This window comes from Cervus elaphus, chromosome 1 (assembly GCF_910594005.1).
Source record: "Cervus elaphus chromosome 1, mCerEla1.1, whole genome shotgun sequence".
In the NCBI taxonomy this organism is placed as follows: domain Eukaryota; kingdom Metazoa; phylum Chordata; class Mammalia; order Artiodactyla; family Cervidae; genus Cervus; species Cervus elaphus.
In genome coordinates this window covers 86,091,091-86,157,079 of record NC_057815.1, presented here as the reverse complement: position 1 = coordinate 86,157,079, position 65,989 = coordinate 86,091,091, and the positions used below count along the sequence as shown (strand labels likewise).

At 43.7% G+C, this 65,989-nt stretch overlaps 1 protein-coding gene, 1 long non-coding RNA gene and 1 other non-coding gene across 3 annotated transcripts; 1 reads left to right on the top strand and 2 right to left on the bottom strand.

Moving 5' to 3' along the window:
* The first annotated feature begins 7,524 nt into the window (after positions 1–7,524).
* Positions 7,525–54,993, top strand: LOC122698550. The gene is made up of 3 exons (XR_006342367.1): positions 7,525–7,598; positions 8,594–8,643; positions 54,797–54,993. It is a non-coding gene; the product is annotated as an uncharacterized LOC122698550 (long non-coding RNA).
* LOC122698541 (thyroid hormone receptor-associated protein 3-like) lies at positions 27,928–31,454 on the bottom strand. The gene has a single exon (XM_043909692.1). It carries the CDS (start codon positions 31,249–31,251, stop codon positions 28,378–28,380), a length of 2,874 nt encoding a protein of 957 aa, XP_043765627.1. The 5' UTR covers positions 31,252–31,454; the 3' UTR covers positions 27,928–28,377.
* On the bottom strand, positions 33,406–33,478 carry TRNAG-CCC. Its single transcript has one exon. It is a non-coding gene; the product is annotated as a tRNA-Gly (tRNA).
* Positions 54,994–65,989: the final 10,996 nt, after the last annotated feature.

Sequence of the window (65,989 nt, the reverse complement as noted above, 5' to 3'; positions counted from 1 at the left end):
CAATAGCCGGGACACGCGTGTATGCTGTCATGTCTGACTCTCTGCGACCCCATGGACTGTAGCCTGCCGGGCTCCTCTGTCCATGGGATTTTTCAGGCAAGAATACTGGAGCAGGTTGCCATTTCCTACTCCAGGGGATCTTCCCAACCCAGGGATTGAACCTGCATCTCTTGAGTCTCCTGCATTGGGAGATGGATTCTTTACCACTAGAACCACCTGGGAAGCCCAGCCAGGACATGAAAGCCACCTACATATCCAAAGACAGAGGAATGGATAAAGAAGATCCCCCCACACTGGTGGGATGTACAGTGGACTATTACTCAGCCATCAAAAGGAATGGAATTGAGTCATTTGTAGAGAAATGGAAGGGCCTAGAGAGTGTCACACAGAGTGAAGGAAGAAAGAGAAAGACAAATATGGTATATTAACACATATATATGTGGAATCTAGAGAAATGGTATAGACGATCTTATTGGCAAAGCAGAAAGCAGAAAAGTAGAGAATGAACATATGGATACCAAAGGGGAAAGGAGGGCGGGAGCAGTTGGGAGACTGGATTGACACATAACAATAGGTAACTAATGGGCATAGACTGTATAGCCCAGGGGACTGTACTTAATGCATGCGGTTACCTGACCGGGAAGGAAGCAGGGAGGGGATAGAGGGATATCTACGGCCAATTCCTTTTTCTGTGCAGCAGAAACTACCACTGCACTGTGAAGCAACTCTATTCCAATACGAATCAATTAAAAACAAGTGAGAGCTCACATACTGATCGCTTTCTCTCTGCTTTTCCTCGTGGGCTCTCCCTCTCTCCCTCTGGTTTGTGAAGAAAAGGCTTAATTCTGTGCCACATCCGAGATGTCAGGGGGTTGCTACACTTCCCAGGGGGTTGCTCAGCTTGCTTGGAGACAGAGGTGAGATTTGAACCCAGATCCAGCTGACTTCAAATCCTGAACTCTTGGGGTCCGAAACTTTACGTCCACCATCCTCCATGGCAGCCACCAAATGAAGCCGGTTGAGAAGTCTTCCCTCCGTTTGCTTTCTCTTCATGGAGAATGAGCAGATTCTGTTCTTTTTTTTTTTTTTTTTTATTCCCTCTATGTTCTCCATTCATTCATCAGAACAGGAAGAAATGCCTACTGTGTGCAAAGCGATGCGGTTGGCATTGGCTTAATTTTGTCCAGAGAAAGAGAAGCCGTGGAAGAGATTGACCCCAAAATTCGTTCACAAACTCAAAGGCAGAGATATTCAAAAGAAGTACCAACAGTTTTTATGTTTATTTTTCTTTTCTTTCTTTTTTTTTTTCTTTTGGCTGCGCCATACTTAATGCAGAATCTTATTTCCCCGACCAGGAGTGGAACCTGTGCCCCCTTCATTGGCGGCTCCGAGTCTTAACCGCTGGACCACCAGGGAAGTCCCTGTTTATTTTTTATTGCAAACATAATAGATATTCACTGAAGAAAGTCGGAACAACAAAGCATAAAGAAGGAAATAAGTTTCATACTCTGTTAACATTTTGGTATGCTTGCTGAAAAAATTTCCCCCCTATTTATAGGTAAAAATACAAATTCTAGTTTATGTAAGATACAGGGTATTTTTAGTTACATGAAAAGAAAAAAAAAACGTTGCATTTTTGCCATTTAATCAGGTATTTGTGACTGGCGGCTGAAAGCGTTCTGATTTCCTTCCTGACGGATCAGTTCTGGGTCCTCACGTTGATTCAATTCGGGCTGCGTGAGGTGCTGGTGGTATAAAACGGTACCCACGGCAGGCGCTGCTCTTTGTGGTCATGGAGCTGTCAAATTAACTGAGGAAAACAGTACAAAGATAAAACATATTAAATAAAATCTCGCCATGTATGGTGATAGGTGTGATAGAGGATGACAGGTGGATATAGCGCCTGGGTAAAGTCTCTACGAGGACGAAGTGAAAGTGAAGTCGCGTCTGACTCTTTGCGACCGCATCAGGCTCCTGCATCCATGGAATTTTCCAGGCAAGAGTACTGCAGTGGGTTACCATTTCCTTCTGCAGGCGATCTTCCTGACCCAGGGATCGAACCCGGGTGTCCTGCATTGCAGGCAGAGGCTTTACCGTCTGAGCCACCAGGGAAACATCTGCTTTAAGACCTGAAGGATGAGAGGGAGCCGGGCACTTGGAGAGGGGTCCACCAGGGGGCGCTGTTTGCATGGCCAACATTTAACTTCTCAAGGCCTGAGTCTTCATCTGTAAGATGAGGATAACAAGAGGACTGAACGTTGTGTCAATGTTATGAGGATTTAAAGAACTCCTATAAAGTAGTTATATAAAGTGCATGTAGTATGAAATGCTTAGATCATTGCCTGGCACAGGGTAGTGACTTTGGATGTGTCAGATATCGTCATATGTTGGTGCTGGTGAGTTCTGTGAACCCCCAGGGACTTGCAGTTCTACTTTCTGGCATTTTCTGCCTCCCGTTCTCCTGGGTGGTGGCGCAGGCTGTCGATGCTCCTTCCTGTGTTAACTGGTGTCTTGACATTCAGCCTCTTGGGACTTCCCTGGCGGTCCAGTGGTTAAGACACCACACTTCCAACACAGGGGGCATGGATTCCACCCCTCATTAGGGAACTAAAATCCTGCAGGCCGAGTGGTGTGGCCTAAATAAATAAATAAAAATGCTTAAACAAAATTCAGCCTTTTTCCAGCTTCCACCAAAACAAACAAAATGTAAAAAAAAAAGAAAACAACCCACAAATCCACAGCAAACAAAACAATAAACAGAGGTGTATTGATAAATGATTAAGACAATTCCACTCTTACTCAGCATTTACAAGTGTTTAAAGTCCAGTTTATGGAAGACTTGGATCAGGCACACGGAGGAGTCCCATTAGCAGGCATACATCCGGCGTCCCGTGGGTTTCCCCTTCCCTCTCGTTTCTGCATCTCCCTGTCTGAACTTCCTTTTCCCATCTCACACATAGACGTTTAGTTCTTCTTTTGTTCCTTGACTGTGTCAGAAATGCTCCTTCTCTGCACTGAGAACACATCAGAGTATCTTTACCAAACAAATGTGGTGCTGTTTCCAAGAAATCTGCTTTTGTTAGGTTGAGTTTTGTTATGCTGCATGACAAACACCTCGGAAATCTCAGCGGCTTAAAACAAAAAAGGTTGATTTCTTGCGCGTACCGTGTTTCTTACAGGTTTGGGTGACTTTTTGCGACAGCCATCCTGCACGTAAGATTCAGTGTTGCATTTTTTATCTATGTGTGCTGTCAAAAGTGAAGAGTGAGGAGGAGAGCTGAGCCCTGGAGATTTCATACATCCACCGGGTCTCTTCTGCTTATGTATCATTGGCCAGAGCTTACATGGCTACACTTAACTTCAAGTGGCAGAGAAGTGCAAACTTTCCTTGTGCCCTAAAGGAGAGAGAAATAGGATGCTGACAAAATATGTTCATCTCTGGTTAAAAATTGATCTTGGCTTCATTACGTTGACACGAAATGAGGTACTGGCAGAGCCAGGATGGGGATCTAGAACTCTGGCTCTTCACTGTTGGATCTTTCCCTCTGGAGGTAGCACTATGATAAGGAAAAATAAATACCTGTTAAGAGCTTGATGTCTGAAGCAAAACTAAAATCAGTGCCACCCAGACTACACAACATGGCAGCAAATGGAGAGGTCCCCGCTTCATTCCCACAGTGTGGTTTCATTTCATAAACTGGACACAGTAAAGATACAACTACTCTGGGTTCCTTTTGGGGAGGTGTGTCATCTGCATTGAATGGAATACTCTTAGACTACATTAAAATGCTTATGTACTAGGTAAAACCTCAAAGCACAATACGTCTTCACTGCGAGAGAATCAGTGCACATGTAGCGTTTGTGAAATATACATCACTGACTCACTTTCAGATAAATCCTTGGACAAAGGCAATCATTCAGATTAGGCCCAGTGTATGGTAGGGGCTCATTAAATCTCTGCTGAATGATTGAATGAATGAACACTATTTCTAGCCAGATCTTTTGCACTTATTTATTCAACCAAAGAAATACTGAAAGCCAATGTGATACATGGTTGCCATGGTGGCCCCCAGTGAACCAGCCCTCCCAGTATTCATACCCTTTCACTTGAAGCCTGGGCTGGCTCATGTGACTTGCTTTGTCTGATGGAACATCAAGTATGATGCAGGCGGAGGCCTGATAAGCACTTGAGGGCTGGGGCTCCTGCCAACACCATGTGGGGAGATGAGATCTAATCTCCTTGAGGAAGGAGACCCCCGGAGGCAGAGGCTCAGTGATCCCAGCAATCTTAGCTGAACCCCTCACCCAGTTCACCCCTCAGCTGAATGTGGTTGCCCGAGGGAGCTTGGGAGAAACCAGCATAGTCAAACCACAACATGTGAGACATGAAAAATTATCGTCAAGCCAGGGTCATCAACCTTTTCTTCTGGAAAGGGCCACATAGTAAATATTTTAGTTTTTGGGGGGATCATGCAATTTCTGTCACAGGGACTCAGCTCTGCCATTATAGTGTGAAAGCCGCCAGAGGATGACACAGAAACAAAATAGGTGTGGCTGTCTTCCAAACAAACTTTGTTTTCAAAAACAGGCGGCGAGCGGAATTGGTCCACGCGCTGTGGTTTCCTGGTCCTGTTTTAGGCCAGTAAGTTTTGGGAGAGTTTGCTTTGTTGCAGTAAATAACGGAAACAACTCGTTCCAGGTGTCCCCATTCCTGAGACCGTTCCGCCATGTGACTTCATTCCAGATGGCTCCCTAGGGTGGAATGCCCTCCTTTCAGACCTGGCCCTCGGAAAAGTGGGAAGTCAGCGGCGCGTGCTTTTAGCTTCCCATCAAAAGGTTCCAGAAAGGCCAGAAAGAAACAGTCGTGGAAGTGTTCCTTTCAGTGGGAGTGGAAGCTGTTGACCCCTAAGTTCCTGATGAATGGAGGGGGGCACCCTCTCCTTCTGCTCAGGGGCCCCGAGGCTCCACGCAGTCTGAGCAGGATGACTGCCCGCTGCCTAAGTGGGCAGTGAAGTTGATGTAATGGAAGGCTGTTAGCTCTGAGCCTCGTCAGAGAGGCTCAGCCGTCCCCATAAAACGGCGGCTTCTGACCCACCCATCCACATTTTGCCCAGAAGTTTCAGATTTCCTGGAATTTCTCCTGGAATTGCTAAAATTCTAAATAATGGCTTTCAAAACTCAGAATGACTGCATACTCATCAAGGAAATAGAGTCTTGCCCTGTTATTATTTCAGTTCTAGTTGACTGTGTACCTGTGGAGAAGGGTGTTGGTTCTGGAATCAAGCCTGCCTCCCAACTACTCAGTCCCTCCATGACCTTGGGCAAGTCGAGTAATCCTCTATGCCCAAGTTTCCTCAGTTATAAAATGATGGTAATATTAGCATTCACCTTTACGATTTTTGTGACAAATGAATGACACAGACCATGTCAAGTGTCACAGTGCCTGGCACTTAATATTCAGTAAATTGTCGCTATTATAATTATTACCTGTCAGTCAATTCTGCAGGATTTCCTAATTCCTTCAGTTTTTATAGATTACTTATCTTTTTACCCAAAGTGTTCTCACTTCCACATCTCGTTGATTTGCCTAAAAAATTCTGGAAAGGTATAGCACAGTAATAGTCTCAATTTAAAGGGGAGGAAAGTGAGATTGAGGTATTAGGTTTTCTCGTTTTTGCCCCAGTTATCTTTATCCTTGTCCAGTGAAACCGGTAAGAGACAAACGTGTTTGTTTCAGTTTACAGGTGAGGAAGAAGGAGGCAGGGATTTGGGGCTGTTAGAAAGAACCCACACTGAAGTGTTGCAGGGCGATTCCCCAGGAAGCTAGCTGACTCTGAGGTTTGCATGAAGCAAGTTCATTGGGAAGTGCTCTCTGAGTGACAGCTATGGGGAAGTGAAGGAAGCAGAAGCGGGCAGAGGGGGAAGGAGGGGTGTGACTCAGCTGCAACAAAGCCTCAGGCATCCCACGGGAGCTCTGAAGTTGGGATAAACCTGCAGAGTTGACTCACATGAGGCAATTGGGTTGGGCCTTTTAAAGGCCACTTTAATCCACAAACTGAGCATTCCTTGGGTGTGAACCACCCTGGTGAGGAATATGACCTTGGTCAAGGCTGGACTCAGCTGTGAGCTCTCAGTTATCACCACGCTGCGCTGATGGTTTTGAGGGGATCTGGGTGGCAACCCACAGCATCCATAACACACAGCTTCTACTTATGGACCAGGCGAAATGCAACGAGCTTTCACGTACACCATGCCATTCAAACCTCACAGCAAACCTGCAGAATAACTAAGGAAGAAAGCTATCGTATGTTTAATGACTTCTAAGCGCCAGGTGGTTTAAAAATTTTCATTCTTGTTATTTTCTTAACAATCCATCAAGGCTGGAATTACTGGCTGCACCTGGTGAGAGAGAAAAGTAGCTTAGAAAAGCCAAATTGACTCTCAGACGTGAGTCCAGCTCTCTTGCATCGAGCTGATGCTCCTCCAACTGGGAAGTACAGACCCATTTTACAGATGGGGATGTTGGGGCTTAATGAGATTAAAGGACTTTCCTGAAGATCAGAGCTAGTGGTGGGCAGAATTGGGGCTTGAATTCAGATGTGAGATGATCTTTCCCAGGCATCAAGTTGTACACTGGGAGAGAGGAGAAAGACTATGACCTGGTGGGGGAAAAGGCAGCTCAGATGAAACTTAACTTCTCTGAACTTCATTCGTAACGTTTCAAGGGCTTTCGAGACGTTTCCTGATAGTATAGCTCATGGGTTTTGAGCATTTTAATAGGGCTAGCCAAGAAGGCTTTAGAAAACTCCCTGTCTGATTTGCTTTTTTCCTCCTCTTCCACTTCTATGTCAGCTTCTAGAGCCTTGACATTAAGAAGTGGGCAGGAGGAGGCTAGATCTTCTTTCTTGGGAATACTGAATTACATTTCTGGTGCTTTTGGCTGTGTTGTTTGTTGTATTTGACCTTCAGTTATAGACCACTAGATGGCGCTCACCCTCTATTCCCGAAACCTGTTTGCCAGGGCCGTGACCATCTTCCTAACCGCACTGTAACCGCAATGGCTAACAGTGACATTCGTGTGCCCAATGCAGATCGTGGCCAAACTGAAATGTCGGAGTTTGAAGTAGTGAAAGGTTTATTGCAAGGATTACTACAAGGCGGACAGGGCGTCCCAGGTGGTGCTAGTGATAAAGAACTTGCCTGCCAAAGCAGGAGATGTAAAGAGACATGGGTTTGATCCCTGGGTAGGAAAGATCCCCTGGAAGAGGGCATGTCAGCCCACTCCAGTGTTCTTGCCTGGAGAAACCCTTGGACAGAGGAGCCTGGCAGGCTATAGTCCATGGGATAGCAAGGGTCGGACATGACAGAGGCGACTTAGCATGCTTAAGAACATACAAGGAGAACGGGTGGCTCAGGCTCAAAAGACAGAACTCTCCAATAGGTTTCAGGGAGATTTTATAGGCAAAACTTGTGGGGCAGGCTGCAGCACTGGTAAACCTCCTCTGATGGGTTGGCGGTGCTCCAGGAATTTCTATCACCAACCATTCTGAGGTCTGTCTGTTCAGCCTGAAGTTACCATCCTGTTGAGGAACTCAGAGGTAAGTATCAAATTATTAGGTTCAACCCTTGAGGAGGAACCAGCCCTGCTCCCGCTCCATCCTGCATATTGTTTCTTTCTGTTTTCCCTCACTCTCCTAATTAGTAACTGTTTGAATCTGTCCTTTAGAACTCAGTGAAGGTCTAGGTGCTTGAAGGCTTTTTTCCCTACAAACATAAAACAGGAGACCTGGAAAAACTTTTATGCCCTGGAGTTTCCCCACAGGGTCCTGCTCCGGTTTTAATGAGAAGGTACTGTGTGCCTAGTAAGTTACTATGCCTCGTGCTTTATGGAAATCGTCTCATTGAATCCTTACCAGGACTCTTTTAAGGCAGGCTTTGTTATCCTTAATTTACCAACGAGGATACATAACTTGCCCAGGAAACAAAGCTGGTGCTGGCTGGGTCAAAGCAGGATTTAAAGCAGGTCATCCAATTTACACTTTTGAGCTTGTCAGGGAGGGAATAAAACTTCCCCTTCTAGGTTCTTCTGGCTGGTCTATTGACATGAGACAGGTTAACAGGGGAAAATAAAATTTAATTACATACATGCAGGAGTTCCATAAGAATATGGGTCCTAAGAACAAGTGAGCCAATTAAAGCTCATGTGTCATCCAAGAGGAGGAGAAGGGGGCAGACGTTAGGACTGCCAAGGGAAGGAGGGCCATTTATAGGAAAATGAACAAGAGCAAACATTTGGTAAAGAAATGTTTGCTGGGCCATAAAGAAACCACGAGGCAGAGAGGACTTTGATCCAGCAGCCTTGCTAACCTACCCCAGACTACCACACCTGGGTTGTATTACACTGTATCTATGGGAATAGGTTTTCCTGAAACAGGCCCTTTATCTAAAGTCTTTTGAACAGCTACGGGGAGAAGGTAAAAGTTCATCCTGAGCCTTTGCTTCAGTCTAAATTAATTCTCAACACGAAGAGACACATTTTGGGGTGGCAAGTTTTGTTCCCTTATAACCTCTACCCATTCTCCTGTCTCCCCAGTCATCCCATAATGACGACAAGTGAGTGCCAGCCTCGTGCCAGACAATGTGGTAAGTGGCTCATAGAGTTTGCTTCATTTGAAACTCATAATGTACACACACACACACACACACAGATAAACACATGAGATGATGAATGGGGATGAATCCACACCTCAGTTGTGGGAATCCTTTTGAAACAGGAGGGAAGGGGGCAGGGCACAACCTTTGAAAGAATGATAGAGCCGTAGGCCATGACAAAAGCTAGTTTGAACCAACTTGGTCCAAGATGGTGGAAGATTCGGCTTCCAGTAGGCCACTGAGCCGCATTATATGCTCATTGTAATAAATTAGCAGGAGCTAAATGACACACCTACAGCACCACGACTGATCTGAGGCTAACCAGAAAAGCTAAAAATGTGGGCGGTGGTCCAGCCCCTGCAGATCTCCACCCCTTCCCCCAAATAGTCGGAATAATCCTCCCAATTGTTAGCCTATGAAATTACCCAGCTCATAAAAACTATTCACACTATTCACAAAATGACTTTCTCTGGGTCTCTGATGATGGGTTTAAAATTCAAGGAGCATCTGGTTTTGGTGTGGGGAAGACCTGGGATTATGTTGTGACTGATGGATATATTGGTTATTTGTACTTTCTTTTTTTTTTTTTTTTAATTTTTTTATTAGTTGGAGGCTAATTACTTCACAACATTTCAGTGGGTTTTGTCATACATTGATATGAATCAGCCATAGATTTACACTTATTCCCCATCCCGATCCCCCCTCCCACCTCCCTCTCCACCCGATTCCTCTGGGTCTTCCCAGTGCACCAGGCCCGAGCACTTGTCTCATGCATCCCACCTGGGCTGGTGATCTGTTTCACCATAGATAGTATACATGCTGTTCTTTTGAAACATCCCACCCTCACCTTCTCCCACAGAGTTCAAAAGTCTGTTCTGTATTTCTGTGTCTCTTTTTCTGTTTTGCATATAGGGTTATCGTTACCATCTTTCTAAATTCCATATATATGTGTTAGTATGCTGTAATGTTCTTTATCTTTCTGGCTTACTTCACTCTGTATAAGGGGCTCCAGTTTCATCCATCTCATTAGGACTGGTTCAAATGAATTCTTTTTGACGGCTGAGTAATATTCCATGGTGTATATGTACCACAGCTTCCTTATCCATTCATCTGCTGATGGGCATCTAGGTTGCTTCCATGTCCTGGCTATTATAAACAGTGCTGCGATGAACATTGGGGTGCACGTGTCTCTTTCAGATCTGGTTTCCTCAGTGTGTATGCCCAGAAGTGGTATTGCTGGGTCATATGGCAGTTCTATTTCCAGTTTTTTAAGGAATCTCCACAGTGTTTTCCATAGCGGCTGTACTAGTTTGCATTCCCACCAACAGTGTAAGAGGGTTCCCTTTTCTCCACACCCTCTCCAGCATTTATTGCTTGTAGACTTTTGCATAGCAGCCATCCTGACTGGTGTGTAATGGTACCTCATTGTGGTTTTGATTTGCATTTCTCTAATAATGAGTGATGTTGAGCACCTTTTCATGTGTTTGTTAGCCATCTGTATGTCTTCTTTGGAGAAATGTCTGTTTAGTTCTCTGGCCCATTTTTTGATTGGGTCATTTATTTTTCTGGAATTGAGCTGCAGGAGTTGCTTGTATATTTTTGAGATTAATCCTTTGTCTGTTTCTTCATTTGCTATTATTTTCTCCCAATCTGACGGCTGTCTTTTCACCTTACTTATAGTTTCCTTTGTAGTGCAAAAGCTTTTAAGTTTCATTAGATCCCATTTGTTTAGTTTTGCTTTTATTTCCAATATTCTGGGAGGTGGGTCATAGAGGATCTTGCTGTGATTTATGTTGGAGAGTGTTTTGCCTATGTTCTCCTCTAGGAGTTTTATAGTTTCTGGTCTGACATTTAGATCTTTAATCCATTTTGAGTTTATTTTTGTGTATGGTGTTAGAAAGTGTTCTAGTTTCATTCTTTTACAAGTGGTTGACCAGTTTTCCCAGCACCACTTGTTAAAGAGGTTGTCTTTTTTCCATTGTATATCCTTGCCTCCTTTGTCAAAGATAAGGTGTCCATAGGTTCGTGGATTTATCTCTGGGCTTTCTATTCTGTTCCATTGGTCTATATTTCTGTCTTTGTGCCAGTACCACACTGTCTTGATGACTGTGGCTTTGTAGTAGAGTCTGAAGTCAGGCAGGTTGATTCCTCCAGTTCCATTCTTCTTTCTCAAGATTACTTTGGCTATTCGAGGTTTTTTGTATTTCCATACAAATTGTGAAATTCTTTGGTCTAGTTCTGTGAAAAATACCGTTGGTAGCTTGATAGGGATTGCATTGAATCTATAGATTGCTTTGGGTAGAATAGCCATTTTGACAATATTGATTCTTCCAATCCATGAACACGGTATGTTTCTCCATCTGTTTGTGTCCTCTTTGATTTCTTTCATCAGTGTTTTATAGTTTTCTATGTATAGGTCTTTTGTTTCTTTAGGTAGATATACTCCTAAGTATTTTATTCTTTTTGTTGCAATGGTGAATGGTATTGTTTCCTTAATTTCTCTTTCTGTTTTCTCATTGTTAGTGTATAGGAATGCAAGGGCTTTCTGTGTGTTAATTTTATATCCTGCAACTTTACTATATTCATTGATTAGTTCTAGTAATTTTCTGGTAGAGTCTTTAGGGTTTTCTATGTAGAGGATCATGTCATCTGCAAACAGTGAGAGTTTCACTTCTTCTTTTCCTATCTGGATTCCTTTTACTTCTTTTTCTGCTCTGATTGCTGTGGCCAAAACTTCCAACACTATGTTGAATAACAGTGGTGAGAGTGGGCACCCTTGTCTTGTTCCTGATTTCAGGGGAAATGCTTTCAATTTTTCACCATTGAGGGTGATGCTTGCTGTGGGTTTGTCATATATAGCTTTTATTATGTTGAGGTATGTTCCTTCTATTCCTGCTTTTTGGAGAGTTTTAATCATAAATGAGTGTTGAATTTTGTCAAAGGCTTTCTTTGCCTCTATTGAGATAATCATGTGGTTTTTATTTTTCAATTTGTTAATGTGGTGTATTACATTGATTGATTTGCGGATATTGAAGAATCCTTGCATTCCTGGGATAAAGCCCACTTGGTCGTGGTGTATGATTTTTTTAATATGTTGTTGGATTCTGTTTGCTAGAATTTTGTTAAGGATTTTTGCATCTATGTTCATCAGTGATATTGGCCTGTAGTTTTCTTTTTTTGTGGCATCTTTGTCTGATTTTGGAATTAGGGTGATGGTGGCCTCATAGAATGAGTTTGGAAGTTTACCTTCTTCTGCAATTTTCTGGAAGAGTTTGAGTAAGGTAGGTGTTAGCTCTTCTCTAAATTTTTGGTAGAATTCAGCTGTGAAGCCATCTGGTCCTGGGCTTTTGTTTGCTGGAAGATTTTTGATTACAGTTTCGATTTCCTTGCCTGTGATGGGTCTGTTAAGATCTTCTATTTCTTCCTGGTTCAGTTTTGGAAAGTTATACTTTTCTAAGAATTTGTCCATTTCATCCAAGTTGTCCATTTTATTGGCATAGAGCTGCTGGTAGTAGTCTCTTATGATCCTTTGTATTTCAGTGTTGTCTGTTGTGATCTCTCCATTTTCATTTCTAATTTTGTTAATTTGGTTCTTCTCTCTTTGCTTCTTAATGAGTCTTGCTAATGGTTTGTCAATTTTGTTTATTTTTTCAAAAAACCAGCTTTTAGCTTTGTTGATTTTTGCTATGGTCTCTTTAGTTTCTATTGCATTTATTTCTGCCTTAATTTTTAAGATTTCTTTCCTTCTGCTAACCCTGGGGTTCTTCATTTCTTCCTTCTCTAATTGCTTTAGGTGTAGAGTTAGGTTATTTATTTGGTTTTTTTCTTGTTTCTTGATGTAAGCCTGTAATGCTATGAACCTTCCCCTTATCACTGCTTTTACAGTGTCCCATAGGTTTTGGGTTCTTGTGTTTTCATTTTCATTCATTTCTATACATATTTTGATTTCTTTTTTGATTTCTTCTATGATTTGTTGGTTATTCAGAAGCGTGTTATTTAGCCTCCAGGTGTTTGAATTTTTAACAATTTTTTTTCCTGTAATTGAGATCTAATCTTATTGCATTGTGGTCAGAAAAGATGACTGGAATGATTTCAATTTTTTTGAATTTACCAAGACTAGATTTATGGCCCAGGATGTGATCTATTCTGGAGAAGGTTCCGTGTGCACTTGAGAAAAAGGTGAAGTTGATTGTTTTGGGGTGAAATGTCCTATAGATATCAATTAGGTCTAGCTGGTCCATTGTGTCATTTAAAGTTTGTGTTTCCTTGTTAATTTTCTGTTTAGTTGATCTATCCATAGTTGTGAGTGGGGTATTAAAGTCTCCCACTATTATTGTGTTACTATTAATTTCCTCTTTCATACTCGTTAGTGTTTGCCGTACATATTGCGGTGCTCCTATGTTGGGTGCATATATATTTATAATTGTTATATCTTCTTCTTGGATTGATCCTTTGATCATTATGTAGTGTCCTTCTTTGTCTCTTTTCACAGCTTTTATTTGAAAGTCTATTTTATCTGATATGAGTATTGCGACTCCTGCTTTCTTTTGGTCTCCATTTGCATGAAATATTTTTTTCCAGCCCTTCACTTTTAGTCTGTATGTGTCTCTTGTTTTGAGGTGGGTCTCTTGTAGACAGCATATATGGGGGTCTTGTTTTTGTATCCATTCAGCCAATCTTTGTCTTTTGGTTGGGGCATTCAACCCATTTACATTTAAGGTAATTATTGATAGGTGTGGTCCCGTTGCCATTTACTTTGTTGTTTTGGGTTCACGTTTATACAACCTTTCTGCATTTCCTGTCTAGAGAAGATCCTTTAGCATTTGTTGAAGAGCTGGTTTGGTGGTGCTGAATTCTCTCAGCTTTTGCTTGTCTGTAAAGCTTTTGAGTTCTCCTTCATATCTGAATGAGATCCTTGCTGGGTACAGTAATCTAGGTTGTAGGTTATTCTCTTTCATTACTTTCAGGACGTCCTGCCATTCCCTTCTGGCCTGGAGGGTTTCTATTGATAGATCAGCTGTTATCCTTATGGGAATCCCTTTGCGTGTTATTTGTTGTTTTTCCCTTGCTGCTTTTAATATTTGTTCTTTGTGTTTGATCTTTGTTAGTTTGATTAATATGTGTCTTGGGGTGTTTTGCCTTGGGTTTATCCTGTTTGGGACTCTCTGGATTTCTTGGACTTGGGTGGCTATTTCCTTCCCCATTTTAGGGAAGTTTTCAGCTATTATCTCCTCGAGTATTTTCTCATGGCCTTTCTTTTTGTCTTCTTCTTCTGGGACTCCTATGATTCGAATGTTGGGGCGTTTCACATTGTCCCAGAGGTCCCTGAGGTTGTCCTCATTTCTTTTGATCCTTTTTTCTTTTTTCCTCTCTGCTTCATTTATTTCCACCATTTTATCTTCTACCTCACTTATCCTATCTTCTGCCTCCGTTATTCTACTCTTGGTTCCCTCCAAAGTGTTTTTGATCTCATTCATTGCATTGTTCATTTTTAATTGACTCTTTTTTATTTCTTCTAGGTCTTTATTAAACAATTCTTGTATCTTTTCAATCTTTGTCTCCAGGCTATTTATCTGTAACTCCATTTTGTTTTCAAGATTTTGGATCATTTTTATTATCATTATTCTAAATTCTTTTTCAGGTTGTACTTTCTTTTTGAAACTTTGCAAGGGAAAAACTACAAGTAATGAGTTTTCTACAGTTAATTTAAACCTGTTACAAGTTTTCATGTTCAGGATGAACAGTTCTTCAACTTTGGGTGAAATATACTTGCAACAGTTTAAGGTGACCGTGTTTTACCTTAGGACAACTGTAACATGCCAATTTGCATGTGTGTGTAAACACTTCAAAATTGAGCTAGAAGATATAAATGTAAAATTGAATGTGTATCTGATCTGCCCCAGGTTCAGTAAATAAATGATTCGTTTTAAAAGTAAAAAACTATCCCCATTGTGTTTTGGGGCCTCTCACCCTTTAAGAGGGCTTCCCTTGTGGCTCAGCTGGTAAAGAATCCACCTGCAATGTGGGAAACCTGGGTTTGATCCCTGGCTTGGGAAGATCCCCTGGAGAAGGGAAAGGCTACCCATTCTAGTATTCTGGCCTGGTGAATTCCATGGACTGTATAGTCCATGGGGTCGAAAAGAGTAGGACACGACTGAGTGACTTTCACTTCACTTCACTTCACCTTATTAGATGGCCCACGGTCTGTCTTTGGAGTGTATATCTCTGTAAATAAATCCACTCCTTGCCTATCACTTTGTCTCTCACTGAATACTTTCTGTGATGAGACATCAAGAACGTGAGCTTCATAAAGTCCTGAGACCAGAGGTATGATCCCAGTTAAAAGATTGTGGTTGAAGTCCAAGTCTGGGTTTGGGCTGTGTTCAAGTCCTGCCATGTGGGTTCAAATCCCAGAGGTGAGTTGTGTGGCTTTACTTTCACACTATATATGTATACAAATGATCACCTTTTATACTTTAAATATCTAATAATTTTATTTGTCAATTATACTTATAAAAATAAAACCTCTTAAGACCCGTGAGGTAAGAACTATTGTTCTCTTTCATTTTAAAAGTGAGAAGGTTGAGGGACAGAAAGGCTAAATCATTGCCAAGTTACAGTAGTGGTTCCCAGACTGGAGTGCAGTCACCTAAGCTGTGAATTTTTGAGAGTCCCTTGGACTGCAAGATCCAACCAGTCCATCCTAAAGGAAATCAGTTCTGAATATTCATTGGAAGGACTGATACTGAAGCTGAAACTCCAATATTTTGGCCACCTGATGCAAAGAACTGACTCATTGATGTTCTCACCTGATGCTGGGAAAGACTGAAGGCAGGAGGAGAAGGGGATGACAGAGGGTGAGATGGCTGGATGGCATCACTGACTCAGTGGACATGAGTTTGAGTAAGCTCTGGGAGTTGGTGATGGACAGGGAGGCCTGGCGTGCTGCAGTCCATGGGGCTGCAAAGAGTCGGACACGACTGAGCGACTGAACTGAACTGAACTTAGGCTGTGAATCCCAAGAAAGCTTACTGTTTGAGGGATGACGATGAGAATATGGGTCCACCCAAATGCAGTGGGGCCATAGGATTCAGGAGCCATCTGCAGATTCTCTCTGTCAGCACCTTTTGCTTCCTGGAAGAGCTCTTAACGCTGCCAGGAGGCTGCCCAGGCTTGGAGTCAAATCCACGTTCAACTCCTGGCTCTGCGCGACTTCAGCTCAGCTTCCCTTCGGTGTAACCTCTCTCGGCTTCTGTTCCCTCAGCTGTATCAGTGCAGGTATCACAGGTATCTGGGGTGTGCTCAGAGCCCAGAGTCCAGGTGGGGAAGGGGCTTCCAGGAAACGGTGCCCCCTTCCCCTCCCTCTCAGACCCCCATGGTGTAAGGAGACCCAGGAGGAGACGTGGGCACAGCTTTTCCTATGTGGGTCAGGGGCCCTTTAAGATTGATGCCACCCTTTCTGGAGATGCTGAGAGAAGCAATTATTTAATCCTTTTCTTGTTTTTTATTTTTTTGTGTGTGGATTTGCTCAGTGCCTCTTTCCCTTTCTACACCAGCAGCCTCCAATAGCTCCTTCTGCCACGATGGCCATGTTCTATACCTTCTCTGCCCAACGTGGTGGGCGAGAGTCACAGTGGCTTTTATTTGTTTATTTATTTGGCTCACAGGGTCTTAACTGCAGCACGTGGGATCTAGTTCCCTAACCAGGAATTGAACCCAGGCCCCCTGCATTGGGAACATGGAATCTTAGCCACTGGACCATCAGGGAAGTCCCACAAGTGGCTTTTGAGTATTTGAAACGTGGCTAGTGAAAGTGAGGAAATCTACTTTAACTTTTATTTGGTTTCAGTTACTTTAAGTAGAAATATCCCCCCGTCACTAGTGGCTCCCTGATGGACAGTAAAGCTCTAGAAGGTGTAGGGTTCACGGCTGCACCCACAGAGCCTGACATAGCATGTGCCCTTGGAAAATGTTGGATAAATATCTTTCAAATGAATGAATGCAGATGATTCACTTTGAGTCTTCCTAAACTCCACCAGTAGGAAGTCATTCCTGTGCAGGTAGGAAGGCTTGGCATCTGTGATAGTCAGAGGACTGGTGACCACCATCTTCAGGAAAGAAAGAGGAGGAGACCACCAGATTTGCAGCATCATCTAGGACAGGGGTCTCCAACCCCTGGGAGGCTGACTGGACCATTACCTGTCTGTGGCCTCCTAGGAACTGGGCTGAACAGTGGAAGGTGAGCAGCAGACTAGGAACCTAAGTCCTTCACTCCCCATTGCTCACATTATGGCCTGAACCATCCCCCTCCACCCCCCGGTCTGTGGAAGAATTGTCTTCCACGAAACTGGTCCCCGATGCCATAAAGGCTGGGGACCACTGCCATAGACCATGATCTATGTCTGGGATAAGGTAGCACCTTAAGGTAGTATGTTAAGGTAATATTCCCCCCACCCCCCACCCCCCAGTTTGCTGTATTTTATTCCTCCTTCAGAGATTAGGAATCAAACCTTTAATGTGGGAAGGAAACTGCGGGCTTGATGGCAAGGACCCCAAGGAAGGAAGGAGCTGGAGGAGCTGGATCACTCATCACAGCAGCCCTGAGGGAACTCCCAGAGCTGGACCCTGAGCCAGGGGGATGGCAGGGCCTTCGGGCCTGTGTGGGAGGGAAGGGAACAGAGATATCACCCTGGGGAGTTAACAATCTGGAGGCTCATTCAATTTAGCTACCTTCATAATCCTGACTGAAGTTAAAATTGAAGAACCCAGAATATTGACTTTTTAAATTTTCCCGCCTATGGAGTTGCTCTGGCCCAAGGCTCCAGCTGTTTCTCTCTTTCTCTTATCAGTCTAGTGTAAATTCATCATCATCCATGTTTAGTGAGCAGGACTGAGACCCATGGCCTTGATGGATTCATCATTTAATCCTTCAACAGAGCTCTGAGATGGATGATCTTAGGTAAAATTTGTTGTTGTTTAGTCGCTCAGTCGTGTCTGACCATGCACTGTAGCCTGCTAGGCTCCTCTGTCCCTGGAATTCTCCAGGCAAGAATACTGGAATGGGTTGCCATTCCCTTCTCCAGGGGATCTTCCCGACCCAGAGATTGAACCTGCATCTCCTGCATTGCAGGCAGATTCTTTACTGCATGAATCACTAGGGAAGCCCATTTATTGAGCATTTATTATGTGCCAGGCTCTGTACTAACTCTTTAAATGTTCACAACCACCCTACTCCCCATGGGTAGGTATAATCACCATCGTCATCATCCCTCAATTTACAAATTAGGATCCTGTGACGTAGATGGTGGAGTAACTTACCCAGGGCTATACAGCTAATAAACAGCAAAGCAGGATTCAAACCTCAAGTAATTGGGGCTCTATAAGTTACATCCTACTTCTGGGTTCTGAGCGTTACTGTTGATACATTAACTATTTAATCTTCACCTTAAACCTATGAGATGGAGATAATTATTATCATACCCATTTTATAGATGAGGAAACATGCTTAACAAAGTTAGCTAGCTTGTCCCAAATTATGCAGCTGCTCAGGGTAGTGCCAGGATTTGAACCCAACATCAGTGGTCACTCTGAAAGCCACTAGGTTGGATGTACACTGAGTTGAATGCTGCTTCTCCTCTACCCCATTCGAGTCCTTCCCAGAATATAATCTTCTTTGGAAATAAGAGTTGTCGCAGATGTCGTTGGTTAAGCTGAGGTTATACTGCAGGAGGGCAGCAGGGGTTTAATCCAGTGTAACTGGTAATCTTATAAGAAGACAAGAGACAGAGACACACAGGGAGACGGTCATGTGATGATGGAGGCAGACACTGGAGTGACGTGTCTACAAACCAGGATTCCTGGCAAGTGCTGGGAGCCAGGACGAGGCAAGGGAGAATCCTCCCCTAGAGCCTTTAGAAGGGGCATGGCCTTGCTGATGCCTTGGTTTCATAATTCCAGCCTCCGGAACTACAAGAGAACAAAGTTCTGTTTTTATTATTTTTTTTAAGTTCTGTTTTAACACTCAGTTTGTGGCACTTTGTTACTGCAGCCCTAGAAAGCTAGTGCAGTGGATACATCCCAAGATGTAGAATGTATTGGGTTGGACAAAAAATTTATCCAGGTTTTTCCAAAACATCTTGTGGAAAAATCAGAACGAACTTTTTTGCCAACCTGATACAATTCTGTCACTTGCTGACCAAAGAAGCCTCAATTTTGGAATCTGTCCAAAAACTAAAGGATAAGCGTGGTATTGATGTGGGAGCAGATCAGAGAATGAAAGGGGGATCCTGACTCCCCACTTTAGTGACTGCACCTTGCCCACACAGCCAGGAGGAGCAGAGAGCAGGTTGGCCTGTGCCTGCCCGTAGTTACCTGTTCGGTTCAGTCTTTGAAGCAAGCACCTCCTGCCTGGTGACCTTAAGCAAACTCCTCAACTTCTCCAAGCTTCTGTTTCCTCCGCTGCAAAGGTGATGTCAATTCTCTTTAACATGAGAGTTGCTGTGAGGATTAAATAAGATAGTACAAATCAAGTCCCTGGGTACACATAGTAAGCCTGCTATTCTTTCTGGAACGGGCAAAAAGACTAAGGAAAGAGATGGCATCAGCTGGATGGTGTATATTCTGGGGTGAACTCAATGATCAGAGGGCTGAACCAACGGTCTCCCAAGGTCTTATCCAGTTTTATAATTCCTCATACCTCTCGTTTTCCTGGCCCTTCTCAGATTTTTTAGAATATTTTTTGCTCTTGACCACTGCTTCCAACTTTGTTTTCATTAATTTTTAAATTGGAATATAGTTGACTTAAATGTTGTGTTAGTTTCTGCTGTACCACGAAGTGAATCAGCCATACACGTTGGCCCTTTTTAGACTAAAGAGCTAGGATCCGTGAAATAGTTTACTGTGCGTACCCTTACCTTTCTTTCCTAATCCAGTAGGTGGTGATAACTCCCCATCATTTTCCTTCATCCAGCATTCGCTCTTCGCTGTTTTGTGGTTTGGGCCGGGGGGAGTAGTGAAAATGATTGAGATTGAGGGGGCTCCCTTGGGAAGGCTTAAGCACCCCCCAGGGCACAAATAGGCGGTCCTCTCTACCCCCAGGGGTCTTAGTTCTTCTGACGGTGTTTATCCCCAATACTTCAAGCACAGATATAAAATTATAACACAAGAGCTTCTATATTATTTTGCTAAATTCAGAGGGGATGCAGTCCTAAGGGTCAAGATGTAGACCCCATCTGATGGGTAAATCTCATGGTATTTTGCCAGGCATCCACATGGCTCAGTGAATGTTGGACCCACCATGTGGGCTTCTGAGAGCTGCTTAGAGAAGCAGAACGTCAGGCTTCATCCCAGACCCGCTGAATCAGAATCTGCAGTTTAAGCAGCAACCCAGGTGAAACACATACTCATTAAAGTCGAGAGGTTCTGACCTACAGGATCCCAGAAGGAAGCGATTCCTCCTGCCAGCCCCATGATTCATTCTCTTTAACTAGTGGAGAACGATAAGCTTGCATCATTATCACGTGTCACATTTACAAAGAGCATTAGTACTCTTAGAGGATGTATTTGATTGCTTTACTTCTCCAGCCATATGTTAGCTCAACCCCACTTATAGCCGAGGAAAGGAGGCTCAGAGGTGCAGGCATATCCAAGAGTAGAACCGAGAAGTGAACTCGGCTTTTCCCAAGTCCACAGTGGCTGGATTTCAAAGCAGGAATAAAATAACATCCCACCTTCAGTACTCACTCTGTACCAGACTGTATGCTGTACGCTAAGTGTATTATTTCGTTAATCCTCCTTGGAATTCTAAGAAGAGGGTACCACTATTGTCACCGTTTCATTAATAAAAAACAGGAAGAGTTGAGAGGCCAATACACTGACCCAAGGCTACACAGCTGCTACACAAAGGGCTGATGTGGAATTGTATCACCAGCCAGTATGACTCCAAGCCCCAGAGCTTAAACAGGCAGCTTAAGGTCTCCCTGAGGCTTGTATGAATTTCTTGTATAAACATCAGTTTGAACACTTGCCTGTGATTATAATGTACAGTTGAGTAAACCATTATTTTGAGCGTAAACTTAATATCTATACTAGAACAGCTTCTTCCCCAATACTTAGGACCTTCTCTTAGTACCTGTATTGGGGTCCGAGGGCACCTGTAACAAAGTGTCATGAACTGGTGGCTTAAAACAACAGTAAAAAGGACTTCCCTGGTGGTCCAGGGGTTAAGAATCCACCTTGCAATGCAAGGGATGCAGGTTCGATCCCTGGTCAGGGGATCCCATATGCCGAGGAGAAACTAAGCCCTCATTGCACTACTGAGCCCTTGGATCATAACAAGAGAGTCTGTGAACTGCAAGGCAAGATTCTGCATGATGCAATGAAGATCCTGTGTGAGGCAACTTAGACCCGCTGCAGCCAGAAAAAAACACACAAAAACCAACAACAGAAGAGTATTCTCTCCCCATTCTGGAGGCTGCTGCTGCTAAGTCGCTTCAGTTGTGTCCGACTCTGTGCAACCCCATAGCCCACTAGGCTCCGCTGTCCCTGGGATTCTCCAGGCAAGAACACTGGAGTGGGTTGCCATTTCCTTCTCCAATGCATGAAAGTGAAAAGTGAAAGTGAAGTTGCTCAGTCATGTCTGACTTTGCAAACACGTGGACTACAGCCTACCAGGCTCCTCTGTCCATGGGATTTTCCAGGCAAGAGTACTGGAGTGGGGTGCCATTGCCTTCTCCGATTCTGGAGGCTAGGAGTATGCAATTAACCCATCAGCATGGCCATGCCCCCTCTGGAACCTGTAGAGGAGAATCTTTCCTCGCTTCTTCCTAGCTTCTGGTGTTTTGCCAGTAGTCCTCCGAGGTCCTTGGCTTGCTGCTGCATGCCCTTAATCCCCGCCTCTGTCTTCACATGATGTTCTTTCCTCACATGTCTTCTTTTAAGGACATTTTTGAGGACACTTCCTACTGTATGTCCTACTCTACAACCACCTCATTTTAACTCATTCCATCCCCAGCGACCATAGACCCAAGTAAGGTCATATTTTGAGGGTTAGGACTTCAAACATCTTTTTTGGAGGGGACACAACTCAGCCTATAACAGTGTCTCATAAGGTGGAACAGTGGCCAGGTGTATGGGTTCCAGAACCAGAGTGCCAGGGTTCATATCCTGGCTCTGTTACATGAGCTGGGTGACTGAGAGCAACTTACTTAGACTATCTGAGCTTCACTTTTCTCTTCTGTAGATCAGGAGGATCTCGGGGGATCATCGTGAATGAATGCCCCCAAAGCACCTGCCTAGAACAGTGTTGAAACCATTGGTGCCCCTCCCAGATCCTTTACGAGGTCGGGCACCCATCCCGATCCATACTGGTGACCTTCTATGGAGCCCTGTCCTTGGCTGACATGAGCCACCTTTTTGGAGATGCCTGGGAGGCTGACCTCCCCTCCCTGTTTACTGACCAAGTCTAGACTTTACCTGAGACCGCATCCTTGCCCAGCTTTTTCCTGCTGCTTCACTCCCATTCAGGTCCTTCCTGAGTGCACGACCTCAATAAGTCACATGCATCCAAGTGACGGCTTTAGGCTCTGCTGCCAGGCAACCCAACTTGACCCAAGTACCCAGCATTAAAGCCTTAGATTGGTGTCCTTATTATCATTTTCAAGGAGCCAGGAATTAACCTCCCAATCATCCTGCCTTTTCCATGATTTGGTACTTCAGTGGTGTCTTCTTTTTCCTGCCGTTAATCTTGCAGTGTCAAGGATGGCAAAACTTTTCACACACACGTTGGCTGATTTCTGGGCTGGGACTGTCCTAGCCACACGCAGGGGAAGCTGCTCCTGGTCACCTCTGAGAGCATGTGCTGACTCTGGAGGCTTCTCTTCACTTTGTCTCAACGCTGGATGGCTACAGGCTCTTTCTTACTTGGCTCTGATGGCCTATTCTTTAGTGCTCACACCTTCATCACGTGTATAGTGAACAAGGTCTGCTTTGCAGTGAGGTCAGGACTAGTAACTCGTTGGCTCAGGCTTATCCAGTTTTACTGTGGCTGGGTACATGTTGGGTGTTCAGTTGTGTCAGACTCTTTGCAGCCCCGTGAACTGAAGCCCTCCAGGCTTCTCTGTCCATGGGATCTTCCAGGCAAGAATACTGGGGTGGATTGCCGTTTTCTATGCCAGGGGATCTTCCCAACCCAGGGATCAAACCTGTGTCTCTTGTGTCTCCTGCATTGGCAGCCAGATTCTTTACCACTGAGCCACCTGGGAAACTCAGGTACGTGTTGGCCCCACCCATATCATCATCATTATTATCATCATAGCTACCACTTAGGGAGAGACTAACATGTACCAGGCAGGATACAGTATATATCACAGTAACATGGATACTAGCTCTAATCCTCAAAGGCTCTTTGAAATGGAAAGTGACATCTTGTTTTATTAATGAGGAACAAAAGGGCAGAGAAGTTAGGTCACTTACCTGTGGTCATACCACGGTTGATGCAGATTTGAAGCACAATCATGTGGGAGAACCAAGTGCAACTCTCAAGTTCTTGTTGAACTACGTTCTCGACCAGCACTCAAACCACTGCTTTTCTTTCTGTGAATCTGCACTTTTAATAGCTGGTGTCTTAGTCCAGTTCCAGCAAGGTGGGTGTGTATCTTATACTGGATCTTTCTTTTCCTTTCCTGTCCCCCTTGAGCTTTGAGTTTCCTCCAGTCTTTTTACTTCTACCTGCCCCTGGAAGCTTCTTTAAGCTTCTGCATCATCATCCCTGCTCCCCTCTCCCATTCCTCAAGCCCCACGCAAATTCACATGTATTATTTACCCATTTCCTTCTGTTCCCAAGATTTCAGTTTACACTTATGTCACTCAAGCTCCATTAATCATGAAATCTGCATTTTCAGACCTGCATTTAAGTCAAAGCACATGAGATTCTTGCTTGTCACAGACGCTGAGAAGAGGGGGGTGTAGTGGTCATGTCATTTATCATACTTTATTTATAATGATGTCTTGGGAAGACTTCATGAATTAAATTCCCCCCCAAAGCCTCCTTCTTTCTCCTCCCTAGTAGCCTAGCCATTCATTAGAATTAGATTATTTTGAAGTCACCCCCTAGTAACAACCTGTGGCAGATTTCTGAGTTACTTAGCAAATCATGGGAATCCTATGAAATTGCTCAGGAAAGGTTTTGCAAATGAAAATAGTCTCTAATGAACCCACCACTTACAACAATTCCCATCAGACATCCTTCCCTGATCTGCCCTGATTTCCATCCTCTTGTGTTACCCAGTGTCTTTGTGGGTGGGTGTCAGGCTCTTGATGACTTATGAAGGGTGAACATTTGATAATTGCAAAGCAAATTCAATGTAAGTCAACTGCAAAGTGAAACTGGAGATACTACAAAAGGGATGGGATTTCATGAAGTCAATGGAATTGAGGTTGAAAGATCATCTGAATTGCACGTATGCTGTTTGGCAAAACTGGATTGTGAAGAAGGCTTCAAAATTAAAGCCATAGACAAGGATGAGGATGTCTGAGCTTCTTCAAGAGAGAATGATTAGAATACCCAATGCTTAAGAGAGTGCCTTGGGAAAACTGAGAAAGATTTTAAGTATTTTTCAAAAAAGATTCTCTTATTTGCTCTTGCTGTGAAAGTTAAATACAAAATCAAGAATGCCTGACTGTGCAGTCATACAATTGTGTGGAAAAATTACGCCAAAGGAATCAATACACGATTTATTCTTGGTTCTGGAATAATGATGACCTACATTTTATCAAATATAAGCAAAAATAAATCAATTTCTGTAATTTTCATTTTAGGTTTCAGTACAGGCGCTCAGTTGCTCAGTCGTGTCTGAGTCCTTGCGACCCCATGGACTGTAGCCCACTATGCGTCTCTGCCCATGGAATTCTCCAGGCAAGAATACTGGAGTGGGTTGCCAGGCCCTTCTGCAGGGGATCTTCCCAACCCAGGGACTGAATCCTGGTCTCATGCATTGCAGGTGGATTCTTTACCATCTGAGCCACCAAGGGAAGCCACCATACAGAGCCCCCAGTAAACCTGCTTTTCATTATTTAGTATGACATTCTGCTCTTCTTTTAAGCAGGTCTGTGCCCTGGAGTCTGAAACCCTAGAAGATCAAGGGTCATCTAGATACCAGAGTACCTGCCCGCAGGGAGCTTATGGTCTCATTGGCCAGGCTTCCCTAACACTCTGGGGATGGGGCAGTGATGAATGAGAGGGTCTCTCTTGCCAAATTTGACCCAGGGGTTGTGAAAAGGAAGGAGGAACCGTCTTCCACCTCCATTCAAGATCTGTAGCATCTTTAGCCTGGTCCCTGCCCCGTCCCTGCTGCTGTCAGGGACGTGTTGACAAGGCTCTTTTGTAGGCTTCCTGAGGCAGCTTGTGAAAAGCGAGTTGGGAATTCAGCAAAACACCGGGGCTCTAACTGCTCCTGAATGAGACAGAATTAGAAAATGGCTTCAAATTGAAAACTTAATTTTCAATTAGCGTACATTCAGGCAGGAGTGGGAGGGATTAAGGGATGGCAGCTTGTTTGGCTAACACGCTTTTTAGAAGACATGCTCGCAAGCTATTAGTGGGCTTCCTCCTCCCCTCCCCCCACCGCCCTCGGTGCGGCTGCTCTGTAATTTGGCAGCCGCCTCGTGGCCCGCTGTGCCTCGGTCCCCCCGCTGACTCAGATGCAGATGGCAGCGGGGCCATCGCAGGAAGTGGGCTGCCGCCTGTCACCTCTAAGGCTGGCTTGTGTGTGTCACCCTCGCTGCAGACCCTGTGAGGTCACAGGAGAGCTGGCCACCTCTACAGATGCACACCCTTCTGGTGGCTTTAAAAAATACATTGGGGGAAAAATTATTTCTCTCTCTCCAACGTGTTGGATCAGTGTGTGAGGCTGTTAGTTCAGTTGCTCAGTCATGTCCAACTCTTTGTGACCCCACGGACTGCAGCATGCCAGGCCTCCTTGTCCATCGCCAACTCCCAGAGTTTACTCAAACTCATGTCCACTGAGTCAGTGATGCCATCCAGCCATCTCATCCTCTGTCGTCCCCTTCTCCTCCTGCCTTCAGTCTTTGCCAGCATCAGGGGCTTTTCAAATGAGTCAGTTCTTCGCATCTGATGGCCAAAATATTGGAGTTTCACCTTCAGCATCAGTCCTTCCAATGAACACCCAGGACTGATCTCCTTTACGATGGACTGGTTGGATCTCCTTGCAGTCTAAGGGACTCTCTCAAGAGTCTTCTCCAACACCACAGTTCAAAAGCACCAATTATTCAATGCTCAGCTTTCATTATAGTCCAACTCCCACATCCATACACGACTACTGGAAAAACCATAGCTTTGACTATACGGAACTTGGGCAGATATACTTGGTGCGGCTTCAAACTGTGGAATATGTGATTTAAAAAACTGGGATAATAAAGAGAAGGTTTGAGGGGGTGTGGGGCTCCCCTGGTTACCTAGTGGTTAAGAATCAGCCCATCAATGCAGAGGACACAGGCTCAATCCCTGGTCTGGGAAGATCCCACAGGCCTCAGGGCAACTAAGCTCCTGTGAGACAACTACTGAAGCCCCAGCGCTCTAGATTCTGTGCTCCATAACAAGAGAAGCCACTACAATGAGAGGCCCATGTACGGAAATGAAGAGTGGTCCCCACCCCCTCCTCCCAACTAGAGAAAGCCTGTGTGCCGGAATGAAGATGCAGCACAAGCAAAAATAAAATAAAATAATAAATAAATTTGTAAAAAAAAAAAGAATTGGTATAAAGTTGGGTGGGGGAAGATGGCAGAGGTTGTCCATCAGGACAGGAGCAGCTTTATCTGTCCTCTGACCCCTTCCTTCCCATCTTTAATTTTAAAAAATACATGTTTTAGGCTATGCAGTGTGGTATGCAGGATCGGAACTCCCCAACCAGGCTCAAACCTGTGCCCTCTGCATTGGGAGTGGGGAGTCTTAGCCACCGGACCACCAGGGAAGTCCCCCTTCTGTCTTTAGGTACAGTTCTTGTCCTCTTCTCTCCTTTTTCCCCTTTTCCTAATCAGAAACACTTTTCCAGGCTGAGAATGTTCTGGCAACCACAGCTGGTTCCCCTTGGCAAGCTCCATTTTCTCCCAACACTTTGTTGCCTGAAATGAGTTCACCGTGGGGTCAGGGTCTCCACAAAGCTGCGGCCATTAACATTTGAACACGTTAACACGGTGTGTTTACAAGCATCCTAACTGGAAATCTTTAATTCAGTCAGCAGAGCAATCATTTCATTAGGGATTCCCTTCTGTCCTGAGGAGGCTGGAGAAAGTGCGCTACCGTGATTAAACATTCCGTTTCAGACGTCCCAGGCAAGGCTGCGACCTGCTTGGGAGGCGCATTTTCCATCTTCAGGTGCTTCTCGGATACAGCAAAGCCGGCTGCAAGCGTTGGAAGCAAGCGGTTCATTTCTGCGGCAGACATGGCCGCCGGCTCCGCAGCTCTGTCAACGAGGGCTTTCCTGACTTCTTCCTCGACCTTGGCTCACATCCCAGCCCCGAGCTCCTGGTGACATCTGCTGCCCACAGATGGGCCTGAACCAATTCCAAGTGCCTTTCCTTAAGGCCCTCTGTCTTGCTGAGTGTAACCCTGTAGGCTAATTTCTGCAACCTTCTCTCAAAGGAACGGGTGTCTCCAGCCACCACTGGTTCCTCCCCAAGGTTAAACTCCTCTCCAGAGAGGCGATCACTGCACACTGTTTCTTCATTAGTCTTATCTTGCCCACAAGCCGCTCCTGTTAATCCTCTTTCTCTGCCATCCAAGCTGTCGCCTTCCAGCCATTTTCTGAGAAGTGCTGGATTTAATTGAAGAAAGGATGAGTGAGAAGATTAGTGACTCAAATGCTAACACAGGCTTCCAGACTATCCAAAGGAGAATGGGGAGAAGTTTAAAAAAAAAAAAAAAAAAAACTTCTGCTAGACAGGCACTGGGGAATCTTAATATCCTGGAAGCAATTGACTTAGAGAAATATAACTGAAAATTAGGATTTGGGTGCTTGAAGGAGTCTTAGAAAGAAGTCTTGTAATATAATCCCTTTATAAACGACTAAATAGGCTAAAGGGCCTGCCCAAGTGACTAACTAGAGAATGGTAGGGGGAGTTCTTCAGTCCAAGGCCTGAAAGTTTCCTTCTTTTTTTTTTTTTTTTTTTTTGAGGTGAACACGTCAATATTTATTCACATGCTTTGTTTTCTCTTTTAAGAATCAAAGTTGCCCAAATTAAATCTTTCTGCTAATGTTACTATATATGCCTAAAAAAAGAAGAGGGGGCTTTTAAAATAAGGATAAAGAGACTGAAAATCATCAAATTAGTCCTCAGCTCCAAATGAAATGAAATGAAGAATAAAATTGTTGGTTTCTAACAGGGAACAAACCAAAATCCAAGTTATCGCTCTGCCCTCCCTACCCCAGCCCCCACCCCACACACCAACAATAAACGAGAAACACGTAGCTAAAGCCCAACATGGTGTGTTCTGCTCAAGAGCTGGGCCTGACCCCAGGCCCCACAGCCAGCTGCCTCTGTCTGGTGGGACGCCAGGATGCTCTTCGGCAGTTGTAGGATTTTGCATGGCTGGTGGGGGGTAGGGGTGGGATTTTCAGAATCTTCTCGAGGCTCCTCTGTTTAGCTCCTCACCAGCCATCTTCCTGGCGCCTCTCTCCCTCGGGCAGGGGCTCCCGGCAAGGGTGGCCGCTACTCAGTTGTAGGCTGTAAATTGTCCTTCTCTTCTCGGTTCTCTGTCCCACTCTCATCGTCTTCAATCTCTCCTTCCTCCCCACTGAACTTGTCATGGGCCCACTTGGGACTGGTGCTGGATTTCCGGAACATGAACCGGCCCCGACCACGGGGGAAGGCTCCTCGGCCCCGGCCCCGGCTCACCCACTTCTCACTGCCTTCGCCTTCACGGTCATCATGCAAGTAGTACTTCTTGCTTTTGGGTGTGTACTCAGGGTCCCATTCCTCCTCCCGGCTTCTCTTCTGAAAATCGTTGTTGCTGCTGCTGCTGTTGTTACCAGAATAGTTGCCTCTGCCCCAGCCTCTTCCTCTGGCTCGAAAAAAGGTCCCTCGGGCTCTGCCTCCTCTCTCACTTGGACCCGAGAAGTCTTTGGTCCCCAGTCTTGATTTGTCAAAGCCCGTGGTACTCTCCTCTCTCTCTTCCGTCTCTTCAGTGTACTCTTCCGCTTTGTAGGAGTGGGATGACTGAGAGGAAGATGATGATGACCTGGACCGGTCTCGTGCTCTCCGGTGCTTCTTCTGCTTCTTTGATCCTTTATGAGTTTTCTCTGTTTTCTCAGCTGATCGCTCCCTTGAGTGGCTTGAGTCTCGGGAATCCACTGATTCTCTTGATTTACCTCGTTTAAGATCTCTCTCTTTATGTTTTTTACGACGTTCAATATCAAGGCGGAGATCAACAGGATCATCTTTGTATTTTCCCTCAGCCTTGTAGCCAGGTTCCCGGGGACTTTTCATTTCGTCATGAGCCAAACCATGTTTTCTGAATGTACTGGGGGAAATGTCTATCCTCCTGTGAATCTCTGGGCTTTTCTTGTTTTTAGCTGCCTCCTGTTCACTTCCTCTCTTTAGATATTTAGTAAAGCGTTCATGCAATGTCATTCCGGAGGACCCAAAGTGATGCTCTTTAACATGATGAACGATGGTCACTATATGCTGGGCAAACAGCTCTGAGGGGCTCCGCTGAGACTGAGCTGACTGTATGTGCTGGAAAATGGATCGAAATTCCTGCTCCTTTTTGTTGCTATGAACTAGATCCCGACAAAGCTTTCGTTCCTGAGCCAATAAGCCACTGGGTCTTGCAAGGTCCTCATCAAAAGAGTCCATCCGGACATTGACTTGGGCCTCTCGAGTAATAGAAAAGGAAGACTTCCCTGTGGAAAAGTCTCCTTTGGCTCCTAGCTTCTCTCGGCTCTCAGAGGTCTTTCTTGGGGGGGGTGAAGAGCTCTTCTCCTGGACTGCTTTGTAAGCAGTCACTCGGAAATTCTTTTCAGGCACAAATCCCCTGTGCCCACTTTCGCTTCTCTTGGATCCTCCTCGCTCCTCCTTTTTGGATCTCTCTGAAAAGGATTCCTCCTCCAACTCCTCCGTCTTTCTTTGCTTTTCCTTCCCTGGAGGTGCGTACACCAGGCCCTCCCATTTGCCTGACTTCTCCTCCTCCTGGTTTTTGCTTGCACCTGCTATGACTTTCGACATGAATTTGGGTTCATCATCAAACTCAGATTCCTTCCTTCCTTTAGCCTTATCTTTATCTTGATCATCCATCTCCTCCTTGTGGAAGTCAGTCATCTTCTTCTCAAAGTCATCTCGGAGCTTATACCTTTTGGGAGACTGGCTACCCCGAAAAGGCTTCTCAGTATCAGTTTTGGGAGCAAATGAATCAGATTTCATTTTTGTATCACCCAATCCCGCATCAGAGAAGCTCCCTTTCTCTTTCATTTTCTCTTTATCAGTATTTGTTTGTTTCTGTTCCTTATCTTTTCCATTCTCTGTCTTCTGTTCATCTAGATACCTCTTTGCATAGGCTGCTCCTCCTGGAGCAGCAGCCTCCTCCTTCTGGGATGAGCCGTATGCTGAGCCAGTGGCCGGTGGACTCTTACCCACGGGACTCTTTTTGGATGGGCTCAAGGACCCTGAGCCATGGTCAAACTGACCTTGGTGAGTCCCACCCTGGTACCCAGCACCACTCTGCAGAGTTGAGCCCATCTGGGATGTGCTGGAAAGTGGAGGGCTAGGTTTTGGCACAGGGCTAGGACGAGGTGACCGCCGCCTCACCACCACAGACTGGAGGGGGCTTTTCAGAGCTGGGCTTCGCTCCCGGGGACTCAGCTCAGACACCCCTGAGGCCCGTGATGCAGAACCAGCACTGTATGTGGTGGCGTCTGGCCATGGCTTTGAGCTCTCAGATGCTTTTGGGTCTTGAGAGGTGCCTCCAGAGAATGGCTGCTCCTTGGCCTCATCTCCCTGGTTATCCCCAGCAGCCTGGGACGGCCGGCTATCCTTGGAAGAGGACTTTTTCTCCTTCGCAGACTTGCGCTTAGAAGATTCAACTCGGCTGTGGTTGGAGGAAGAACGAGAGGACGAGGAACGTCTTGACCTGTCAGAGGAAGACTTATCGGAGTTTCTGGAGTGGCTCCTGGACCTTGGTGAAGGGGACCTTCTCTTTGGGGACCGGGATCGGGAACGGCCCCGACGAGGACTGTATGCTTGCCGGTAGTTCTGCCAATTTGAGCGGTAGTTTCCATAGCCTCCTCGGTTATACTGGCCCCATGGATAAAAGCCTCTGTTGCGCCCACGGAAATAATAGGGCCTTCTATAGCCTCTGTTGTGACCTCGGAAATCTCGATTCTGATATACTCTTGGGTGATTTCTCTCTCTGTTATGAGCTGGAGAATATGATCTGGAACGAGACCTAGAACTCAGCCTGCGCTTCCTTGAACGAGAGACAGAGCGACTTCGGGATCGAGACTTCGAAAACGAACGAGAACGAGATCTTGATGCAGATCTTGATCGAGAAGAGCGAGATCCAGACTTAGATTTGTTTGTTTTTGACATCTCTGAAGAAAGGGTCACGTTTCAATTATACCTTATCCGAACAATGATTTGACTTGCAGCACACCCCAGACAGACGCAGGGCCACTGGCTTCTCCAAATTTACCAAGTCAGAATACAACTCTGGGCCCACCGCAGCGATCGCAGCTGCAGCCTCGCAACGGCACAACCGGCCCGAATCTCGCCCCCGCCCGACAGCGCGCCCCGCGTCCCCGAAAGTTTCCTTCTTTATTCACTGAACCACACAGCCTGTCTTTTCTTCCTTCTGTGAAAACATCTGAGAAAGTTTGGGGAGATGATATCAAAACTCACCTACTTATGCTTTTTTAAAGATGACATTTTGCTTCTTCCCAGAATTTAGGGACACATCTAAGGAAAGCGGTTTTGGTTGCAAGAGACAGAAATATAACTTGTCAGAAAGGAGAATTGATTAGCCTATGGAATCTAAGGGAGGCTGGCTAATCAAATCCCAGAAATACAGGAAGAGAAGAGACTAAAAGAAGGGCTGGGGCATGACGAGTCCTCTCCCATTTGTTACTGTGTCCCCTACACTTTTTCTCACCAGAGACTGCTTCTTTCTTTTCTTTTCCTTTTTGTACAAAGCAAGGGGAACCATTGTTACCAGTGGTTCTAAGTTTTCTGTCTTATAGCTCTTACCATTGGAAACAACTTAATCAGACAATCTGTGAGTCAGTCCTTGGAAAGCATCTGATTGGCTGAGGGTGATGGGAGGAGTCAGATGGCTTCCCCTGAGCTGACCAATTGCAGCCAACTGGATAGAATATTATCTTCTCTGTTTGAGTCTGTGGCCCAATGCAGGATAAATCATTAGTGGTCTTGGGGTTGTGATCTTTAAGAATGTGACTACTTCTATGTAGACCTCACGATTAGAGTTTGTATGTGAGGAGCGTGGGCAGGGAATGACATTTCCACCAGAGATCAGATCTTGGGTAGACAAAATGGTAGCAATTTCACCGAAGGGCATAAATCTGTCTCCTTTAATTTAATGAATTCTGTTTCACCTTGATGTTCATCTCTATGGAGATTCTGAGATGACACAGTTTAAGACACAGACTTCTATTTCTTTAGTATTGTCAACCACCTTTCCAAATATGAGGTAATAGAAGTTGGCAAAATATAAGGCAAGCAAAATGCTTGTTGAAAGCATCTCATTGGACTGGTCAAACTTGGAAAGGAGAAGCATAAACTTATACCCTGCTACAGTTTAATTAATCTAATCCTTGAATTTAGAAGAAACAAAATATTTTTATTGGTGAGTTTTTCATTATTTGTGCCTTTATTGAGCCAGGTTCTGGTTATGAGCCCTTCCATTGGTCTATCCTAGAGTACCCTGGGGTCTCAAAATGACATTAATACCTTTGTATTACTGGTGGAATCTAAGAAAGTTCATATTTTACTTTTCATAATGACTCTTAGATTATAGCATTTATGATAAAGTGAACATAAGTTATTGCTGCTATGAGACTATAAACCTTTCATTCCTTCTCCAAGTTTGTAGCTTTCCTGATGCAAATGGACATCCTTCTGGTTCTCGTGATTATTTTATCCCTTTTATCAGTGAAAGTACAATTAGATCAGCAGTCAATAGAATAAGAATCTTGATAACATCAACACATTGAGTGCACAATGTGCCAGTTACTCTTAACTTTATGTGTTTTAACTTACTTGGTCCTCATAACAACCCCAGGAGTTAGGTACAATTAATAACCCTCCCTTGTAGATGGAGGTAGTAATGTGGATTGGTTAAGCCACTTTCCCAGGGCCCCACAATTAGACAGTGTCAGAGTTGGGATTTGAACCTGAGCCATCTGGATTTGTGGTATGTGTATTAAACCTTCACACGATTCTACCTGTTAAGTGGCTAGACACTATTATGACACTTAAGGAGTTTGGGAAAACTTGTTCTACTTCCTCAAATACTTTAACTACCTGTTGAATTATGACTTTGATTTAATTCAGAATGTTTGTTTTACCATTAAAAATGGGAATAATCCTGGGAACAACATCCTGTTGATTTTATTAAAAAGTATTTATGTATTTATTTATTTGGCTGCCCTGGTCTTGGACCTTTGTTACAGGATGAGAGATTTTTTTAGTTCTGGCATGGGTACTCTAGTTATGACATGTGGGAACTAGTTCCCTGACCAGGGATTGAACCTGGGTCACCTACATTGGGAGTGTGGAGTCTTAGCCACTGGACCACCAGGGAAGTCCCCAGCCTATTCATTTTGCTAAGTAAGTTACCCTCAAATTTAACTAATATTTCTTAAGCACCGACTGTGTACTGTAACTGTTTTACCTGCTAAATTAGTACCATAAGGTGAGTGGTATAATCTTCATTTTAGTGAGGAAAAGAAGGCTTAGTTAGCTTGAAAGTGATAGTTACTCATTCATGTCCAACTCTTTGCAACTCCATGGACGGTAGCCCGCCAGGCTCCTCTGTCCATGGAATTCTCCAGGCAAGAATACTGGAGTGGGTAGCCATTCTCTTCTCTATGGGATCTTCCCAACCCAGGGATTGAACCCAGGTCTCCCTCATTGCAGGCAGATTCTCTCCCGTCTGACCCACCAGGGAAGCTCCTTAATGTGATTGCTAAAGTCACAGGGAAATAAAGTGGGCAAGCCAGGGTTTGAACCAACTTGCCTCACTCTGAGCCTGGTGCTTGCTGTCGTACTTGTGAATGAGTCTGTCGGATCTTTGCTGGTTGTCACTGCAGGTTTAATAAGGAAGGAAGGCAGTAAGCCCATGACATGGAGTCCTGCAGAGCTCAGAGACCCATCCCTTGAAAAATCTGAGGAGATTGGTGCATGAAGTACAAGAAGGGCAAAAGTGAGCGGCTGTCCTAGAAAGTTCCAGTTCCCTCATTTTGCTGCCCAGAGAGAAGGGAAACATTTACTTAACTAACAGTTTTTGGAAGGCTCTGGCAATTAGGGTGTTAATATTCTGTGTAGTCTCAATTATGCTGTAACTACCAATTATGGGAAAACTCATCATTTTGCTGTAATGTAATTACATTAAATAGTACCAGTCATGTCAGTGCCAAGACTGGGGCAGCCACTAATTATCCACTACACCCAGACACCTCCGCCTGGATCGGAGTAATTGGTGCGAGGCAGTTTTGCATTGCAGGGTTAGCCCCAGTTTTCCTCAGGAAAGGGTTTCTTGCCTTCTGATATTCCCTTGTGTGTGTAATTCAGCTGTGTTTGTGACCTGGAAGCCAATGAGATCTTAACATCCCCAGTCTAGGTGTGACTTTAGTGTTTTCCTAAATGAGAAAGGATTTGGGAGGAACGTTTCTCTGGTAGGTTTCTCTGGCCCTTTGAGGGCCAGAACTCTGTCTGTCTTCTCACTGTTGCTTGGGACAGAGAATGAGAATAGATAATAAACCTTGATGGTGTCCCTAATGCCAGGACTATGCTAAGTATTTTAAATATGTTATGTTATTAATTCTCAAAACAGCTCTATAAAGGAGATATTAAAATCCTCCCTTAATAAAAAATTAGGATCAGAGAGGTAAGGCAACTTGCCCCAAATCTTAGAAGTAGCAAGTTGTAGAGCCCATGTTCATTCTTTTCCCAAAGTCTGTGCTCTTTCCAGGCCTTCCCACTCCTTCCTAGTAGGTGACTAATAAATATTTATTGAATGAAGATGGAAGAGATTATATGTGTTTGCCTGTGAAAATGATGCTTTACTTTCTGGTCTGTTTCACCAGCTTCTTCATATTTAGATCCCTAATTTGGTTGATTTCTAAAAAGGAACTCTTTCCTCGGGACTTCCCTTGTGGTCCAGTGGTTAACACTCCAAGCTTCCACTGCAGGTGGCACAGGTTTATTTCCTGGTCAAGGAAATAAAATCCTGCAAGCAGCATGGCCTAGCCAAAAATAAATATGATAAAATGAGCTCTAAGAAAAAGACAAAAAGCCCCGAGGTTGTTAAACATTTCTTAGAGAGAATTATAAACAAATAAGCAAACAAAAAACTCCATTCTTTCCTTCCTACATGATGATCTGATACCAATTCTTTTCAGTGTTTGGAGAGTGCCTTCCAGTGGGGGGTATGTGTGTATGATGTAGACTTTTTTTTTTTTTTTAAAGTCAGTCAATTGTGAAATTGACCTGAGTGACTATCCTTGGGGAAGATCCAGGTCTTAGAAGGAAAAACTGAGCTTCTATGGGACGCAGATCATCATGAAGTTATGATGAAGTTCAAAAAGGTCTTATTTTCTTCTTTCTTTGATGTGTGATTTGGCACTGATCTGATTTAAAAACTAGGGAAGGACAGCAGATGGTGTGATTTCTATTCACATATAAAATGCTTTTCCCAAGTGATCTGGAGGCCCTGGTGGGTTTTTAAGCTGAAATAGCTGTGATTATTTTATTGTATTTTGTAGGCATGTAGTGCTTTGGTCATCCCTGATTGATTTCTTCTCCCCTCGAAGCAGCAGAGGTAAGCATAAGCACCCATGTTTAAGGGATGAGGAGACTGGAATGGAGGAGATGATTAAAAAGCAGATTCACCTCAGGAGGCGTCAGCATAGGCCACCACATCATGAACCGGGGCTCTGAGAGCCCAGTCTGATGGAATTTAGTCCTCTCTCCACAGAAACAGGTATTATTACGGTGGAGGTCAGCGCCTGGCATGTACCTGCTGCGGGGCTGGGAGCTTCCTGCTGAATGACGGGCTTCACCTTTTCAAATGAATTTTCTTTGCTTATATGAAGTCTCCTCAGAGAGGCTTTTGTGGGCCTCTGTGGAGTCAGGGAAGTTTGACTTTTCTGTTTGGACCTTAGGATAGTAAGTAAAACAGAAATTTGACTTTTTAATTAATGTCTAGAAGAGGGAGTTGTTCCTTTGGAAAAGCCCTCAAGTGATTTCACGGAGTGGGCGAATCAGATAAATGAAGAAGCTGTTGGGTGCTACCCTTCCACCAGGAGAGGTTAGGAGGACGGCTGAGCTGGAGGCTGGAAGAGGGAACATTTCAGGAAAAGTCGAAGCAGAAAAGTGACTCCCATGGGGATGCTCCTAGCACTCCTGTGTATCCTGGAGTAATCGGATATCTAGATAACAACATGAAATTTTCAGAGGTAGCAAAATTTCCTCTATGTTTTGATCTTAATTTTAAAAAATTCTTATTTACTTTTGTCCTTTTTCTTTTTTCTGGTCACACCACGGGGCGTGCAGGATCTTAGTTCCCCAACCAGGGGTTGAACCTGCAACCCCTGCAGTGGAAGCTCAAAGTCTTAACCACTTCTTAACTACTTAAGTGGTTAAGTCTTAACCACTTCTGCCAAGGAAGTCCCTACCTTTTATTCTAAAAGTCATCAGTGCTTATGATAAAATTCAAACAGTTATTGGGGATTTTAAATAAATGACTCTTCTTCCTTTCCACTCTTTAGGATGAATACCTATAGTTTCTTGTGTTATGCATTGAAGATCATTTTAAAAAAAACATATATTTATGAGTGTATAAATCATGCTTGTGTATTTCCACAGCTTGTTTTTTGTATCTTGGACATTGTTCTATATCATTAACTATAGAGTTACCTTGTTGATTAAAAAAATTACTACAAATTATACCTGTGCATGGATGTATCATGATTTACTTCCATTCCTTATCAATGGTCATTTGAGTGGTGGTCAGGGTTATTTTTTTTTAAAAATCATTAAAAAAATAGTGTCATTGCAAGCAATGCTACTCTGCACACTTTTTTGTACCAGTCCATTTTAGGAAGAGAAAGCGGAGGAGGTCACATCCACTAGATTTTGCAGTGTGTTAGGTATGAGCATCCTTTCCCCATGTTTAGAAGCCTTCTTCTGTTTGGATTTCATTTTTCCCTAAATGTTTTTTTCTGTGCTATAAGTTCATTTCAAGTGCATTTTGATGGAGCCAGTGGTGCAGAAAGAAGAATGTACCTTTCCCCAACTGGGTTCCCACTCACCTCCCTTCACCCATCATCTGCCTCCTCCTCTTCATCCCATGTGACATGTAATAAACTTCAGTTTCACTGTATTTCATGTGCCAACTGCATTTACTTTCAAACTATTGTTTATTACATATAGAAACTTGCCTTCATTCTTCAAGCGATAAATTATTCTACCTGTACAAATTGACTATCATTGGCTAAGATGATGTATGTTCTAATTTTTACCATTAAAATTAATGAAAATATTGTTTTATTTAATGGCTTTTCCCATGCATGCTCATGCTCAATTGCTTCAGTTGTGTCCGACTCTCTGAGACCCTATGGCCTGTAGCCCACCAGGCTCCTCTGTTCATGGGATTCTCCAGGCAAGAATACTGGAGTGGGTTGCCATGCCCTCCTCCAAGGGATCTTCCTGACCCAGGGACCAAACTCATGTCTCCTGCATCTCCTGCACTGCAGGTGGATTCTTTACCCACTGAGCCACCGTTAAATTTAATAAAAATACTGTTTTATTTAGTGGCTTTTCCCATAGAGGCAGGATTTTCAGGAGTAAATGAGAGTCATTACATAGGGATGAGTGTTGGATCATGGCCTGTTGAGCATGTCAGGAAACAAGACTTCCTGTTTTTAATCAGTGGCCCTTTGTGGTAGCATGTAGCAGGCCTTCAGTATAAATTTGTAGAATGAGTAGAAGCATTCTCTTTACAAAACTGCAGGAAGAAAATTTTTTAAATAGGCATTGTAGGGATTGTATAGCAACATCTCTCATCTTCAAAATGGACATGTTTTGGGTATTTCCTTAGTTGAATTGGCCAGGAACAATGAAGCAATCTTATTAAAAATGGACTTTAGACATGCCCATATTGGCTTTGCACTAGGATGATTTAATGTTGCTCTATGGTTTAATTGGGATTCTTGGAGAAGCATTGGGTGCCCCAGTGGGTTGTTCCAAGACAGGTGAAGGAAATATTGGAGCAACTGTAGGGTAGGAAGGTGGGGGGAAGGAGAAGACCCTAGAGAAGGGTTGTCAGGAGGAGATGATCCAGGCTGCAGGGAGCAAGCACTGGAAAGCTGTGGCGCTTAACAAGAGGAACAAAGTTGGGGAGCAGTTTGCTGTGGACCCAGGGAGGAGAGGAGCTGGTTCTGCATTTCTAGGGACAGGACGGAGGGGGCCAGAAATCAGGAGCTTGTGGGGTGTTAGGGGGGTGATGGAAAGGCAACCCAACCCCAACAGGTAGCAAGGTCTGGGCTTTTCTTTTTCTAAAAAACAACTCTTTATTTTATATTGGAGTGTAGCTGATTAACAATGTTTTGATAGTTTCAGGTGAACGGCAAAGGGACTCAGCCATACACGTACATGTATCCATTCTCCCCTAAACTCCCCTCCCATTCAGGCTGCCACATGACATTGAGCAGGGTTCCCTGTGCTCTACACAGGTTGGACCTTGTTGGTTATCTTTTTTTTTTGGTTATCCTTTTTAAATATAGCAGTGTGTACATGTCCATCCCAAACTCCCTAACTATTCCTTTCCCCCATCCTTCCCCCCTCGTAACTGTAAGTTCATTCTCTAAGTCTGTGATTATGTTTCTGTTTTGTAAACAAGTTCATTTATGTCATTTCTTTTTAGATTCTGCATATAAGGGATATCATACAATATTTCTCTCTGACTTAATTTAACTTCACTCAGGATGACGAGCTCTAGTTCCATCCATGTCACTGCAAATGGCATTACTTCATTCTTTTTAATGGCTGAGTAATATTCCATTATACACATACACACACAGCCCCCCCACAAACAGTGGGGTGCATGTGTCCTTTCGGACCATGCTTTTCTCTGGTTATATTGCATTTTGCCTTTCTGATGAGACAGAGAGAAGCAGGCACAGAAGAAATTAGAGACATAGAGAGAGACAGAGACACAAAGAAGAGAGATACACAGACCATGAGAGAGAGAAAGAGAGAGACAGGAGGAGTGGGGAGAGTGAGAAAGGGGGGAAGGAAGAGATACAGAGAGGATGAGGACAAACTAAACGGAAAGAAATAAAAACCAGCAAGGACCGAGACAAAGAGACATGGGGATCCTCAGAGAGAGCATCAGTTGTTCTGATGAGAGCAGGATGCCATGGAACCAGGAGGTGAAGCCGATTAAGGAAGTGATTAAACAGTGGGAGCCCCGCCAAAGTCATCCTGTACAGAGGATGTGTCCTTGTCCTCTAGCTGCCCATTGGCCTTGGATGTCTGCTGTCATCCTCCAACTGACTGACTGCACAGACTTGGGTTAAAGAGCCACAAGCCAACAGAAGCACTCAAAGAGGTAAAGGGTTGTTGTATGGCAGAAATCAATACAACCTTGTAAAGCAATTTTCCTCCAATTAAAAACAAACAAACAAAAGAGGTCAAGGTGTGGGAAGCCAGGAAACAGGGGCCTTGGTCATAACAAGGAAACACAGATGCCAACCAACCATCCATCCATCCATTCATCCATCCATTCATCCATCCATCCATCCATCCAGTCAGCCAGCATTTGCTCCTTCATGGAGGTGGCAGAAAGGCCACAGGATTTTTCCACAGCTGTTTTTATTTTCTGCCTTCAGAGCCCTATGTGATGTTGCCCTGATCTTTTTCTTCCATTTAAAAAAAAATTAAAATTCATTATCAAAGCAGAGAGGTTCCTTCTTTCTGAGTATAGGTTGGGATTGGGTTCTTCCTGTTAGATTTTTGGGAGTTCAAATTCTTGTACTTCAGCTACTATCTGGCTGCTCTTGGGCTTCCCTGGAGGTCTGTTCATGTTAGTCGCTCAGTCATGTGTGACTCTTTGTGACCCCATGGACTGTAGCCCGCCAGCTTCCTCTGTTTATGGAATTCTCCAGGCAAGAATACTGGAGTGTGTTGCCATTTCCTTCTCCAAGGGATCTTCCTGACCCTGGGATTGAACCCAGGTCTCTTGCATTGCAGGCAGCTTCTTTACTATCTGAGTCACCAGTGAAGTCTTCCTGGTGGTCTGGTGGTAAAGAATCCACCCACCAATGCAGAGGACAGGTATTTGATCCCTAATCTGGGAAGATCCCACATGCCTTGGAGCAACTAAGCCCCTGCGCCGTGACTATTAACACTGAAGTTCAAGCCTAGAGCCCAAGAGCCCAGGCAAAGCAACGAAGACCCAGCACAGCGAAAAATCAGTTGATCAATCAATCTTTGGGAACTTCCCTGGTGATCCAGTGGGTAACACTGGAGCTCACAATGCAGGCGGCTAGGGTTCTATCCCTGATCAGGGAACTAGATCTCGCATGCCACAGCTAAGATCTGGCCCAGCCAAATAAATAAATAAAAACAGATACTAACTGGCTGCCCTTTCCACCATGCAACAAAACCACAAATCAGAAACAATGTTAACAGAACAAATCCAGTGCTTTACTTCATTAAAATATGGCAGGATCCGGAGGGACGGGAGACCCTGATGCTCCAAGGTTTGGTGAATGGATGTGACATCCTGCCTCACCTCTCCTGCTGGTGACTCCTTGACCCTAGCTGGAAGCTCCTTCCATTCCAGTTGGAAATGGAGCTGCTCTGAATCTGGGGACAAAGGCACCAGCCCACTCTCCAAATGCTTATGAAGAAATGCATTTTCCACTGCTCTGCGTCTTCTGTCAGAGGAAGGATGGATGGGTGTAGGAACAAGATGTTTGTGGTTTTGTGAAAGTGAACACTTAAGATGTGAAATCTCGTGATGTTTGGTGTATTCCTAAAAGTGGGTACAAAATGTTAGGTCGTCTTGTCTTTGGAGGACAGCAGAACCCCAAAAGCCACAAAATGGGGGGAAACATAACAGAAATCTTTACATATTTGGCCCAAAAGTGGTCAAGTCTACTTTGTTTTCCATGAGCCAGAAATCAGTGAAGGAAAGAGGCCTTACAACCATTCACATTTTTGTGTCTTCAATTTCCATTATCAATTAAAGACAGTAAACTCTTATCCTGAATAGAAGTGCAATTAGATCTAATAATGAAATCATCAAGTACTACTGAGGTGGAACTTGGCAGTAATTAGTTTTTTGATACATAAATACAATTTCCAAATGCAATTTGTCCCTAAGCCCAGGCTGCTGATTTAATTCACTGTGTCTGCTCTTACAACGGAATGCGCAGGGGGTGTATTCCAGTTCCTCAGGGCTGTGTCTCTCCAGGGAGAACGAGTGAGTTGCCTGACAGCTGAAATTACTAGTTGGGCATGGAGAGGAGGTGTTGTTTGTCTCTTCTGGGAATCAGGAGTTGGGGGGCGGGTTGTGCCCCAAGGAACTCATCGACATGCAAATCTCTCTATCAGGAGGCAAGCTGATGCTCTCTGCCTGTCCTTTTGCTATGTCTGTCTGTCTGTCTGTCCCCTTTCTTTCTGTCTCTGACACACTGTTCCTCCATTCATCTACTTATGTATTCCTTCAAGCAAACAAGCAAGCAAGCTAAGTTGCTTCAGACGTGTCAGACTCTTTGAGACCCCATGGGGTCCTTTGCGACCCACCAGGCTCCTCTGTCCATGGGATTCTCCAGGCAAGAATACTGCAGTGGATTGCCATTTCCTCCTCCAGGGGATCTTCCCGACTCAGGAATCAAACCTGTGTCTCTTGCGTCTCCTGAACTGGCAGGTGGGTTCTTTACCACTAGCGCCAACTGGGAAGCCCATGTATTCCTTCATTCAATATTAATTGAGGGTCTAGGAAATTCTCTGGTGGTCCAGTAGTTAGGACCCTGTGCTTCCACTGCTGATGGCCCAGGTTTGATTCCTGGTTGGAGAACTAAGATCCCACTAGCTACATGGTGCAGCTGAAAAAATGAAGAAGGAACAATTATTTTAAAAATATGTATTTATTTAGGGTCTATTCTGTTAGGTACTGAGACATAGCAGTTGAGAAAGCAGACATAGTTTCTGTCCTCAAGGGACTGTTAGGCTAGAGTGTGCTTGCTCAGTTGCTTCAGCTGCGTCCAACTCTTTGCAACCCCATGGACTGTAGTCCACCAGGCTCCTCTGTCCATGGTATTCTCCAGGCAGAAATACTGGAGTGGGTTGTCATGCCCTCCTCCAGGGGATTGTCCCTACCCAGGGATTGAACCCAGGTCTTCTGCATCTCCTGCATTTCAAGTAGATTGTTTACTGGTGAGCCACCTGGGAAATCCAGTCTAGTATTCAACAGTAAAGAACTATTTGTTACTTATCATTATTGTAGTGCTATGAAGGGTTCTGTGAGAATGTAAAAGAGGTCTCTGTCGCAGGCTGAGTGTTCAAGAAGGATTTCCCTGAGGAACTGAGAGCTTTGATCTGAAATAGGAACAGAATTTGGGCAGAGAATCTAGAGAAAGTCATCCAGGTAGAGAGAAGGCCAAAAGGAAATTGAGTGCAATAAAGAGACGTTGAGGATGCCACTCAGGGAGGATAAAAGGAAGGAGGAAGCAAGAGAGGTGAAGTGAGGCTGTGCAGTAGTAAAGGGCTAGACCCTTCAGGGCCTTGTAGCCCTTGTTTAAGGTTTAAAATTAGGAGTTCTTTGAAGATTTTAAAAATAGAGGAGCAATCTGATTCTCCTTTATTAGTCACCAGGCTCCTTTAAACTTCAGTAATAATGTCCCTCTTAATTTGGAAGATCTCTTTGATCACTCTTCAAGTCAGTTTCCACCATCCCTCAGCATTTTCAGAGATTCCAGCTGGGAAGAAAGTATAGTTAGTGACAGACTCTCCATCAGTTACTTGTGATGTCAGAATTTCAATGTTCTGGCGCTTTGCAGCCCTAGCAATCATAATCAAAAGTACTTCAGGCAAAGGTTAAAGATTCATGATGTGGAGTCATCAGATAAGAAGAGTACCAGCTTCTAGATGAATAAATATGTTTACCAAGACTTGACAGAGAATGATACCCACCAACTGCACCCCCACCTCCCGCAACTGCTGCCTTCCTAACCCAAATATTCTAAGGAGTACTCAGATCATTGCTCTTTTTTTCTCTCTTTTAAGCTTTGGGCCATGGGTGTCTTAGGACTGACTTCGAGTTCTCTCTACAAAACTTCAGAGTAAAGGATCTGTTGACCCAGTTTTCTGATGACTGGAGATTGTACTTCTCCTTAAACCAATGTGTTGATTAGGAGATGGTCAGCTGCTGTAACAAAGAGGCCCCAACACAGAGCAGTTTAGAGAGCCAAAAAGTCAATTTCTCTTTACATAACATTCCTGATATGAGCAGGCCAGGTCAGGTCTTATCTTGGTCATTTGGATTCCAAGTTCCTCACAAGACATTACTCCTCTATCCACCAGCACATTGTCAGCAGCAGCATAAACGATACTGGGTTATTGCTACATGGAGATGCTAGTTGGTGAGGAAGTGGGTAGAACCTCCCAGAAGTCATGTCCAGGTATCTTTAAGTGGTACAATCACTTCTACTCAGATTCCACTGGTGAATATTTAGCTCATAAGGAGAACATAGCCATCTGTGGTCACACCTAACTGCCAAGGACACTGAATTATAATCTACATGGCTGGTTGAAGTTCTATTGCTGCGGAAGAAGGGAGAGTGAATTTTCATGGACAGTAAGATTCTCCACCACACCCAGTGTGCAGACTGACTGCACAGTGGCCCCAATTATTCACATCTCCCTATATTAGTGCTCTTTGCAATGTGACATTGAAGCTTCTCCCACCAAGAGATGATGGAATCTTTTTTTCCAGTCCCTTGAATTTGAGCTGGTATTGTCCTCTGCTTTAGTCACTAGAACAGGGTAGAAGTGATAGTGTGCCGGTCAGGTCTGAACCTCAGGAGAGCCTGTGTGCTCTCCTGGACTTTGTCTCCATCACTATGGTCATCCTGGACAAGTCCTGAGAGTTGGCTGACTCCCACGTCTGTGAGAAAGCCATGCCAAACTACACAGAGCTGCCCATGGATGTATCTGTGTGTCCAACTGAGACCAAAAGAGCTACTTGCTGACCCATAGACCCTTTAACCATAATAAAGTCTTATTGTCTTAAGCCACTGGATTCAGGTGGTTTGTTATCTCAGCAACAGACAACTGATCCAACTTTAGCTGTTTTCTCACTATCTTTCTGTAGTCTCTGGGATTGGTTCAAAAGGAAGATTAAGGATGTACTACCAATACAGAAGGATTAAACTGGAAGTTTTGGTAGAAGTAATGAGATAGATCGTCCTCAGTTACCAAAATAGGTTGTGAGATAGACCAAACGTGGCTTCCCAACTTGGGCTAGTGGTAAACAACCTGCCTGGCAATGCAGGAGACATAAGAGACATGGGTTTGATCCCTGGATTCAGAAGATCCCCTGGAGAAGGCAATAGCAAACCACTCCAGTTTTCTTGCCTGGGAAATCCCATGGACAGAGGAGACTGGTGGGCTACAGTCCATGGGGTCACAAAGTCAGCCGTGACTTAATGATTAAAAACAACAGCAACAATAAATAGTAGATATTTAATAAGAGTGGAGTAAATAATTTATTGAGCTAAAATCCTTGCCTTTAAAGAGCTTACTGTGTACACTGAGGAAACAGGAAAAAAGAAAATTGTAAAATAGTATAAATGGTATAATTGTTGTTTAAAACTACATATATATCAGTCCATGGACCAAAAATAATATCTGAAAAACTCTGCACTAAATGGTCAATAGTGGTTACCTTGTGAAGTCAGATTATGGGGAACTTTTTCTCTGTAATATATTTCTAGAAGGTGTTATACAAAGCAAAAGTATTTTAGTCATTTAGTGTTTCAGTGTTTAGTCAGGAAAAACAATAGGATGTAAATAAGAGAACTGAAATTTTGTATATATTGCAAAACTGTGTGTGGCTAGTTTTCAAATGAGTATAGCTTGCAGCAAAGGCTTCCCAGGTGTGCCATAGTAAAGAATCTGCCTGCCGGTACAGAAGACACAGGAGACTCGGGAAGGTCCCCTGAAGGAGGAAATGGCAACCCACTCCAGTATTCTTGCCTGGAAAATTCCGTGGACAGGGGAGCCTGGCAGGCTACAGTCCATGGGGTCGCAAGGGCCAAACACAACTTAGCAACTGAGGGTGCACAGCATGCAGCGAGGTGATAGGAGTTCAGTGCGAATCTCAGACCATGTACTGGGGTGGTCAGGGCAGCCTCTAGGAATAACACTTTGAATCTTACTCATTATTCTGCGCTTTGAAGTAGATTTCCAAAAGGCATCCAAGTCCTAATCTTTCTATTTGATCTCGGGATCTTGTTGTTCTTAGAAAAGCCCATGCCATCTGTTTTTGGAAGATGACACTCACCTCCAGCTGCTAATTTGGACTTCTAAACCATTTTAAAAATTAATGGCTGTATAAAAGGTTTGCAACTCCCTCTTAAGAGTTTAATATCATATTTATAAACTCAGGCCATGTTGAGTTCCAGCATATTGCAAATAATTTACAGTGTTGTCCTGCTCAGAGCATAACTAATGTGGATCCACAGCTGTGCAGATAACTTTTCCTATCAGCGGATGATAAACTCTAAGTGGCCCCATTAGGATGAGGGGAAATAGTCCAGATTTTAAAAGCTGCATTGGGGCAACTGGGAGGGAAGTTCTCCAGCAATGAATTCTCTTACCTGGAAATCATCTCAATCTAATAAATACAGCCAGCCTCATTGCTGCTGGTTATTATACCTAGGATGAGTGGGCTGGTCATGAAGTTTATGGCCCTTTGGTTGGACTGCATGAACACTTGCCCAAGCAGTGGCTAAATATCAATAGTTTGGAAAGTGGGTCATCCAACCCAGGGATCTTGCGGTCAAAAGGCAAGATCTGGAATGGCCGAAAAGTTGGACAAAGGTTGTGGATCTGGCTCCGTTTGCTCCATAAGGATTATTTGCATAATGGGTATGTTTACTTGGTTCACTTGTGCCTCAACATCTTTTTAGTAATTTCTCGGGGTATTTTAGGATCATGGAAACTAGCTCTGCTCTTCCCAACAAACCAGGTGTGAGGTTCTTACACAATATTGTCTGCATCTTGAGAGTCCTAATTACACTGGCTCCATTGACAGCCTTTTGGATGAAACATCAAGGGTATTTGATACTAAATTTAAATTGTAAACCTAGCTGAACATTTTACACCCTGTTTTGTTCAGTGAGGGAGCCTGTTTTCACTATGATTTTTGTTTGCTTTTGTGAAACATTGATTAAGGAGTACCTACAATGTACCAAGGATGGTACTTGGTGATAGGGATTTTATATATATATATATATATATGGCTCAGCTGGTAAACCATCTACCTGCAATGTGGGAGACCAGGGTTCAATCCCTGGGTTGGGAAGAGCCCCTGGAAAAAGGGAAAGACTACTCACTCCAGTATTCTGGCCTGGAGAATTCCATGGATTCTATAGTCCAAGGGGTCACAAGGAGTTGGACACAACTGAGCGACTTTCACTTTCATTTCATATGTATAAACCCAACAACAACTGTCTTTTGTTTATCCTGTTCTCTCAGCCTAGAATTCCCTCTCCTCTCCTGAGCCTGTTACTTTGGTACCAAGCTGTTATGCTGTGCTGTTACTTAAGTTGTGTCTGACTCTGTGTGACCCTATATACAGTAGCCTGCCAGGCTCCTCTGTCACTGGAATTCTCCAGACAAGAATACTGGAGTGGGTTGCCGTGCCCTCCTCCGGGGGATCTTCCCAACCCAGGGATCGAATCTGCATCACTTACGTCTCCTGCATTGGCAGGATGGTTCTTTACCACTAATGCCACCTGAGAAGTGCTTTGTTATCCTATCCAGAGCAAATATAATCACTGATTTTCTTTTTAAATTGTGTCCTCTTGGGTCCTGGTTTCTGATGAAGCATCTCAGGAACCACCGTAAGAGGCAGGAGAGAGAAACTAGATATCTAGAGAAGATTCTGGGCTGGTTGGTCCTAACCATCAACCAGGGCAGCTGTAGCTCCTATTCTGTATTTGATAGATTAGATTTTTTGGTAGGGGGCAGATATTCATTGATGTTGGACTTGGCTTTATGATATGCTTTGGCCAACGAAATGTGAATAGATGTGACAAGTTACCTTTTCTGAACCTGACCTTAGAGAGGCATTGCTCTTTCTACTCACCCGTCCTGACAGCTTTCAGATTCAGCTACAAGAAGAATATGCCCGAGGAAGTTGCAGTTCTTCTAGCCTGATCCCCAGAGTGCGATACATAAGGCATAGCCAGACACATATTAATAATAAACTTATTGTGTGACACTGATATGTTTGTGGTTGTTTATAATGCAGTAGCAACTGATCGATACACACATCTAATTAAGAGCTCATTTGGAGTAAGGATTTATTCATTCATTTGTTCCTTCATTAATTAAAAAATATATTGAGTGCCCTATACATACCAGATAGAACACCACTGGAATAGGTGGTTTTCAAAATCTATTGGCTTTGCTTATCTTCTTGACTTCTGCTCTTTACATTTGATATAAAGGGGCTTATGGTCACTTATGTATATAGGTAGGGGCTTTCCTGGTGGCTCAGATGATAAAGGGTCTGCCTGCTATGTAGGAAACGTGAATTCAATCCTGGGTTGGGAAGATCCCCTGGAGAAGGGAATGGCTACCTGCTCTAGTATTCTTCCCTGGAGAATTCCATGGACAGAGGAGCTTGGCAGGCTGCAGTCCATGGGGTCGCAAAAAGTCAGACATGACTGACTGACTAACACTTTCAATTCATGTATATGTAGACCAAGAAATAAAATCAAGCCACATAATCACAAAACAAAAATAGCCCCAAAAACATCAGCTTGAGAAGTGACAAAAAACTGACAAGAAACAAATGTCAATTATGTCTCCTATATAAGCAAACCATATGCAAATACAGGTAGTTCAAAGCCACCTGTTACAGAAAGAGCTGCTCCATGATGAGAAAACTGGCTACCAGGATCTACAATTCCAGTTCTTGCTCTGGGAATTGTGTGCCAACGGAGTCTGTGGCAGTCAGAAGCAAGGAGCGGCTGATATAACAAAGCTAGCTTTCCTCTGCCCTGTGTGATGAGAGTCTATCTTTCAGGCCTGGGGAAAGTGCCAGAGCTGGTCTGAATGTATTTAGAATGAATCTTCTTAATGATCTGTCAAGTTCAGTGAAATTGCCAGACCTGGGCTTTAATAACTTCCTGGTTTTTAGTACCTGAGCCTATAAAGATGATATACAGGCCACAGAGGATGGAGAGTGGCCAGGGTGTGGTGAAAAGGCAGGGGCGGCGAAGTTGGAGCTGCTGTCAGGATAGGTGGCACGTGTAAACCTATCCATCTGGGTTTCATGGTTGCACACCTGTCTTTGCAGATGGAGACAAGGGGATGGGCAGGGGAGAGGTGAAGCAGCTAGGGACTCAATTGGGAAACAGACAAAGTTTGAATATGGAGGCCCTCTGGCCTGCCTTTTTACAAAGCCTTCAGAAAACTAAGATCATGGCATCTGGTCCCATCACTTCGTGGCAAATAGATGGGGAAACAATGGAAACAGTGACAGACTTTATTTTTGGGGGCTCCAAAATCACTGCAGATGGTGACTGCAGCCATGAAATTAAAAGATGCTTGCTTCTTAGAAGAAAAGTTATGACCAACCTGGACAGCATATTAAAAAGCAGAGACATTACTCTGCCTACAAAACTCCGTCTAGTCAAAGCTATGGTTTTTCCGGTAGTTGTGTGTGGATGGGAGAGTTGGACTATAATGAAAGCTGAGTGCCAAAAAATTAATACTTTTGAACTGTGGTGTTGGAGAAGAGCTTGAGAGTCCCTTGGACTGCAAGGAGCTCCAACCAGTCCATCCTAAAGGAAATCGGTCCTGAATATTCATTGGAAGGACTGATGCTGAAGCTGAAACTCCAATACTTTGGTCACCTAATGCGAAGAACTGACTCATTTGAAAAGACCCTGATGCTGGGAAAGATTGAAGGCGGGAGGAGAAGGGGATGACAGAGGATGAGATGCTTGAATGGCATCACTGACTTAATGGACATGAATTTGAGTAAACTCTGGGAATTGGTGATGGACAGGGAGGCCTGGCATGCTGCAATCCATGGGGTCACAGAATCGGACACAACTGAGCCGCTGAACCGAACTTGAATCAGGCCTTCTCTTGTTTCCACACTCCATCCTCGTCCTCTTTCCCATCTATCCCATTTTCCTCTCTCAATGGCATTTGTCTGTCAATTGTCTTATAAGTCACAGTGTCCTCGGACTCAGTGCTGTTTCAGAGTCACGTGGAGCAGCAGTCCAGACTCTTCATTTTATAGATAGGAAATTTGAAACTGACTTCATTGCCCAGCAGGTCAGTTGCAGCCTCAGGTTTGGGTCTCTTGATCTCAGATGACACTGTCTCCAGTACTCAAGTGGGAATTAATCTCTGCTAAAGGCTTGAGACATTATCATCACCCCAAGACTCTTGAAGAAGAAAAAATATAATAGTAAAGGTACAAAAAGATTAAAGCATAAATCATGAAATTTCAGGTTCCAAATATAGGCAAGAAATAAAGATATCTCTGAAGTGATGAGAACCTCTAGTACATCTCAAATTAAGCTCTGTCTACTCTCCTATTTTTCCTGGGGAAGGGGGAATCTTTTTGAATTAGAGAGCCCCCACATCAGCCTGTTGTGAAAGAGGGACCATCTTTTCAGTTCTGTATGCACAGCCACTTTGAGGGCGCTCTCTTGTTCAGTCACTAAGTTATGTCTGACTCTTTGCAACACGCCAGACTTCCCTGCCCTTCACTAACTGGAATTGGAGATTGAAATAGAAATTAAACTTAAAATCACATTTCTAGCATACCCGAGTTTCTGGTTTGCAATTGATCCCAGTTTTCCCTGTTCTTTAATTTATCCACAAGTTCTGTTTTCTGATGAAGTCATTGCTTTCTTAGATCTCTTTATTTCCAGTGGCAGCACCAGTAGTTGGCTTTCTTGATACTAAGCAGTATTTTTCTTTTATAACTCCATGAAAGTTACTGAATCCAGAGGAGAAGCAGTGGCCTTGGGAGGCTGAGGTCAGATGATCCATTAGACTCACCCATTAAATGATTTGGTCCAGAACACCAGTTTTGTGACCCAGGGTTCAAATTCTGACTGAATGGCCTTAAGAGTTATTCCATATTCTGAACCTTCTGTATTACCTGCAAATATTAAATCCAGAAATGTCCAGAATATAATGTGCCATTTTCCTCCTTTGGGCCATCTCCCAAATGCCTACACTTCCCCTCTCCCCTTCACAAAGAAGAGAGTCAAGGGTAGGGTCAGAAGGTTTCAGGGAGTATTGGTACATAGTTCCTTTTTTCCCTTCTTAAGTATGTTCTTAGTACCAACATCAACAGTGTTTCTAATGTGTTAATGCTGGTATGTCCTAATAAAAGGAATCCAAAATGGAATAACATTTCTTCGGACAGTCTATATTTTCAAGTTTGTGAACAGGCTATCCTGAGTTTCGCTTCTGGGATCACCAGGGTTGCCTTTTCTTCAACTCAAAAAGAAAAAGGTATTGGTATAATCAGAGATGACATCACAATATCGGGGGCAGAGCTGTTGAATTTAGTCATTTCCTTGGCCATGGCAAAACTCAGAGTGGGTAATGTGCAGATAAAGGAAGAAGATGTAAATAATCAAACAGGTTTTTTCTCTTTTTCTGTTGGCTTATTCAAATCTTAAAAGAACCCCCCCCCCACCTTTTTTTTTTTTTTTTTTGTCTGGACGGCACAGAACGTGGTATTTAGTTTCCTAACCAGGGAATGAACCCAAGCCCCCTTCAGTGGAAGACACTGGAATCACAGAGTCTTAACCACTGGATCATTAGAGAAGTCCCTAAAAAGATACTTTTAAGGTGGTAGGAATCTCCTGGCGGTCCTAGTGATTGGGACTCTGTGCTTCCACGGCTGGGGGCTGGGGTTCAATCCCTGGTTGGGGAGCTAGGATCCTGCAGGCCACACTGTGTGGCCAAAAAAACCAGAAAGCAAAACCCAAACAAATCCCCTAAAATCCCCAAAAGGTGAAGGGACATAATTCTCATCTAACTGTAGCATTTATTAACCATCTCATGCTCAGGCACGTTTCCTTCTAATAGAGTCGACTGCATTAGAACTTTGTAGGGAGCCACCTACCTGCACAGGTGATGTGGACAACAGGGTGAATCCTTGTGGACGTGGTCATCCATCATTTCTGCTGGGAGGCCACCAGGCAAGGCTGCTGCAGGTGGAACAGTTCCCTCTTTCTTAGAGACTGGCTTTGATGGCAGGACTCAGGTGCCTACTATGAGTTCTCTCTTGAGTACCAGTGGGCCAGTCACCCAGCAAAACTTCAGTCAATGTGGCTACTGGGCTCTCAGACCATATCCCATGGGTGTATATTGAGACGGATGGTGGGAATGGCAGAGAGGCTTTCTGGAAAACTCTCCAGTGTCAGATCAAGCCACAGCAAGCCACTCCAGACTCAGTGTGTTCCATCTCTCACCCCCTTCAAGTCCTCACCATGCCCCCAACAGGAAAAACATACACACTTCCTCTATCTTGCAATTTCATGCACAATTGTCAACATCCCAAACCATTAGCACCTGGGGGAAAAACCCTCAATCTTAAAAACAAAACAAAGGCAAAACAAACTTAAGACTACTCTCTTCTCCCCTAGAAGAAAAATATTTATTTCCTTCTGGAGGGAATAGATAGGGAGCAGTTAGGGACAGAGTGGATGGTTCTTTTCTCATGAGTAGGTTGTACCACTATCAATGAAACAAAAATAAAGGAGGGCACGTCCCCATGGTTGGATTTTCATAGTGAGACAGGTTGGGTGATCATCTCCTGCTATATTCCTTTTATGGAACTAAAATTGAAGTTCACTGGTTCCTTGTTTACCTGAGATCCCACAGGGGGTATATAGCAAAATGTGGGTTAAAAATTGGGACTTTTCTAACAGTCATGGTATTTCCATTGTACCAGAGTATATAGCCTTTATACTCCTTTTACCCTAAAGGAGATCAGTCCTGGGTGTTCACTGGAAGGACTGATGTTGAAGCTGAAACTCCAATACTTTGGTCACCTGATGTGAAGGGCTGACTCATTTGAAAAGACCCTAATGCTGGGAAATATTGAGGGCCATAGGAGAAGGGGATGACAGAGGATGAGATGGTTGGATGGCATCACTGACTTGATGGACAGGGTTTGGGTGAACTCCGGGAGTTGGTGATGGACAGGGAAGCCTGGCGTACTGTGATTCATGGGGTCGCACAGAGTCGGACAGGACTGAGCGACTGAACTGAATATAGCTTTTAGGTCTGACACTAACTAATAAGTACACATTGTGAGCAAAAGAAGAAAAAAAAAAAAGTCGTTTAAACTTAACACTGAGACTTGCTTGGTACAGACACAGAGTGTGCTGTGAAGGAAAAAAGAAATCTGAATGCTCTCTTTGTTCCTCACTGAAGCCCCCTCCTCCTGTGTGAATGCTCACCCAGAGCCCAGGCAGCAGCTGGACGTGGGAGGGTTAAGGGGTGTTGATGAAAACGACCAAAGAAAAGATGGCTTCCAATTCCATTGGCACTCAGCCTGAAAGCACTTTCCCTTGAGGGACACAAAGATCCAGTAAAGGACAGTGGCCAGACCCTTCACTTGTTTCCTGGGAGCTAATGGACCACGAGAAGAAGGATGTTCACACAACTCCAGATGCAGCCAAGGAAGGAGCTCGTAACTGCTGCCTGACGATTACAAATGTCTGCCTTTTACTATTATTTTATTTTATTTTCGTTCACATCACACAGCATGTGGGAGCTTCATTCTTCAAAATAGACCAAACCTGTTCTACCTGCAGTGGAAGTGGGGAGTCATGACCACTGGACGGTCAGGGAATTCCTGAAATGTCTTTTTGTAAAAACACACTTTGTGTGACCAAGTCAGGGCTATCAGAATCCTGTTCCCTCCTTTTCTTCCACTTTCTAGCTGTAGGTATAGGATTGATTGATTAATGAGTTCATTTAATGGACAATAACTTATTAGCCCAGGAAGGGATTTCAGAAGTCAGTCTGAGAGCCTCAGTCTCCCACCTAGGTTCTTATTAGGGTCGGGCTCAGGGCTGGTGGATCAATATATACTCATTCATTTATTTACCTGTTTTTCTGTTTGACATGTTTCTGTCCTTGGCATTGTACTGGGTTAATGTTTCCAAATATGTGGCTTGTATGACTTTTTTTTTTTAAATCATAGCACAAGCTGAATATTGTTTATTTACAGGATATTAACTGGGTTAGAAAAATGTGAAATTATCACGTCAAATTTAGAATTTCACAATCATCATTTCTTGGAAGTTAGCAGAAATAGATAACTAAAAGAGGGTAAATTTAAAGAAAAAAAACATTGGACAATAGTGGAGAGTAAGTGTCTGTCCATCAAATGGTGAGCCTTCACCATGTCTGTAATCGCCGCAGTACCTAGCACAGGGCCTGGCATACAATAGGTGCTCAATAAATGTTGCTTGAATGGACTGAGCTCCTATGCTTTGTTTAGTAGATCTGACTTTCCTCTCTCGCTTGTCACTGATCTCAACTTTGGAGCTGGGAACATCAGCTTAGATTTTCTGTAAGAAGCATCAGAAGTTTAAAGGTTAACCAAAATAACAGTGGTGGTGATGATGATAATGTGATTTATTGAATGCTTCCTATTTCCTAGGCATCGTTTTAGGTGAGAACACATATCATCTCTAATTTCTCATCTTTCCTATGACTCTGTGATATAGTAGTAGTAGTGTTAGCCGTTCATTCGTGTCTGACTCTTTGCACCTCCACGGACTGTAGCCCACCAGGCTCCTCTGCCCCTGCGATTCTCCAGACAAGAGTACTGGAGTGGGTTGCCATTCCCTTCTCCAGGGCGTCTTCCCGACCCAGGGATTGAACCTGAGTCTCCTGCATTGCAGACAATTTCTTTACCGTGAGAGCAACAGGGAAGTCCACTCTGTGATATACGTTCCTTTTTACAGATGGGGAAATATAGGCGTCTTTTTTGGTGGGTGATGGTGGCTAATGTCACTTAGCAGCATGTGTCAAAGCAAGAAAAGGAATCCTTATACGTCTGACACCAAGGTATTTGACACACTTTTTCTCTGGACAACAGTGTCCATTGAGACTTTTTGCTCAAATGTGGCTAACAAAGCCATCCAAATGCTAATTTGTACATCACTTGACTGATTACGGATCAGGAACGACTGCCTCAGAATGGCAGTTCAAAATGCCTGAATTACCTCCCTGCTACAGTTGGGAAGACAGGAAATTGTGCTCATGCAACCATCAAGGTTTCCAATTATATTTTTTCATTTCATTCCACAAGAAAAAAGAGAAAAAAATCCAGCCAACCTTGAGCTCTCTTGAAGAATCTTTGAACTGTGGATTTTACATTAAGCTACATCTTGTAACTGAAGGATGGGTCAAGGAGAGAGGAAGGGCTGGGGGCGAATGGCAGAGGGTTGGGAAAATGGGATCACGTGACCATCTGTTTGCCTGCAAGATAAGAAAAAGGTAATTTAGAACCCTGTCCTTCTCTAAATTGTAATGACTTTGTGCTTGCATTTCTTTGTTAACCCGATGAGGGATAATAAAGTTGATAATCTTTCAACAGGGCTCTGCAGGACATTCCTTGTCTGCTTCAGATCATCTCAAGCCATTTACCCCAGCTATTGTGTTGCAACTGGTTCTGCAGACTGAGACCAGCTTCATGTAGGGCCTACCCAAGTGCTCTTCTCTCCTACTTCTCACCAAGGACCCCTCTGACTTAATGATACCAGCCACCTATGGGAATAGAGGCACCCCTCAAATGCAAAGAAGTCAGTGACTCCGTGGTGCTCCTCATGATGAGACAGAAACTGATACATAAAACACTCCTCTTTTACTTTCCTGGAGGATGGCTCTGATATGCACTTCGGTATGTGTCCAGGAAGGTTCTGGGGAAGCCAGTAACCGGTAGCCCATTGTGGTGGCCAACTCAAAACACGTCCTTGTGAGAATACCAAAGGATTGTTTTGGGACTGAATCTTCTCTTGACTACCTACAACCCACTGATCAATGTGGTGTCTCAGAAAAAAAAAAAGTCATTCATTCATTCAACAATTTCACATAGAGCATCTAGCTATGTACCCACAAAACTGTCTACAGCCAGAAGAAAGAGAAGAGCAAAGAGGTCTTTTTGTGTGCCTGTTTTTTTCTGGGAGGGTAATCTTTCTGGGTATCTCCTAGCTTACTGGAAAAAAACCCATTAGAACTAGATTGAGGTGGAATTTAAGTTGAAGATGCAGGAAGCATGAGAGAGATTAGTCACTTGTGCTATATTCTATGAAAAACTGTCAAATGTGGCCTTAAATCACAGAAAACTGTGAAAAAAAAATACATCCTTGTATTGGTCATTCCTTTTTTCCTATTTCACTCCCCCGTCCCTTACTTCTTCCAGCTCCCAGGGATAATGTTTCCAAATAAACTATGCATACATAACGAACTTTTGCTTCAGATTCTTTTATGGTGTGACTCACATAAAGAAAGATTCTAAGAGTAATCGAATGAATAACTCAAATTGCATAGCATTTTATAATCCACTAAGCTTCTCCACACAACACCCCTTTTATCTGCGCAACAGCCAACTATACATACATATGCACACATGTGTGGTATGTAGGACATGGATTATTATTGTTCTCATGTCCTAGACGAGACAGTTGAGGTTCCCAGGGGTGAAGCACTTCATTCAGGGGCATACAGAAGGCAACAATAGTAGATCTAGAACAAGAACAAGCTCTTCTTAAGCAAGTGCTCAGCTATTTCAATTCTGCGGGCTCTGATTTCAGGCCAGCTTGCTTCATAAGCAGTCCCTTTCCTCAGAAAAATAGCAGGAAGATATATATATATATATACATACACACATACTGCATTTATATTTATATACAAAAGAGTATATATATGTGTATATATATATATATAAGATACACATGCACACACATATATAAGGTATATATATACAGGCATACCTTGAAGATATTGATCATGGCATCCAGTCCCATCACCTCATGGCAAATAGATGGTGAAACAGTGGAAACAGTGACTGATTTTATTTTCTTGGGCTCCAAAATCACTGCAGTTGGCGACTATAACCATGAAATTAAAAGACGTTTGCTCCTTGGAGGAAAAGCTGTGACCAACCTAGACAGCATATTAAAAAGCAGAGACAAAAAAAAAAAAAAAAGCAGAGAAGTTACTTTGCCAACAAAGGTCCACCTAGTCAAAGTTATGGTTTTTCTAGTGGTCATGTATGAATGTGAGAGTTAGAACATAAACAAGCCTGAGCACTGAATAACTGATGATTTTGAACTGTGGTGTTGGAGAAGACTCTTGAGAGTCCCTTGGACTGCAAGGAGATCAAACCAGTCAATCCTAAAGGAAATCAGTCCTGAATGTTCATTGGAAGGACTGATGCTGAAGCTGAAACTCCAATCCTTTGGCCACCTGATGTGAAGAACTGACTCACTGGAAAAGACCCTGATGCTGGGAAAGATCGAAGGCAGGAGGAGAAAGGGACAACAGAGGATGAGATGGTTGGATGGCATCACCATCTCGATGGACATGAGTTTGAGCAGGCTTCGGGAGTTGGTGATGGACAGGGAAGCCCAGCATGCTGCAGTTCTTGGGGTCTCAAAGTGTTGGACAAGACTGAGTGACTGAACTGACTGAAGACATTGCAGGTTCAATTCCAGACCACTGCAATAAAGTAATCGCAATAAAGAAAGCCACAAGAAATTTTTTTTTTTGGTTTTCCAGTGCATGTAAAAGTTATGTTTATACCACACTGTGGTCCACTAAATGTGCAATAGCATTATGTCTAAGAAAGCAATACACATACTTAAAAATAATACTGTTGGAAAAAATGGCACCACTAGACTTGCTCAATGCAGGGTTGCCACAAACCTTTAATTTGTACAAAACACAGTATCTGTGGAGTGCAATATATATCTATATATATGTGTATATATATATATATATACAAATATGTATATATGTGTATGTATGTATATATGTGTGTGTGTGTATATATATATATATATATATATATATATATATATATATATATATATGGAAGCTCCAGGCACATTCCAAGTATTGAAGATCAATGATTCTCAGAGTTGGGAAAGAGGTAGATTGGAATCACATAGTAGAGGGTTACTCTTCAGGGCAATTGTGACAAGTTTTTTTTTTCAGTCATTTGAGGGGAATTTCTACATCTTCCATAACACTGGTATTACCCAGACTATATAATTTTTCAAATCCGATAAATATGAAATGGATCTCATCTCCATTCTACTATGGAATTTCTTAACTTAAGGAGTTTGTGAAGTATCCTTTAATCTTCATAGCACTATTGGAATGTCCACATCTTTCCCTACATCCTGTCTGCCATTTAGGATGAGCCATGGGAGAGGAAAAGAGTGACTCTGTCACGTGAGAGGAGAGAGGAGGGGCCGCCTGGGCAATGATGTCCCCTGAGTAAGAATGAGGGAAGGTATGATGTACAAGTAACTTCCACCCAACAAGAAGGGACGGTAGAGGCGTTTCTTGCAGAGATCAGAGAGGACAGAGCAGAGAGGAGAGGCTCCTCCACTTCACTACTTCTTCAATCATTAATGGCATGGGGTCACTTCATATGATGCTACTTAACGTCCAATAAAGAAAAGCAAGCTAATTTTTTTCCCCTGCACATCTGATTTTCACTGTGTGAAAATGTTGACCTATGTCTCCAATACCAACATACCTGATTTCTACCTACTAAATCTTAGTGTCAGATGATATGCCAACAAAGCACTTCATCTCTATTATTTCCTTTGATCATTCAGACTATCCTATGGGAGGCAGGGCAATGTGGTTTTTTCCTCTTTTACATGTGAGGAAACTGAGTTTAGTGCAATAAAGGGGCCTGCTCCAAGGTGGAACTGCTGTTCTAATCCGGAGGTGACTCCCTCCAGGCCGGCACACTTGACCACTGAATGACGGAGACTCCGAATGCAGTGCCTGTTGCTAGTGACCTCCCAGGAGACTGGCGGGCCTCAGGAGAGAGGACTTCTGGTCCTGGACTTGGTGATCAGAAGAGCTAATGGGATCTTGAGTGAGATGCACTGCCCTTTAGCAAGCACTCCTATCCCGATTTCCTGGATGTCAAGAGCTGGTCCTGCCTGAGGCAGGCGATGGACTCAGGAAGTCTTCACGGAGATGGTAGAGTCAATCAGCAGGTAAATGAGTTCCAGGATAATAGAACACTGTCATTAAGAATTTGGCTCTGGAGCCAGACCAGATTCTGAATCCTGGCCTCTGCTATTTCTTACTTTTAGGACCACTCACATCTTCTCTGAGTTCTTTTATGATCTGTAAAAAACGGATAATTACAATACTATATAGAATTGTGCACTGGATGGGATACTGTAAATAAAGCTTGACTGCACTACCAGGTAAATAGTAAGCGCTGCATAATGGGAACTGTTGATTGGCGGACAGAGCCCCAGGGAGGTCTGGCACTATACAATCAACCAAATTGCTACTGACTTCTCTAGTGTGAAATCACAGAGAGGAGAATTGAAGACAAGTAGCCAATGGACATAGAACTATGAATTTTTTAAAAAAGATCCCTCTGCCAAAATACAGGCAGGATTTCATCTCCAAACACACCCACACCTACACACCTGGGCATTTAGTGCTGTCGCCAAGACCATGTGACTTACTTTGAAAAGAAGGGACCCGAGGCAGGTTCTTCAACTTGACTGTTGAGCGAATGTCCGCAAGGAGACCTGTTCCCATGAACCTTTCATCTTGGATATGGAGAAACTTGCAAACGAGATTAGTTCCTCCTTGGTTGTTTTGAAGGTTTGCCCTTTGTAGACATGTTCCTAAGCCTTCTAGGGGAAATTTTCAGAAAGGAATGAGCAGGAATAAACCGGAACTCCAATGGAATAAAGTCTTAGAACTTTCTCACGGGTGAAGAAGGGTATGATTTCTGACTGGGGGAAAAGAAATACAATGCTTTGCAGTAAGAGGCTGTTCCTTGTTTAAGTCGATGGCATGTCTGGCCTGCTCGCCCCCGGTGTGCTGGTTGATTTTTTTGTTTCTTCATTGTTGGGCTGGATCAGCGCCGAGTCTCTCACATCAGGGCTCCCAAGAAGGATGCTGGAGAGATGGTGTGTGATGGTCTGTCCCGAGAACCACCCTCCATCTCTCTCTCTTTTGTAAAATTTCTTACTTTATTTTTATTTTTGGCTGCCTGGGTCTTCAATGCTGCTTTCTCTAGTTGCACTGAGCTGGGACTCTTCTCACCTTGCGATGCATTGTGGTGGCTTCTCTTGTGGAGCTCCGGCTCTAGGGTGGTCAGGCTTCTGTAGTGGTGGTGCATGGGCTCAGTGACCCTGCAGCATGTGGGATCTTCTCAGACCAGGAATCAAACCCATGTCCCCTGCACTGGCAGGCAGATTCTTAACCACTGGACCACCAGGAAAGTCCCACCTTCCATCTCTTGGCCTCTGGGATTTGACCGCAAAGCTAAGCTAACCAACAGAACTGGCCTGGGATTCTGTGCGGATATTTCCATATAACAGCAGTTCCTCCATTCAGGCCCTAAATATGAATCTCTTGAGCCTCAGAGGAAGCAGCAGGAGAAGAGAGACAGAAAGAAGAGCCCAACATAGAGAGGAGGCTGTCAAGAGAAGATGACTGTTTTTATTCTGTCTGCCTGAGCAGACAGCTCTTATGATACGTTAACTCTGAGAGAGCAGGTGAGACCCCGGGTGCAGATGAGAGATGAGCTGCGAGGCAGCCTCCCCAAAAGGTCAAATGCTCCTTGTCCTTGTGTCTTGGAGAGCCTGCTATTGACTACACAGCTCTCCCATTGTTGTCCCCTTCCTCTGAGCTGCATTTATCCAAGAGCCATTGGCGCCAAGCTCTTTCTCTCCTGGCAGGGCCAGGATTAGAGTGGGATGGGAGGTTGCAGCTACATTTGGAAACAGTGGCTCTTGTCAGTCTCTTATCCCCAGAGAAAGGGGATCCAAGCCTCAAAACTGTCATGGATGAGGGGAAAGGAACGTGATGTCTTTTTTCAGGACTGAAGGAGGAGAGCTTTATGTCTTCCTTCAGGTCATTTTTTTTCTCTCCCCTGTTACTAATCCATAGAGCAGAAACGACCAACCTAAAGCATCTGTCGGAACCTAATCTTGTTCCAAGAATTGTGCCTTATTCTACACATTCTTGGGTTCTCTTTTTCTTCCCCAAGCTGATCCTCTTGGGCATTTGCTCCATTTAAAACTTTCCCCCAAACTTCTGTTTTTCCCAGAAAGATTGCTTCTAAACCAAAAGGGATTTCACTGTTTCCTCCCAGGTTAATAAGCAGCACCCATTTTATAGATAGGGCTTCCCTGGTGGCTCAGTGGTGAAGAATATGCCTGCTAATGCAGGAGATGTGGGTTCAACCTCGGGGTTGGGAAGATCCTGGAGGAGGAAATGGCAACCCACTCCAGTATTCTTGCCTTGGAGAATCCCATGGACAGAGGAGCCTGGCAGGCTACAGTCCATGGAGTCACAGAAGAGTTGGATACAACTTAGCAACTAAACAACAAAACAACTTTGCAGATACTGTGTGGTCCCCTGTTTTCGCCCAAGTCCTCTGTGACTAAACATTAAGCCCAGCATTCTCTATGCGTCCAGAGAAACTTGCTTTTTAAAGGAACAGAAGCAATATGCTGTAACTTTGTGTGGTCCACTGCCTATGAAAGGTTGTAAAGGCTTATTATGGTTGGCCTCTTTTGATTCTTCTTTAATTGTAACTCATAAAGACTGAAATAAATTGCTTTAACAAATGGCTCTGGGAAGTGCTATTGCTGTCAAAGTAAATCTCATTTTCTTGAGGGAACCTACAGATGAAGATTTAAGTAAAGATGGAAGTGGTTTGGTCGTTTTGGACCAATTCCCAAAGGCCATTCTTCGCCCTCAGATATTTCCAGCAATTGTTGCCATCATATCTGGATAGTATGGAAATTAGTCTCGATGTAAGAGAGACTCAGAGGCCTTCATCTGGGTCTTTCTTTGGACAAGTTCTATGAGCCTGTGAAGCACCATAGAACTAGGAGAAGCCACTTTGCTGGAAACCATAGAATTTTTTAATTGGAGGATAATTACAATATTGCTAAGGAAGTTGTGGTACATATACAAAAAGGAATGAATTTGAGTCAGTTCTAATGAGGTGAATGAACCTAGAGCCTATTATACAGAATGGAGTAAGTCAGAAAGAGAAAGACAAATATAAAATATTAATGCACACACAAAATTCAACCAAGTAAATTTGAAGATCTAATTGGCTTTATTAGGTGATCCATGGATTGGGTAGCATCCATCTAGCAATCAGTAGGGTACCCCAGGAGTTGTATAAAATGGAAGGGTTTATAGGAAGAAGTGTGGGACAAAGGAGCTGCTAGCAAGAGGAAAGAAAAGATTCTTTTTAGGCCAGGACATCTTTTTTGGGAAAGGAATGCAAGGGTTTTATCAGGCAGATTACCTCTTTTTCCACTGAGAGATGGAAGAGGGTGCAAGTGTTGTTACTTTACTGGTGCTGGCCGGAAAATTGCAAACTGATTGATTAAGATTACAGTACATTTCTGGCACAGTAATATTCCATTGAATATATGTAGCACAACTTCTTTATCCATTCGCCTGTCAATGGACATTTAGTTTGCTTCCATGTCTTGGCTGTTGTAAATAGTGACGCAATGAACGCTGAGGTACATATGTCATTTTGAATTGTGGTTTTCTCAGGGTATATGCCCAGTAGTGGGATTGCTGGGTCATACGGCAATTCTACTTTTAGTCTTTTAAAGAACGTTTGTACTGTTCTCCATTGATAGTGGCTGTACTAATTTACATTCCCACCAGCAGTGCAAGAAGATTTCCTTTTCTTGACATCCTCTCCATCATTGATTGTTTGTAGATTTTTTGATGATGGCCATTCTGACTGGTATGAGGTGATACCTCATTGTAGTTTTAATTTATATTTCTCTAGTAATTAGTGCAGCCTGGTGTGCTGCTGTTCATGGGGTCACAAAGAGTGGGGCATGACTTATTGACTGAACAACAACAAATAATTAGTGATGTTGAGTACCTTTTCATGTGCCTCTTGGCCATCTGTATGACATACACACTACCGTGTGTGAAATAGCTAGCTAGTGAGAACCTGCTATATAGCAGTGAATATAGTGGTGTATAGCTGAATAGAGTGGGAACCTCCCTGCGTAGCACAGGGAGTTCAACTCGGTGTTCTGTGATGACCTAGATGGGTGGGACAGGGCGGGGGGGGGGGGCGTTGGTGAGAGAGAGGTAGAAGAGAGAAGGGATAAATGTATACATATAGCTGATTCACGTCATTAGCAGAAACTAACACAACATTGAAAGCAATTATACTCCAATAAAATAAAATAAACATAAAAAAAGGAAAACCTTAAAAAACTACATTTCTGGGCAAGGTTGAAACTGCAGTTAGGTTGTGTGCACGTGTGCTAAGTTGCTTCAGTTGTGTCCAACTCTATGGACTGTAGCCCACCAGCCTCCTCTGTCCATGGGATACTGGAGTGGGTTGCCGTGCCCTTCTCCAGGGATATTAGGTTAGGTGTTATTAAGAATAGGTTTGGTATCCTGGGATTTAGCACAAGTGATATCATTTTGAGCCTTTTTTTTTTTTTTTAAATCTTTAGCAGTTCTATTTGCACTTTTTAGACGTGCAGATTTTATCCTGGGAATGAAGCTGTCTCTTCTGTTGGGGAAGTTTGAGTGAGTGAAGGCTGGCTTACATTGCTCTTTTTGAATCAGCCTCATTGAGGAACTGTTTAGTTCTAGTGTGGGAAGAGATGTAGGAAAATGCCATGGTCAGCTGATGGTCCTGACTCAGGATCCCGTATGGAAAATGCGTTAAAAATCCCTTTCCCTGAATACCACAAACATCTGAATTCACTGCAAATGTCAAGACAAATCTAAAAGAGTTTTTTAAGATTGCTCACTCTTTTTGGACTGTCCCCATCTGCTTTCTTTCCTTACATGAATATTGAGAGTTGACTGCATAATTCATGCATGTTGGTTTATTTATGATTTTTGATAGAGCCCCTTGCATGCTTCATTGTGCTTTATGAAACTCTAATCTATTCAGATTATAAATCTTCTCCTTTTTGGAGGCAGCTTCCTGCAGGACTCAAAATGTAGTGAGTATTAAAATGGTAATGCCTTGAAAGTGCACTACGGGGCTCAAGAGTTAATCTTCTACTAATAAGAGCCTACTATGAGACGAGCACTACCTTGGCACTTTAAATACATGAATGCATAAATTATTCTCACTGTAACCTTTCATGTAGGTTGGCTCATTCCTATTTCGTGTATAAGGAAACGAAGACTCATAGCAGTGAAGTAAGTTACTTAGGAGAGCATGGAATCCTTATGCCACTAAACCAGACTGGGAACCAAGGTCAGCCAGACTACAGAACTAGTTCTTTGCATCATACAGTGGGATTCTTTTTTTTCTCCAAATCTATTTATTTTTAATTGAAGGAAAATTGCTTTATAGTGCTTTATGAAACTCTAATCTATTCAGATTATAAATCAGATTATAAATCACTGACCAAGTGAGGGTCAACAACATTATGTTGACCTCTGCCATAATCAACATGAGTCAGCCATAGGTACATATGTGTCTCCTCCCTCCTTAATCTCCCTCCCATCTCCCACCCCTTCCCACCCCTTTAGGTTGTTACAGAGCCCTGGTTTGAGTTCCCTGAGTCATAGAGCAAATTCCCATACAATGGAATTCTTAATGCGATAATGGCCCTTGACTGCTGAGTCACTGTGACTGTCATTTGGTAGGAATGGACTACTTTTTCCTGGAAGCAGTAGAGATATTGATGCCCTCACCTTCCCATCTTTATGATTTCACAGCAGGGCTATAAGGTAGAGATCATCTTCTAAGAACTTACCTGGGATTGAAATGCTAGACAGTGTAAAACTTGGGGGAAAGGCACTGATCAAGAGAGGGATATGAAGTGGATAGGGAGGATCAAAAAGGTGCTTGTCTGTCAATCTTGGAAGGCTGTAATTTCCCTAGAGGAAAAGGGATTTGGTCCTTATTTAGCCTTGACAGGAAGTGTCACAGCCTTGGTGCATGATGGTTTCTTCTTATTTGCAAGGCTAATTTTATTGCAATGAGAGCATAATGAGCAAAAGTTACATGCAAAACCAGAGATTCCTTCCATTTCCTCCTTTTCTTCTGCCTCCAGGACACTTGTCACCCCAACATGTGTGGTTTCTTGTCAGTTCAGAAATTTCTGCTTTTTTGTTGTCTGCCCAAGGACCCTTGTTGTTTACAAGATGTATGGTTTCCAGCCATTTTCATGCCCTCCTTTCTCTGCTCATATCTAGCTTTCTGCCTGCTCTAACAAAATTAACTACTTGTTGATTATGAACATGTAGTAGCCCTCAGATCTCCTGGTGCCTAAGGATTGATAATGTTAACTGCTCTGCTACCTCAACATCAACCAATCAGAGAATTGTGCACGAACTGATCACACATCCTGGGATGCCCCTCCTCCCTTTGCCTTTAAAAATGCTTTGCTGAAGCCTTTTGAGTTTTCGACGAAAACCTCTCTCCCTCTATCTTTGTACATGCATAAGCAGACATACCCATCAGATCTTGTATGTTTATGTGCGTGTTTCCCCATTGGTTGTTAAGAAAAAATCATTTTGTTCCTCAAATTCTGTTTCATCAAAGCTGTAGGCTGTAATTATACTGGAAATGAGTCAAGGATGTTGTTCACCTAAACCACTTCAGAATGACTATCATTGAAATAAAGCCAGGCCTACTTTGTATTTCCCTTTTAATGTTGTCCAAATCTTAGGATTATAGGGATGAAGGGAGACTTAACAGGTTATCCCACGTCCAGGAAGTGCTTACCTAAATCATTACAAACAGGGCTGATTCCTTTGCACAGGGTCAGAAAAAAAAATGGCTTTGAGGGAGGCACAGTGTTTGAAAACCAACCTCTGAGTGGTAGACACGAGGAAGGTTTGCTATAGAAACAGCTGGATCTACCCTCATGGGAGTGAGGTGGGTTACCTTCCATTTTCAAGAACTAGGAATTGTACTTATCTCATTGCTCTGAATTTAAGAGCAAATGCTTGGGAGCCAGATTGCTAAGTTTTGGATTTAAATTCTACATCTTACCTGCTGTATCATTGTTGCTCTTGTCCTTTTGTCACTAGAGTCCGACTCTTTTGCGACTCTACAGACTGTAGCCTGCCAGTCTCCTCTGTCTGTGGCTTTCCCCTGGCAAGAATAGTGGAGTGGGCTGCCATTTCCTTCTCCCGGGGTTCTTCCCGACCCAGGGATGGAACTCGTGTCTCCTGCATTGGCAGGTGGATTCTCTACCACTGAGCCACCAGGGAAGCCCTAACCTGCTGGATAAACTTTACCAATTCCCTTCACTTCTCTGTGACTCTGTTTTCTTATCACCATTGTTGACATCTTCTCCATCATCATCGCCACCATCCTATCTTCATCCTCCTTATTACCATCATCTGATTCTGGTCCCCCTTCCTCCAGGGGCTGACCGCTATAGCCGACACTATGCTGCTTTTGTCTGTAGTTCTTTCCCTCCTTATATATTACTGCACCTGCCAAGTTATTCCCAAGCACCAGATTGGGCTTTCCTCAGTGTCTGGGTTCCTCCTGAGTAGACATCCTGGGTATCACCTGAATACAGGCTATTTC

What these genes read in the sequence shown, in the direction of transcription:
- LOC122698541 (XM_043909692.1), bottom strand. Translation starts at nt 31,251, where the DNA reads ATGTCAAAAACAAACAAATCTAAGTCTGGATCTCGCTCTTCTCGATCA.